The 72,089-nt window shown below is 33.2% G+C and overlaps 2 protein-coding genes and 2 long non-coding RNA genes across 4 annotated transcripts; 1 reads left to right on the plus strand and 3 right to left on the minus strand.

The window, feature by feature from the left end:
* Positions 1–15,033: 15,033 nt before the first annotated feature.
* Positions 15,034–20,173, minus strand: LOC117680597 (uncharacterized). Its single transcript, XR_010714530.1, has 5 exons — positions 20,054–20,173; positions 19,527–19,575; positions 15,450–15,552; positions 15,278–15,336; positions 15,034–15,058 (listed from the first exon to the last, which is right to left on the minus strand). It is a non-coding gene; the product is annotated as an uncharacterized lncRNA (long non-coding RNA).
* Positions 16,458–19,264, minus strand: LOC136276053 (putative autophagy-related protein 11). Its single transcript, XM_066086809.1, has one exon. It carries the CDS (start codon positions 19,257–19,259, stop codon positions 16,458–16,460), a length of 2,802 nt encoding a protein of 933 aa, XP_065942881.1. The 5' UTR covers positions 19,260–19,264.
* Positions 20,174–36,934: 16,761 nt separating the features above from the next.
* Positions 36,935–41,781, plus strand: LOC117680472 (cartilage matrix protein). The gene is made up of 7 exons (XM_034466994.2): positions 36,935–37,370; positions 37,590–37,614; positions 38,557–39,129; positions 39,231–39,305; positions 39,427–39,987; positions 40,275–40,316; positions 40,727–41,781. The coding sequence occupies exons 1-7, from the start codon at positions 37,332–37,334 to the stop codon at positions 41,281–41,283; spliced, it is 1,872 nt and encodes a 623-aa protein (XP_034322885.2). The 5' UTR covers positions 36,935–37,331; the 3' UTR covers positions 41,284–41,781.
* A 626-nt stretch (positions 41,782–42,407) lies between these two features.
* On the minus strand, positions 42,408–44,585 carry LOC109617429 (uncharacterized). Its single transcript, XR_002198558.3, has 3 exons — positions 44,345–44,585; positions 43,931–44,036; positions 42,408–43,788 (listed from the first exon to the last, which is right to left on the minus strand). It is a non-coding gene; the product is annotated as an uncharacterized lncRNA (long non-coding RNA).
* Between the last annotated feature and the right edge of the window lie 27,504 nt (positions 44,586–72,089).

Consider the following 72,089-nt stretch of genomic DNA (forward strand, 5'->3'; position numbering starts at 1 on the left):
CATCCTTAAGAAGTGTAAATTCAAAGTTGTGAAAATCATATTTCCCAAAGGTAGGGATGGCCCACAATGAGGGGGGTGGTGTCGAATTTTACAAAGGAATATATTGAGTATATCGTTAAAAATCTTCTTCTCATGTACCATTTGGCCAGGAAAAATGAATCGTGGAAGCATCCTTAAGTAGTGTAGATTCACAGTTGTGAAAATCATGTCTCACAGTGGAAGGGTGAGGCCACAATTGGGGGTCGAATTTTACACGAAATATATAGATTAAATCTTTAAAAATCTTCTTCTCAGAAACCGATCAGTTAGGAAAGCTGAAACATCCTCAGGTAGTGTAGATTCAAAGTTGTGAAAATCATGACTCCCGGGGGTAGGATTGGGTCACAATGGGGGGCCAAATTATTACAAAGGAGTATATACTGAACAGTCTGTTAAAATCTTCTCAGAAATATTCAACTAGGAAAGCTGATACTTGTGTGGAAGCATCACCAGGTTGTGTAGATTCAAGTTCATGATCCCGGGGGTAGGATGGGGTCACAACAGGGGGGGGGAGGCAAATTTTTTACGTAGGAATATATAAAGAAAAATCTTAAAATCCTCTAAAAAAAAATTTGCCTAGAAAAGCTGTAACTTAAGTGAAAGTGAAAGCAACTTCAGATAGTGTGTGGATTCAAATTCGTTAAAATCAAATTTTGAGGAGAAGAGTGGGGCCACACTGGGGATCTAGTTGTACAGAGGAAAATTAAACATCTTAATTATTCTCAAAAACTGAAAAGTTATCATGTATGGCTTTACTTCTTCAATACATTTTTTCAAACATTTTTTCATATTGCTGATGTTTTAAAATTGTTAAGACTTTAGCCCCTGGACGATTCTTGGGCCTCAGAAGGGGTTCAGAGTGTGGTGTAGGTTTATATCCCGTTTATAAACAATTGTTAAGGATCTTTTTGAGAATGCAATGCTCAACATGTGATATGAGGATCTACATGTAATATACCACATTGTCCACATATTTTTATTATGACTCCATTAAGCTGATTTTATCATGCCTATTGTTGCTCAGGTGAGCGATGTGGCCCATGTGTCTCTTGTTTTTATGAATTATATTTTAATCTGTTAAATTTTGTGCAATTTAACTTATTACGGGTAAAACAAAATTAAACTTCTGGACAAACATAACTTGTAAAGGAGTATCTATAACAAATCTGCTCTCTTCACTTCAGACATAATTATTCATCGTTGGTCACCTTTAAAGTTTATTGCACCTTGTCCAGGTGTCCACAATTAACACCTTACGTTACTAATACACCTTTAAGGTAACACGTCTGTTTATCGTGATTCTGAATAAGTAATGGCCTTAATTGTGAATCATTATAAAAAAACTCATATATTTAAGACTGGAGACTTATTGTTTTTGTTCGATTCTTCACTTTCTTCTACCTCGCCTCTGAACTTGTCCATCGCGTTTCTCAGAGATTGCTGAAAAGAATTGTACAAAACTCTAGGATATAATAATTCTGCATGTCTTATTGTGGTCCCTGTTTAATTTTTTTTTTATTAATTTAGCTTTTGTCAACCATCTCTATTTTGAGGGTGGGGGTGGGGAGGAGGAGGTCAAATAAAGGTGGGGTCTAACACTGAATCATTGGGGATAAATTATACTCTATATTGTAAATGGTAATAACTTAAACACCGTTAAAGATATTGACATGGGGTCTTTAGATGCAAATATGGAGTGGTATGTGCAATATTTATGGTACATTATATATGGTCCTTAGGGTAATCCAAAACCCCCAGGTTTGAAAGTTAGTAAAAATCTCAAAAACCGTTGACATTCCCACCCCTTAACCTTATATAATCTTCTTTCTTGTGTCAAGGAGGCATCAAATGGTATGAAGGTCATTGGCCCCCGTGGTGGTCGTGACATCCCTTTATAAGTTAGTGCCCAAATATCTTGAAAATGGTTGGGATCCCCACCCCTAAACTATATATATTCTTGTTCCCTGTGTCAAGGGGCATCAATGGTATGCAAGTCATGGGCCTTGGGGTGGTCCCACCCCCTTCCACCCGAACAGAAGTGCCCAAATATCATAAAAACAGTTGAGACTTCCATCCCTGGGATTTGTACTTTTGCAAAATTTCTTGAAAATAATTTTGATCGGGATCAGGTTTTTATTTTCAATCTGGGCCGGTTTAGACATAAGTAATTGCAATTTTTCTAAATATTTGCTTTTCGACTCACTTTGTACACAGAGTTCTGTAAAAACATTTTTCGACGCAGATTTCATGAATTTAAGACAAGTGGTTACATACATTATTATAAATTTCAAAAATCATATTGCAACGGACAACTGAATTTCATTCTAGTAAAAGGTCATTTCCGTGTGCACACGGCTATAGGTGAACCAGTAGGGAATGATTCAGTCTGAATACTAATAAAAATTAGTTTTAACTGTCTTACAAGATGTCCGTCCACAAATACTGACCTGTTTCCTCTTCTGATCGTATTTGATTTTTTTAATTTTAGAAAAAACATGTTTTTCATTCATCTTCTAACAATCCTTGAAGAAATATTTTCCACACTGTTTTTCTAAAAGTTTAGTTGCAAGGTCTTCCAAAGTTTGATTGTCGGACCATCCAAAACGTCGCCTATTGGCTCTACTATCAGTTTTTTATCTGCCTGTCTTTCTTTTTTAACTTTTTCTTTTTCTTGTTTTAAAACTTACCTACAGTCCTACAATCATTCATGAATTAAAATTAAAACAAAAATCAATGTCGGTGTTTATATCCGGATGCAAACATTTAATTTTCAAATGTACAATGTAGTGGCTAATTCATAGACAGTTTAATCATAGCTGAAACAAGTTACGTAAACATCGATGGATATTATTGGAACTAAATTTTTCTCCAAATACTGTACGCAATTAAACGTCCATGGTTTTGGGCACAACCTTAACGGTCTTTGTATATTGTATCGCATTGCAGTAGTTTTCCTATTAATCTCTCAAGCGATATTTTGAAAAAAAATATTTATATTCAAACGTTGTTTACAAATCAAACTTCATTTAAAATAGTTACGCGCTTTTGCCACTTCTATATTCGACCTCAGAAGTTACAGATGATTGTATTACTGTCACATAAAAGCCACACATTACTTGTTTTGATTTTATGATTTTATGACAGTTGCAATTATCCTGTGGTGAGCCCCCTTTCGAAATGTTACCTGTACAATTCACCTGTAACGAGCCTCAACTCACTGGACCTTTAAAATTAAAGCTGACATGAATTCATAAAAGCATTTGGTCGCCATATTAGTTTTGATCGCTCCTCTTCTGCCACTGGGGTATATATACCGGTTGAGAAAGTTACGGTCGGTTGCTTTCCGATCGAGGTATTCGCGTTGCACGGACTTCTAAATGCATGAACTACACATTGTAGTAAAACATAATAATAAAGAAAACAACAGTCAATGAAATACAAAATATATTTATTCTTTGAAAGGATGTCCAAGGTATACGTATTATTTTGCACAAACAGTGCTGCCTTACTTCGCATGCACATCGAACACGTGTGTCGTTCATACAGAGTGCATAACGTCTGCACCTTCTTGAAAACCCCGGCGACACTACATCCAACACAGTAGCTAAATGATAGTAAATCCAAGAAAGTAACAACGTTTCCATCCGTTCCTACAAAAAAGCCCCATTTCTAAAATCCATGCGATAATTGACATTGCTCGATCTGCCACAGTGTGTGGTTTGCGCATGTGCGATGTTATAACATACACAGGAAAATGGTCTACAATTATCGAGGAATTTTCGAAGTATCTGCGCTTGGATTTCAGTCTGTCTTGTTTCGTCGTTTATTGGATATATCTTGTCAGTGCAGTGGTTGTCATATTATTTTTGTTCAAAACGCGTTTTTACAAGTCTTTTCGTCCAAGGTAACGTGTTCGAGTGTATGAAATTCCTGAATGCGGTGAAGCATGAATAGTGCTCTCGGCCTTATATAGGGGGTGTGTAGCGATGAGCAGAACAATAGAAATCGACAACTAATATGGCGGTAGTCGGAGATGAAAGGGAAATAATGCGTATTTATGAATTCATGTCAGCTTTGAAATCAGTCCGGGCACAGTTTGGACACAGCAGTCCGAGGGGAAGGACGCAACCTAGACCCTAGACTTCTTCCGTTTTTATTGTACACGTCCTGGCACATTTTTACTTTGCTTTCATATTTATAATGCCTATGGTCCATCTTCTCTGAGGTAAGCCTTATTTTTGTCATAATTATTGTGTTTTTAATGTTATTGTTTCATAAATGCAGTACATGTCTTAAAACATCCCGTTACGAAGTTTCTCGGTAATTTCAACATAAAGCTATTCACGTTTTTCATTAAATATCTTTACCATCTGTTTACTTATATTTAGCATTCTTATTATGGTGGTCCGTTTATGTCTTTATGTATATAAATGAGATATGTTCCGTTGGTCTTATTTTAGTAAGTGTAAAGTGTGAGTAAATGTAAGTGTATCCATGTGTAAAGTAATGCATGTATTTCATGTATGTTATGCGTAACAGAAGTTACGAGTAAGTAAAATGTCTATCATTGAGACATGCAGTATTTGTGTATATGCCACGGGTTGGTATGGTGTCCACCTTGTGACATAAGTATGTATTTGTATTTGAACAATTAACAGGTCTAAGTATTCCTGGTAGTTTCCTTGTGTGGTTCCACGGATATACATCGTAGACATCTTTGACATTGAGTGGAGCATCTCAGCCTCCTACAGGACCAGACCCAGCAGAAGGACAGTCTCACCACAACCGCTATACTTCACGGATCATCTATTCAATAAACAGTGCTTTCCTCCAATTCCAGATTTATGGACGATCATTGTGTCAATGTACTTTATAATTCAATGTAGAAAGGAAATATAAATCATTTATGTAAAGTCGTTATTTTTTTATCATTTGAGGGTCGGGATCTTCTATTTTCCCTAGGTCACTTGGTCATTTTGTGACAATGGTTTTCCAGGCGTGGGTTCGAATCCCACTTCTGACACATACCTCCCTTTTTCGAAAAGTACACAGTACTTTAAAAAAACATAAAAGCTGGAAAATAATAACTGAGTATTTAAAATAAATAACATACATATATACACACATTTACAACCGACTAAGATAGTCAGCCCCTACATTATCTTTTTCCTTGATAGCTTCGATTCTAAATCGATATGGCTGAAGACTAAGAGCCCAGCACATTAACCTTGCATTGGTGACCTTTGACTTGTTCAAATAGACTAGTGGACTGTGATCAGTTTCCAAAACGAATTCCTGCTCATATAGGTACTTTTGAAACTTTTGAATAGCCCAAACAATAGCCAAACATTCTTTCTCTACAGTAGCATAAACACTTTCAGAATCCTTCAACTTTCTGCTTGCGTATGCGACAGGTAGTTTTTGATCTCCCTCACACTGTAATAACACAGCCCCTAAACCTCTATCAGAAGCATTTGTTTGGAGTATGAAAGACTCTTTCAAGTTTGGTAGCTTGAGAATTGGAGAATTGATCAACGACGACTTCAAAGTCCGAAAAGCAATTTCATGACAGTTTTCCCACACTAGCTTTGTTGGACACCCCTTTTTTAGTCAGATCTGTCAATGGTAATGCTATGCATGCGAAATTGGGAACAAACTTGCGATAAAACCCAATCAGACCAAGGAATGATCGCAGTTGCTTTTTAGTCTCTGGTCTTTGTGCATCTTGTATGGCCTTATTCTTGTCTGACATTGGTCTCAATAGGCCTACCACATGACCTAGACAATTCAAACTAGAGTAAGCCAAAGAGCATTTACCTGGCTTAGCTGTTAAACCTGCACTACGTAACCTTTGAAATAATTCTTCGAGTCTTTCAAGGTGCTGTTCAAATGTCTGTGTGAAAATAGTTATGTCGTCAATAAAATTGTCAACATTTTCCATTTCAAACAATACTTTCCGCATTAAACAAGAAAAAGTAGCTGGCGCTGTACCTAAACCGAAGGGCATAAACCTGAACTAAAATAACCCTTTACTTGTTCTGAAAGCTGTTTTTGGTTTTGATGATTCTGTCAGTTTTATTTGCCAATAACCCTTTGACAAGTCAATTTTGGAAAAGTACTTATGTCCAGCAAGTTTGGCATACTGTACATTTCGTCTGCGTCTGGTATTGGTTCAGAGTCAAAGATTGTCTGTCTGTTCAGGAGTCGAAAGTCAATACAAAACCGATTAGTACCATCTTTCTTAGGAACAATGACTATTGGAGAACAAAACGGAGACTTGGAAGGTTCAATGATTTCCAATTTCAACATATCATTCACTTCTTTATTGACTGTATCTTCCAATGAAAATGGAATGGAACGGTTTTTGACATATATTGGCTTTTCGCTTACCATTCTGATGTCATGTTCCAAAACATTTGTTACACCTGGTTTATCCACTAGAACATCCCCATATTTGGATACCATTCCCATCAGCCGTTTTCGTTCTTCAGTTGATAGCGCACTGTTGACATCCATCTCTGCGCATTCACAGGAGTCTAGTTCCGGGTAGTGTTCTAATTGGCCATCCTGAGTGGTATCTGCTACACAGTCAACAACTATAGCATTTACAATACCAAATACTCTCTCGTCTGTCACTACATTAACTGTTTCACACTGTGATCGTTCTACATATTTCTTAAGAAGGTTAATGTGAAATGTTTTCACTTTCCCTTGAATGTTCAACTGATAATCCACACGATTAACTTTCTTCACAATTAAACGGACCTTTCCATTGAAGAAGCAGTTTATTGTTGTCTGTTGGCATCAAGATAAGAGCTTTGTCATTTACCTGTAGAGATCGGTTTCTAGCCTTTCTGTCGTAGTACTTCTTGTACCGAGATGCGGATTTTTCGAGGTTTTCTTTTGCCAGTTCAGCCATTGTCTGCAATCTATCTTTAAGATCTAATACATACTGATAAGTGGTTCGTACATTAGGGTATTCTATCACTTCCGTACACATTTCCTTTAAGATAGACATGGGACCTCGTACTGACCTTCCATAGACTAATTCAAAGGGAGAAAATCCTAAGCTTTCTTGTGGTAACTCTCTATAAGCAAAAAGAACTGCATTAAGATACTTATCCCAGTCTTTAGGTTTTTCTGCACACGGTCGTTTCAGGATCTGTTTCAAGGTACCATTAAAACGTTCAACTAAGCCATTACATGATGGGTGATAATGAGTGGTTGTCCACTGCTTCATAGATATAAGACGACTTACTTCTTTCATAAGAGACGATGTGAATTGGGTACCCATGTCAGTTAACATTTCTCGTGGAACACCTACTCTAGAAAAGATATCCATCAATGCCTCTGCCACTCTTTCAGTCTCGATGCTCGGCAATGCTATAGCTTCTGGATAACGGCTTGAATAGTCTACTAGCGTAAGAACGACCTATTACCTTTGTCTGTAACTGGAGATAAAGGACCAACTAAATCGACAGCAACTCGCTTGATTAATGGTAATCGTTCTAAAGGTACTCTGCTTACCTTACCTTTCTGCAAGGTACGGTGGCAAATGTCACATGATTGACAATATCTGCGGATGTCACTCTGAAGTCCTGGCCAAAAAAACTCAGAGGTTACCCGGGTTATTGTCCGCTGAATACCTAAATGCCCTGCTAATATAGAGTATGAGCTAATTTCATCACTAATGGACGAATTTTCTCTGGAACGATAAGCTGAGAAAATACCTTTTTCAACGGGTCATCCTTTGGTAAAAATTCCCGACATAGCAAACCATTCTTGTTGTACCATTTAACCTTTTTCGTGAACGATATGGTTCTCCACATATATCCGAACTTTGGACAAAGTTGGATCCTCTTCTTGTGCAGCTTTGATAGTCTGTGGATCTATCACATCAATGATGTTACTGGGTACCTTTAATGGTGGATAAATAAGGCTTACCTCAGAGAAGCTGGACCATAGGCATTATAAATATGAAAACCGGTAGGGGACTAATAACTGAAATTTAAATCATTGCAAATGAATATCCTTTATGCATAAAAACTTCTAGTCGCTTTTACCAGATTTCTTTAATGAATAGACTCTGAAATATAATATGATAAAATAAATATAACATAATTATATAATATCAAGTCATAAAATACATTTATGCATAATTACGATACAATTATCTTTAAATACTCTTTACCATACATAAATTATCGTTCTTTTACAAAAAAAAAAAAAAAAAAAAAATACCAAAATTATTTATCATACTAATTTATGGAATTGAGTCAGGTTCAAGTGATTCAATTATCTTCTACTTAATATGATGTTAATTCATTTGGATATTAAGTATATATCTAAATACATGTTCGTTACACATATTTCCTTTTCACAATATCAAACACTTAAACATTTCCGTAGAAACATATACAACTAAAGAATATATTAAGTTGTATTTACTTTTCTTGTCCATCAGATTTATCTACATCTGAGATAATGAAGAAAACACTATTTATCTACATCTGATATAAACAATATTTACAAAGTAATTCCTTCTAAATTCTTAATCCTGATAGTTCATTTTATAAACTCATCTTTCTATAGTATAAGTAAATGAAACTTACATTGTCTGAATGTCTTTAAGTCGTTAAAATATTGTTTGGCAAAATCATGAAAATATCAATTTCTCTCTTCGACATAAAAAGTGGCCTATTTGAACACTGTTAAGAAGACAATGAGAACTCTTGACCAATAAATCCATAGAATTTTTAATACCAGGCAATGAATGTAAAATGTTTGAATATATGTGTCTGTGGAGGGGTGGAACGCTCTTACTAAATACATTGTTAGTAGAAGGTGGAATTCTAATTATTTGATTTTAATTTAATAAACATTTATTTATTTACTTAATATATATTTATCATACATATTTTTTATTTATTAATTTTAAATTAAAAAAGATCTACTACATGAATATGAAAAAGAACATTTATTTCGTGCATTCAGGAATAAACAAGTTCGAATACACGCTGACTTGTTGAAAAATCCTTTTGCGCCTATAATCGTGCACGCTAAATACGATATTAACTATAATCGTATTAAACAAAAATGAAATTAACTGATCAAGGTTTTATCTAAATTTCAATTCACGAACTAATTATAACTGCTTGCATTGACTTCAGATTTTGCAGTCTGTTTAATTTTTAAGGAGTCCTGCTGTGTTTTACCGATCATCTGTGATGATTTCTGCATGATTCTTCGAATCTAACAAAACGGCCCTCCTTTTTCATGAAATATTGAATTACGCAGAATATTTCATAAAAGGTGTCCGGTTTGTTTATAGTCCAGTAGAGATTTATTTCTCACTCCGGCGATATTTAAGTAGCTTAAACATTTATCATCTTAAATATAAGATTTTATCATCTTGCGCGTTTATGATGATTTTGTACATATACAAGTCTGAATTAGGTATGCTTCTTGTTTCTTTCCTTGCTGCCATGGAGCAAACAGATTTAAGGCCCATTTTGACTTTGCTTTCGTTTCCTTAGACGACCCACTCCGTAGTAAGTCGTCCAAATTCTGCTGATTCAGAGATTTTAAACCTCTATCTATGATCTCTACTTTTTGAAAATATCTTCATCGGAGATATTTTCATCATGTTTCTACTTAAGCTTTCTCTAAGTGGCCAACATATACATAGCTCTACTCAAAGCTGTTTTTTGTTAGGGTGGTAAAAAATAGCTCTCTTTATTTTCATCGTCTACTTGTTTATCTGTTGCTGTCCATTCTTAAAGCACAGCAGGGTGTCTTCAGTCGTAAATACGCTTCAAACTGTCAATTCTGTGAGAGAACGAAATGATCTCGGCACTCGGCCCTTGATCAGTTTTTTTCTCATAGAGAAAGGACAGTTTCTTTACATAATACAGTAATATAAAGAACTGCAAACGCTAACCCCGTTTCCCGCCAAAATTTTACATCCAAGTCTTCGGGGTTTCTGTCAGATATTTAAAAACAAAGTTATCTACTAAAAAGTACATGTATAATCAATTCCGAATGTATTTATATTAAAATAAATTTTGTAGTAAAATTATTTTCAAACCAAAGTTTTGCTCACACAGGGTTTAAATAGTTCTTCATTGAAATGAGCGAGGGAGATACTATTTAATTTAAAAGGGAGATACCAACTCCTGTTGGTTATGATAAAGAAGAAGATCACTTTAGGTGGGTTAGATAATTCTTGATTCCTTATGTTCCCTTACAGTCACAGACTCTTGATAAATACCAACAACAAATGGGGTATCTGTCAATGTGGATAAGATAGTCCGACCCTATTCATTTCCAGGTAAGTCCTATAAATTCACAAAGTGTACTTGTTCGCTGGATAAACCAAGAGCTTCTGGCGGAACACTTGGGACCTGCTCGATGGTTGGAAGATATAGACATGCATTTATGTCCAATTTGGGAAAGTAAATACATTTATCCGTTTGATAAGACTATTCTAAAAAATATTTAATAAAGGACCACATTGTCATTGTATTTTTAATTGAAGCTTGTATTACCACTTTCAACATACTTTCCTTGATCCATCTAAAACTGTAAATATATGTAAATGCTTTGTAAGGAACATGTCTTGTGTAAGAGCAAAAAACATTTTTTGTTATCAACATTTCAGATTTCACAATTATATTCCTATTTCATAGTCAACACATGCGTTTAATCAATATTTTGATATATCTGATTGAAGTCGTCTCTTTATAGTGCTGCTGTGTCCAATGCACATAATAATTTTTTTTATCTAGTATGAAAACGTTTTGGTAAAGTACTTTAAATTACTTATTTGTTTGTTCAATCGTTACCATTTTTGTTTTGTTTTGATGTCTTTCAATCCATTTTATAAGTTTAAAGTTAATACTACAACTTTAAACATACTTTCCTTGAATGATCCATCTTAAACTTTAAAAGAAAAAACCCAAAACTTATTATAATGTAAATGCTTAAAGTTCCTGTTAAGAAGAGCAATTTTTTTAAAGTCAACATTTGAGATTTCACAATTCAGCAGCACTTTATGCAGTTCAGAGAGGTGGCCTCGATTAGTTATTTTTTGATATTGTAAAACTCCTTAAATATGGCCTTAATTACTCCATGTTCTACCGCCTATGTTTAGAGAGGGTTTAGTCTGATGTATTCATTATGAATACATTATCCAAAAAAGCTTCGAAACAAGCTATCACACCTGATTCACCAATGAAAATTAGTAAAGAAAGAAAGAAAGAAATATCCAACCAAGATCTTACAGAACTTGAAGAATTATTTATAAATATGAAAATAGAACATTGATTTGTAATTAAGATTAAATATAGACTTACTCATTTTATCTAACCGCTTGTTATATATTATACATTTTTTTCAAAAAGGTGCATTTATAAAAATTCGATTTCCTATATAATGAATTGTTTATAAATATTATGATGTAAGCATCTTCTTATCGTCATTTCATGTTCATAATGATATTCTTTCATTTTTTATCATTATGTATTCTTAAAATTTTGAGGCCTAAGATAATAAGATAAGTAAATTGTTCAGTCAATGGCAAAAATTTAACTCAAACAAGTTGGTATCATGGTCACAGTGAGTTATCTCTCTTTGCTCTTAATTGTACCTTTCCCCGGTCAATTTTTCTCTCCCATTACTTATAACTATTGGCTTTACTTTTGTTTTAATAATTTAGAAAGTTATATATTTTCAGTAAGTTGTATATCTACATGCATAAGATATTCACTTATTCCAAAATTATGATTTACATGTATTTCCTTTTCATGCAACATCTATTTTCGTGTAACATGTTTAATTTGAACTTCTACCATGTCTATACTTTTAATTATATTTAAGTGTTTCATAATGCATAGATTTGTACTCATAAACATGATATATATGCAATTTAAAAACAGAATGCATTATAATCATGGACATTGGATTATACTATAAACAATTAAATGGTGGTATGAAATGTGAAATGAATTTGACGACGACGACGTTCCGCTATCAGTATTATAATTGTCAACTGAAGTGTTCGGATGCGATTTCACTGAACAATCGCAAATTGACCAATCACTGGCAACTTGTGATAATTCGGCGAAAGACTGGGACAAGTCAGCAACTTTTAAAGACTGGTACATGTTCATGTCACTCTAGCAGTGACGAGCTAATGAAAACGAACAAGAGATTGTAAATGATGCTCACTTTTGTTTTTTTCTCTTTAGCCGATGCCGATGTTTTTGTTGACAATTTAAAAGTATTTGCTCAAGTTCATGGTAACACCAGACTGCTTCAAATTTGCATGAATGCAGAGGACTGACAGATTTGTCTGTAAATATGGAAAGGCAAAAAACTATCATGGACTATTATACAAATGTGTAACAAAATGAAGCAATGTAAATAAATGTATGTGACATTACATAATTAGATAAATCTGTTATTATTATAATACATACTATTTGATTCATTTGTGTTTATGCATTGCTTGACATAATTTTTCATGCTACCTGGAATTAAAGGCCACCTGTCTTAAGTGGCCACTTTTCAAATTTCCCCGAAGTGGCCTCTGAAAATAGGTTTGACTGTATATCTTTTTCAACAATTATTGGCCAAAGAAATATGATATAAATTGCACTTTACTTTAAAGAATATTCGACAAACTAAAAATACCACAAGAGCAAATATATTGTAATAAGTCAAGCGAAATAGTTAGCCGATAAAACTGTTATTTTTTGGCTTTCAAAACTTTTAAGCACATGGTTTTGGATTTTTCAACGATGTCCTCTTGAATAAAAAAAGAATTCCTTCACTTCAAGTTTAGTTGGCATTTCTTCACCATAGTGCATATTTAAAACAAGCATTCTGAGAGTATTGCATAAGCAATACATATGCAATACACGTCACTTCCGGTTTGTGGAATTTGTGAAAACAATGCACTGTTCTGCAGAATATTGAACCCGAACATTAAAAAATTGGAATATAAAAAATTAATTTTCTCGAAAATATGTCAATCAGACGCTACAAAAGTGTAAACTTGATCTGTAGTTTGACATTTTGAAGCTGTTCAGCAAATTTCATATTATTCCACAAACGCATTAATAAACAAGAGGCCCATGGGGCCACATCGCTCACCTGAGCAACAATGGGCCTTCAAAAGATATTGTGCTGTATGGTCCCTCGGTAGAATAACAAAAAATAAATATTGTAAAGTATTCGAATTTTACACTTATTTTTGCATACACGTAATCTTTGACATTGTACCTTCATGAAATACTATTTTTTACCAGAATAAGAAAATCCTACGCAAGATATAAAACTAAACATTTGGTAGGAGTAGACTGTTAAGTTGTTAACTTCCAATTCCCTATATTTTCGTTCTGCCCCCCCCCCCTTTGTAAAGCGATCAAAATATATGAAAGCATATAGGTACATTTTTTTCATCAACTACTTACTAGTTATTGTATTTTTAAAAAAAATATAATAGTTATTGTTTTTTATTTTAAAAATCCTACATGTATAGATGTGAAGAAGAAAATTGTACCTCAATGTGCTCAATTCCTCAAATTAAAAACATTCATAATTTTATTTGTCTTCTCCATTATAATTAAATGACTGTTATTTACTTCGCGTACAAACCAGGATAATTTTCCGCTGTGATATTTTCTTAGGAATAGCGATAATTACTTTATCCCCGCAACAGAAATGTGTCAGAACTATGGGAATTGTTTTAAAAATGTCGTTTTTATTTACCCGTGTCTGAAAAACTATCAAAATTGATGTAGATTTCACTTTATTTATTGTATAAAGAGGGGGCCCCAGAGAGTAGGTATATACAGAATATCATTCTTTTTTTTGTTTGTACGAGTATTTAACATACTCTAATTCATATAGAATTTCTAATGTTCAACCAAAATTTCAGCGTCAATCGTAGAATTATAAGCAAGATACAGAGCTCACAGTTCGCCTAGGTTTGAGTCATATTTTGTTCACATGACTTTATTACATTCAGCTTAAGATTTTTAACTTGGTATTTCCTATTCAGCATTTAAAATGGAAAAAAAGAATGGCCTAGGATTTTCAATTCTTTTATTCACTCAAGACCAGTTCACTGGTATTTGAGGTTCAAAATCAGTTTATACAAATGTACACAAACACAGTCAAGGGTCACATGTACAGTAGGAGTAATAATGACGAAAAAAGGTTAAGTTTACAATACAATAAGTTGGTAAAGTTGGTTTCTGCAAGAACAGACTTTGAAAATTTTCTCAATAAATATTGACAATTTTTTTTACTTTTTTAATCTTTAGTTTTTCAGATCTGTGTACAAACATAGAATTGTGAGCAAATCTCTGTATCTTGCTTATAATTCGAAGCTTAACACTCAAATATGGTTAGTAAATAGAAATTGTAAACAATTAAACACAAGAAACATGCACTATAACAAATAAAGAACACAATTTATTTTTTCGAAATGAATCATATATATACTTGTATATATCTACATTTTTCCGACAGCGATATCAATCTCTATTCAAACTGAATAAACTCGAGAAAATGCCGAGCATCTCAACAAAACCTATTGCATTAATCTACCATTACGCAAAAGATAATGCCGAAGTACCAATAGAATGAATTGTATTTCAGTACTTTTTTGATACATCAGATTTTGCTTAATTTGTGCAGGTAAACAGTTAACTGTTTGATTTACCGAAGTCTCTGTTTGATTTGATACGTAAAAATCACGAAATACAGAAGATAGCTCCCAGGTTACAAAGCATAAATAATGAAAACGAAACGAAAATCAGAACAAGCTAACACCAACGTCATGTGTGAAAACTGTCAACGCATTGAAATATGTAGCCTCAATTTACTTCACAAAATCGGCACAAATTTATTTTGCATGTTTCAAACATTTCCCTTCATTCGCGAACTGTTGCGAACAAGCAAATTCATCATAGTCAGATCGACCCTTTTTCGTATTATGTAGCTATTCCACCTAAAATTAGAAAATGAGAACTCAGATTTAAAAATAATACCAATAGGTCTTGACCTTCAAAACATGGCTATATATAAAACACATTTCATTGGTTCCTTGGTTATGAATAATTAACTTGCTATAATCACTAATAGCAGAGTAAAGACTATTGTACCAAAGGGCAATAACTCTAACTTTCTCCCAACTAAGAAAATGAATAAAATGAAAGATAACTCTTACCGTCTGTACTTATAGTCTTTTTCAAAATGTTGAATAACAGTGATCCAGGTTGGTTGTATCTGAAATAAAATAAATAAGAGATAAATAAACATATTACCTTTATATAAAAGAGAAAACAAATACTGTAAATAAATTTATGTACCAAAAAGCAGTGAATGCCAAAAAAATATACCTTTTATAAAAAGATTTCCTTCTTGTATGTCAATATTAATCTCTCTCTCTGTTAGTTCAAACTCATTGCCTTCCTTCTTCTCTTTATCATCCCAGTACACAACCTGAAATATAATTTATAGAATTATAATCCTGTCCTTATCAGGAAAATATTTTATAGTTCAAGTACACAGCCTAAAATATCATTTCTTGTTCCAAAATTTTTTCTATTCTTATTACTTGCACATAATATTTGCAATTAATTAAGGCATGTGGCTAATTCGTTCATAATTACATATGTGAAGTACTGTACATTTATATCAAAATGAATTTAACTGAACATTTAGGCAATACACCTTACACCAAAAACATTAATATGAACAAATAACATTTAAAAACATGCACAATTAAGACATAAACATACAACCAATGATGATGAGTAGTGAATGCATCATGATGAAGAATTAAACGTTTACTGATGTATTTTCAAATAGATGTATAAAATTATACATGTGTAATAATATATAAAAATATTAATTATTACAGAGAGTGGGAGGTGATTTTCAGGTTTGAAAATCATGAACATTTTCCTCAAATTTGGGAGATATGATTAAAAAATAAGCTAAAAAGTTAAAAAAACTAAGCCTGTTAGAGTATGTAATTGTGGACAAAGTTTAAATTAAATTTGTCAGGAGAAACAGACTGAGAAGAGATTCATTACATATATGGCAAACAATTCACAATATTTGTAAAAAAAAAAAAAAAAAAAAAATCTTGATGCTTTCTTCTAATAGGGAATATCTGATAATTTTTAGAATGGGAAACTGCTAAATATGGATTTTATTTACACCTTAAAAATCATTCTTTTAGTCGTAGGTAGTAACCATATAGAAATGCATATTATATACAGTATTTTTATTCTAATTATTTACTTCGGTGGACCCTTTACAGTGTTGTTTTATTATAAAGTTACCATTTAAAAGGCCCTTTGGGCCCCTTGTATATTTATTTAAAGTATGTTTTACAAAATTCATAATGTTATTAAGTGCCATGCATATAAGTTTAATGCATTGATTATATATGTGAAACAGTGTAAACTCCTCATTGTTAGGATGAAATACTTGACGTATTTGAATATCTGATATTCAATTACTTTGAAAACACCATCTTCGAATCCTCTTATCTCTCCTTCATACTCTTTATTTTCTCCATTCTCCAGTGTCCATGTGTGTATGATGGCTTTGCCCACTAAATCACTTGCTTTGTATTTCGGTGTATTTCTCCTTAACATTATTAGTTTTGTAAGATTTTGTTGTAATTTGCTTATGTCATATATTTTGCCTTTTGATGAGAATTGTAAAAGTTCTTTATAATTTTTGTCGATCTCAAACACTTTTTTGTATATGTTTATTTGTTTTTTTAGGCTTTCCATTTTCCCCTTTTTGGTTCTCAATTTTTCCACCTCCTCCTTGATCTTTTCTTCACTCTCCCACAATCCTACTGTTCTCATGTCCTCTATTGCCTTGTCTATTTGATTAACTTTTCTCTCCTTCTTTCTCTTTGCTTCATTCTCTTTTTGTTCTAAAATCTTCGTTTGTTTAATAAAAAGTTCCTCTTGTCTCTCTCTGTCCTGTTTCATAAAAACTCTATTTTGTGATCTTGCACTATCTATAATTTCCTGCTGCTCTTTCGGATCTTTATCTTTAAGCCAATTTTCTGTTCTGTTGTTGGAATATAAAATGCAGCTTTCTATGCTGTTGACAGTTGAGGTAGAAGCTGCTTTAAGTTTAAAATCCAATTGACCCATAAGTCTTTCTAAACATATATTATTAGTTGAACATGAGTTACATTCAGGTAAATCACCTTGATGAACATTAAAATACTTCCCTCCTTTTAAAAATTCATGAAACAATTTTGAAACTTTGCTTTTTAAAACAGAACATAAACGTTTTATAAAAACACAAGTAAGATCATTGTTAAGCGAAGTTTTAAGTAAAAAATCAAAGACACCATCATAAAAACAAGGACCATAAAAAAGTGAAACTTCGTTATTCAATGCTAAAATAGGGTTTTCTACCAATAAATCTAAAACATATAAAAGTCTCTGGAATACACTGCCCATAAGTAAAATGTTTCCAACTTCTGTAGCTTTAACAAAATATGGTTCAGTAATAATTTTACAAATAATACCCAGAGCTCTCAGTAGAGTTAAAAATGTTTTGTTTTGCAAGCATAAAACAATAAAATTCTGAATAAAATTGTAAGAACTTTTCAAAGAATAAAAATACTGCAATATATGTTTATGCATAAAAAAAGTACCAGCAGCATTATAAAATAAAACATTAAAACGGTTACCTCTAATATTTACAATGGGAATATTTTCCACACCATGGTTTTTCATGTAAACCTGTAAAATATTTGGGTCACCTGTCCCATCTTTGTAAAATAATTTTGACACAGATTTTAAAAGAAACAAAATAAAAGGCTCTCTTAAAGAATGGGTATAGCCAGGAAATTTAAAACACAACTCTTGCTCAATATTAAAAATCTCTTCAATGCATACATCAGAAAACTGTAAAAGGGGGTGAACAGAACATTTAAAAGAATGTACAGCATGATCAATGTCTCTAGCTAAAATATCATTAACTTTCTGCTCAGTCGCACACCTGTCAGTCATAAAACATGAAACGTTATTTAAAATATTCTCACTCTCACCCTCTTTCTGCGATATATCACATAAAATTTCTCTCGTTACATCGACATAAGTCTCACCCTTTCCATCACACACCTCTCTCACACCTGCAGACAAAACTTTCTCACCAGTATTAAATTGAACTCCATAAAAATGTTTTCCCTTTTTTGTAGTAGCGTCTCTATGCATTGTTATGTTACAATTATTTTTCATTTCTTCATTAATTTGATTTCTGGACACAACACCCATTTCACTTGTAAAAATTGCTTCTGTACTTTTGGAGGGAAGATTTTCAACATTGATATCAAATAAATCTAAAACACATTGAATTATTGGTCCAATATGAACCAAACCTATGTTTCTGCTTCTAAAATTGTAGTATAAGTTTCTTAATTTAAAATTATATGGCTTCCCTTTCCCACTCTCCCTAAAATCAACATTTTTTTTTACATGTACAAAATCATCATCAACATTTTCATTTTCTTTCTGAGACAGCAAATAATCAATTTCAGTTTTTAACTGAGCAATCACATTTTTTATGCTATTACACTGTACACTTTTGTCATTTTTTTGAACATTTTCTTTTTTCTTCATTTTTTTTATGACATTTTCTAATTTTTTTATTTTTTCTGTTTGTTTTTTTATTTTTCTGTTTGTATTTTTTACATTAAAAGACCTTATTCTGTCTTTGAGACCTGCATTTTCCCTCCTCAAATGAGTAATCACAATGCTCTGCTCAGATATTATCTCCTGCAGCCTTGTATTACATGTATCTTCCTTGAAATTCTCTTCTCTCTCCATGGATGAATTCGACTGTTTTTGTTCACATCCACTTCCATCACTTGAGGTTTTTTTCATATTGGGTAACTCAAATATATTGTTCACATACTTGTTCAACTTCTCTTTGTTTGTGTATTTCTTAAGTTTTTCTATTTCTTTCTGAATTCGCTTCACTTTATATAATAAACTTACTCGGTTCACCTTCGAATATTCAATTTTTAATCTGTCGCACACTTCATGATGTAGACATTTCATGAAGTTAGCACGGTCTTTGTGCTTCAAATATATTTCACTAACATTTAAGTACGTAAGTACCATGATTATGTGCAAAACGGTGAGTGTTATCTGAATTTTTACCATAAATGCTGTGCAAAATGAAATACCAAACAAAAAATGAAGACAGACACACAAACATAAAGTAAACAAAATGTACAAGACAAAGAAATATACTAAAAAGAAAAAAATAAAGAAAACAAACCAAATAAAATAATATGAAAATGAAGAAAATGATGAAATGAAAATATCAGGCATAAATTGGTTATGCATATGTAATATATATATATATATATATATATATATATATATATATATATATATATATATATATATATATATATATGTAATTACCTTCTATGAAAAAATTCAAGCACTGTGTCACTCTTTACTCTCTGAAGTCCTAAAATGATACAAATAAATTAATAATTTTTTTTAATGAAAATATTGTTGTCAATCTGCCTTCTTAATGACATTATGTTTGAAAGAATATCTGAAGTATAAAAAGAAATGGACTATATCAAGGGCAGGTAATTAGATTGAGACCAAATTACTGTGTTGACCAATCTACTTAGTTTTAAAAAAATCGTGCAAAAACGTGCAACGTTACAGAAAAGAATTTCAATTTCAATAACCATCAATAGCATTTGAAAAATCATTTAGCATGTTTAAATGGATGCTACTTCTTATCTAAGTCAAAAAATCACAAAATATACAAATGTATTGACCTTTCCTGCGGATATACTTATATTGGTTTTATTTTATTTAAAGAAAATTAACAGGTTTTAAAGGGTTCTTGGCAAAGCACATAGTAAACCCAAACACCAACACAGCTTACACACCACTGTCATCAACATAAGAGTCCATCAAGTGAGACTTACCTCGATCTATCTATATGATCCAATCTCCGTACACTATAGCATGCAAATATGGCTACCAGGTGCCTTCCGGTTGTTACTATTTTAAGATTAAGATGGCGTTAACTGGAATAGCTATATAATGTCATGGCTGCTTTAAACAAAGAACCTCGTTTTAGAAGTATGGAATACGAGTCTTGGTAAAATGGGTATGCAAACCCGGGCCGTGGCAAAATAAAAGCCGGGGCAGATCGGCAATCGTCAATTCCAAATACGCATTATTTTGCAGCAATATTTACAGCAAATACAAATATACTGGTCCATCAAATATCCTGAAATTTTAATGAGATTGGCAGATTAATAACTGCCAATCTTTTGTTTTGCCAAGGCCAAGTCTTGTCTACCCATTTTACCGGATGCCGAACCCGATTGAAACACGCCTTTCCTTTATTATTATTTTCGTAATAACTCAGATTTGAAACAGAATTAGACCTTAATTTTTGCAATTTATATTGTCCGTCCCATAAGGATAATTTATGCTAAACTACGTTGAATTGGAATCAGTAGTTCTTGAGAAGATTTTTAAAAATGCACCCCCCTTATTCTACAGTTTCAAGGTTTTCTCCGCTTTGAATATAGATCGGACTTTTATTTCTGCAATTTATATTCGCCCTCCCATAAGGATGCTTTGTGCCAAATTTGGTTGAAATTGGATAAGCGGTTTTAGAGAAGAAGTTCAAAATGTAAAAAGTTTACAGAGACGGACAGATGGACGACGGACAAAAGGTGATCAGAAAAGCTCACTTGAGCTTTCGGCTCAGGTGAGCTAAAAAAGTATGGAAAACTGAAGTGGGACAGACAGACGGACGGACAGACGGACGGACGGTGGCAGAGGAAAGCTATAGTCCCCTCCGGTGAAAACCGGTAGGGGACTAATAACAGTATCCTACGGATTTAAAGATGTTTGGTTTTAATTGCTGTAAATATCTTTTATGACCAACACTACTTAGTTGGAAGCATTGTCTACCGAATAGATACATATGTGAACATATCCACTTTTGTCTGTTCGTCACCCCTTCACGTTATATATTGCTTTTATGTATTGTTAAATCTGGTTAATATGGAAATTTTTGTGAGTAATGCAATATTATAGAAGAGTTTCATAATTCACGAAATTTTTAAAGAGATACAATAATTACTGTTGTTCAGGTGAGTGATGTGGCCCATGAGTCTCTTGTTTTCCCCCTTCCAAGAAACACGTTAGATAATGAATAATTAATATTATTTGAAGCTTTCACTCTTTACTCTTTTGCATTCACAATAATTCGAATTCGCTGCTTACATTGGTTTTTCTAACCTGAAGAAAAAAAACCAAATCTGCATATAGTTATAAATAAGTAGAAGGTCTGGTTAATAAACTAAGAGGGTACATATAACAAACGGTTCATACAAAATATGAAAATAGGTCGCAGAAAAAATAATATAACTCTGAATTACCTGTAGTATAAAAAGTGATAAACTTTCGGCACAGAGGTGACTTAAATTAGCTGGAATAAACTCCCCTCGCATTGTATTTAAACACAATCTGTAAAACTTGCAAGCTTATAGATTGCCTTAAAATCATAAGCCATTTTAATATTTATAGAATTACATAATTATTTTAAAACGATGAAAATATGAAGACTTTGAAAATATGCGATGAAGAAATAAATATAAAAATGTATTTTTTTAAACCAACGATTCTGTATTTTTTTCTTTGTTTTCAGAATATTTTATAAAGTTAAAGTTTGGTATTTTCTAATATGTAGCCTTTAATTAAGTCTGACTGATTGCAGATAAACTATAGAAAAATTCAAGTTCATAGAAAATAAAAAACACATCAGACTTTCAATGACATTATGGAAAAGAATAAGAGAATACAAAATGAATCGCCTGCAAGATTACCTGATTTTGATTTCAATCAAATCTAGGCTTAGTGGAATCTATACTGAGAAATTTATTACCAAATCATTCCGGGGCCTTTTGTGCTTGGTCAAATATGCAAAATTAAAAAAGCCTAGTTTCCCACAAAAATGTTTCTATTTAAACGCATGTCGAAAAAAAAACCAAAATGCGTGAATGTCGTGTCTATAACGCCCTTTAAAAAAATTACGGAATTCATGGCCCCTTGGTCAGGGTTTCAGGCCCTAGGGCGGAATCAAAATGCTAATATAATGAAAAAGTATTATAAAATATTTTACAGAATCTTTTTTCTCTACTCCCATATAAATTTGGAAAAAAACTAGATGCATAGTTATGATGTCTATAAAGTCCTGTACTTTAATTGTAAAATTCACGGATGAACCTTGATCAGGGGTTCTGATCCTTAAGTAGGGCCATATATATAAAGCCACATTGTGAAAATGTTTAAAAGAAATTTATTTTTTGCTGTACTTTCACAGTTGTGTGATATAAAATATATGTATTTAATACTATATCCTCTGTGTCTTTTTTTTTGGGGGGGGGGGGCAAAAATAGCCATATAATTTACATGTAGCTCACTTGAGTCAATAGGGTACATGTAACCTAATGCCATTTGTCGTGCATCGTCCGTTAACAATTATTTTAACATCATCTTAAAAACTTCAGGGTAAATTGTCAATTGGCTTCATTAAATGAAATATTTAATCTATGTTAGGAAATCAACCTTATTTTCCTGTGCGTTGTATGCTTATGGGCATTATAAGTGAAACTGTGAATATTATATAAGATGGACAATTAAAGGCATGCCGGTCTCTCTTTACAAAAAGTTAATAATTTTTGGCCCATGGAGCCAGGGTGTTGATAATTTCTCTTGCAAACCCTCTTAATGATTTGATATTTGCAAACGTCAAATAATAAAACGGGGGTAACAGTATAAGCCTTAAGGAGTCTCTAATTAGGTTTAGTTTCCAGAATGAAGATAAAATTGCGAATTTGAGATTTAATACATGTTCACTATATGACCATTTTGGTCGAGCATGACCCTCTGACCCAGGGGCCATGCGTTTTACAATTTAGGTAGACACCTTCATGAACATTATAATCATGCATTTTGCTAGTTTTCAGAACAAAGGGTTCACCCAATATAGGGTTTTTAATAAACATATTATTAATCTTTTCGTGTAGGGACTGATATCTACTAGTACTTAGCTTTGCAAGTGGTTAAGAACAATGTTGCGATCTTGACCTCTGGTTGCAAATGGAGACCTTGACCTTTGCTGGATATCACGAACACTTCCAGTTTGGTTGAATTTCGCGCAAAGCTTTCGAATTGTTTAAGGTCGCCAATGAAAATGGAAATATTCTTATAGAAGAGAAAAACTATGTTAAAATAACGTTGTATTCGGATTTGGTAATGTTTAAAACAATGAACAGCATACTTTACAGTGTAAATTAAGTACAACATGTCGAAGAGACAATCCAGACACCAACACTCCTTCTTTTCGGGGTGAAAACTTAGAGAAGAGTGTATAAAGCTAAAGGGAGGAGGATTTTAAAGCCTGTATTATGTTTTAAACTATTTTATTACTTTCAACTATTTATGATCCTCAAACAGCTCCGGTTACATATACATGATTGAATAAATTCAATTCTTTTTCCATAGCTATAAAATAGTTTAACAATTAAGACTAAAAGAAGGCAAGTTCTAAGAAGAAGAACCTCAAATCAACCCTCAAAGAGATCAGGAAGGACCAAACTAATTTTGCCGGGGATTTGGAGCTTTTTGTCAATTTTCTTCAACCGCAGCACTTTTTTCAGGCCCAACTTAGAAAGAAATTTTAAAAGTAATCCAGACTTCGTCTTTATCTATTCATATTGAAGCTAAACACACTGAAAAGTTGGAGAGGAAACGGTGTCAGCTGTCCAAGAGACTTAACACATTCAAAATATGCACCAGTTAAAGGGCAAGTAACAGTAGGGTCAATTATATTAAATTTATTTAATATAAAAGGCATCTTTTTCATAATTGATCGAAATGTGAAGCAGTAGACAGAATTCGATGCATGTTTTGAATAAAAAGAACAAATTGTATCTTTAGTTGAAATGAAATATACACATATATACACATACAAGCCTTAAGACTAGTTGCAAACGGAGATATCTTGAACTATTCTAATTATCATCCCCTCGCGCAACTTGTTGCGAAGGGGGATAGCATCGCTGCTGTGTGTGTCACCTTCAGCTTATGGGCAAGATTCAAAGAAAACCCTTGCACCAATGTTTATCAAACTTCGTACACTTCCTTTATAGCATGGTAAAATCACGAACCCTATTAATTTTCAAGTCACTTGGTAAAATATTTATTCAAATCCCGTTTAATAATAACCATTTCATACACCAATATTATGTACGATTTGATAATAGACATTTCCGGTAGTAAAGTAAACGTAAACATTTCAAATTAATAACATGATATTTTGTTGGATTAAGACCTTGCGAAGGTAAGAAATAAACATTTTAAAGCAATAGTGAGTTAAGAAGCTGTTCAAAGGGAAAAACTGAAGCGGAAAGGAGATAAATATCATCCAAATTTTATCAAAGCAAGTAGCCGTCTGAGTCGAAATTCGGGCTATATTTCCAGAACTATTACGAGTGAAGCAGTTCCAGATTCATAAGAGAAATTGAGTAATATAGTCAAAATCAATTAATAGGAATCCGTCTAATATTAATTGCTGCATATCTTAAACGCTTCTAAAAAAAATTTGGTCGAAATACGACATGTTTGCTCGAGTTTTTCAGAGAAAAGACTACAGATCGCTAGATCATGTTTAGCAAATTAGCAGTTTTATATTTTTTATGAAACATTAATTTGATTTCACTAATCGTCTGATATAATGCTTATTGTATGTCACTGAATAAAGCTAAATTACTAAGCTTTAAAACGTGTATTGTGTTTCCGTTACGGAAACTCTGCAACCACGTTTTAAAAATGTAACACTTCTCCCCCAGATATACATACACCCTATAGCCTGAGATAGATAAAGGAGTTTTCACATTTATTTATTCCTTACAAACAAGAATATAATAGCATGTCTTTCTTGATATTAACGTATCAGGGCTACCACACACAATTGCATACGTAGAAAAAAGATTTACAATATATCATGATTACAGGAAAGAACAATATTACATGTACACTGTTCGTGTATAGATAATTTACATAGAGGTATGAAGTATCTAACGAATTTGACTCATAAAATTAGAGTGGACACTCAATATCTATACACAAGAACAAACACATACTACATATCCGTAAATACACAGAAACATAATTCATACACATGTGTTTTATCTGGCCAACACATATCAAAGGGTTTCACTACCATCTATATACACATGTATCCAAGTCTGTGTCCTTGTTAGAGGTATAAAACTGAGGAAACAAAGGAGTTACTAAGAATTCAAAGTGGCTTTAATATACTCGTACCATGTTTACTTTTATCAAGTTATATATGTTTATATGCATAATATTTGCCTTGATTTTCCACAAAAAGTTGGTGTAAGCCAAAATAATGCATTTCCCGCCAAAATGTTTCATGTCGCGAGGAGATGCTCCGCTAAGCGTTGTCCTTGTATACGAGTTACACTAAACCGTATCTGTATATTTCCAAATTTGAAAGTAGGTGATGCTTTCTAGAAGAAAAAAACTCGTTGCTAAGTCATATTATTCCTGGATTGAAAAAAAAAATGTTTTATCGCCAATTCTGTGTCTAGGACGGATGTTAATTCTATTAAACATATTAATCTGAATGAAAAAAAGTCGGATTATTTATTATACCAGTAGTCTACATAATCTATGGTTTTTAAATAGGCTTTAATTTAAATAAGGCCTGTTGATTAGTTTTACTTGATTCGGTCAAAAATCGATACAAAATATATTATATTCCCCGGGATTAACCATTAATAACTATCTTACAGTATAGAAAGTGTTTCTGTTCCCTTGCATTAATTATGAACTATGCAAAAAAAATTCCATGGAAATACCAAGTTATATTTAGACAACACATCATGAGTTTTAACCATGTGTTTTGTGTAAATTACATAATATTTCTTTACATAAAAACTGTTTAACTGAGTTTTAACATTAATTAACATCCTCTATTGTATGCGCATTACTCATACCGAAATATGATTTCCAATCATGTTTTCCCCAAGATTAACTACAAATAATTATCTCGTTAAGTGTTTTTGCCAAATCTCCCAAAGTTCTCTTGCACTGTGACCTATCATGCAGCGAAACATTCCATAATTTTATGGAAAATACAATGACTGTCTAATAATTATTTGTGCTGTAGTTTTTCTTCGATGTCAGTGAAAGAACTTGTCAATGTAACTGAAGTTTGCTCATTATTCTGTATCTGTGTTCGAAACACTTTCGTTTCCGACTTATCTTAAAAACCATTGAGCATTTTCAATCTGTGGGCTCTTCTTGCACCCTTCAGCTGAATTTTTTTCTAGCTTATGGAATAGACCTAGATGTGTTTTAAGAATAATTCTGACCACACTGTATTTGGTTACAGTGTTTTAAGAATAATTTTGACTATTTGGTTACAGTGAGGTGGTCAGCCAAAGTTAGGTAACATATAGAGTTTAAAACGGTGCCAGATTCCCTTTTATTGGTATTTAATTTTTAATTGATCATTAAAGATGAAAAAAAAAGGTCACAAACTTGACAATAATTATGTTTTTCGTCCACTTATTTCCATAAAAATCTCAGATTCAAGTAGATCTCTACTCGAAGAGGTTGGTAAACCAAATTAAAAACGCATTACGAAAGATCTTTTGATTTTACTGAAAGATATCTTGATTTTACTGAAAGATCTCTTGATTATACTGTTAAAAACTGAAACTAGGTAAAGGTCGTTCTTATTTCTTCCTTGATCTTCATAACCTTTTCTGTTCATTCATCCATTTTTTATTAAAAGCGGGGGGGGGGGGGAGGAATTTTTTAAAGTTAAATTATAAAGGTCTGCACCTTATTTAACGTATACATTAGAAAAAAATCGTTTATTTTACGTAAAATAATTGATTTAAAAAAAAGACGCAACATCAGAAAAAATGATATGAACATTCTTGAAAATGCAAATTGATACCGGTAACCGATTTGTGGTTGATTAGTACGTATATACTCAGATGTGGTACGATGTTTGACGTAGAACAAAATTTGAAACTTTTTGTACAAATTCATGAAGAGCTAATCTCAGCTGCATCTCCTAAGTCTGTGACAGATTTTTGTCGGACAATCTGGGAGTTTTCCTAATCACTGTAACGCTATGCGCACCTCCATGTTCTCATTTTTAACACCATTATTACAGTACCGAAGACGTTCTCGCAATCGTAAACTCGGCCTATTCCACGCGTTTGTCATTTTTCAATCCCACGCCTTTTGTTATGACTATATGATGCAGCATGCGTTGAGATGAAAAAATTTGCAACTGAATTTCATGTTTCATCCATTTCAAAGTACATAATCTAGTGCAGACTGCATTAACGATATAACCTATATAAAAAAGCAGAACTGCCAAGAGCTAACAATCCTCGCCGCCCTTGGATGTGAAATAAATACATTTGAACGCAATGAGTGTTGATGAACGAATGCTGATAACTGCAATAAATCATTTCTTTCCTTCGCAATGGTTTCAGAATTTATCTTGATGAATAAGGAGCATTGTCTCATTGAAAATTCATTTGAACCAACTTTTGTTTATATTTTAACGAAGAGACCCATCTTTTCGTAAAGTATATCAACTTTGAATGTTGGGGTGTTTCTAAGTTTGAATAAAGTGCAGTTGTACAATGAAACCCTTTCCATGATCTGATAACCAAACATCACAGTTTGTGAATGTATATCCTGAAGTTCAATTGACTGGCTGTGTCTAAAGATTCACTGTGCAAATGGTCTGATGATCCCAATTTAAAACATCCTATGAGTAATTAAATAAAATTTGTGCCAAATACACTGGTTGCAGAATTAATCGTGACTTAAAGATTTTTGGGTTGTTAGTTACTGTAAATCTTGTATCCTGTGATTCAGAAATACCTGTTAATTGAGATCTGGTGTATGGTTTCTCCATTTATCATGTTGACCAGTACGTGACTCATATCCTTAAACAATATTCACCTGTGACCTGCCCAGAAATGAACGTCCGATGAATGTACGCTTCCATTTTTTGCCAGGATACAGTGATGATTTGTGGAAGTCATATCAGAAAAGGAACTTTTAACTGGCGTTAATCATTGCGTACATATGCACTGAGAAACAATTTGCAGTTACTCGAATTGAAATAAAAGCGAAAAGAAATATGTGTGTTAAGTGTACTTAAAGCGTTAATAAAATTCATAAATCATAAATGAGATGAAAGCATACATCAAAGAATTCGGCTCTTAATATTTAGAAATAGGCATTAGTTTTATAATGCTCCTTATGTCTCCTATTTGGTAAATGATATTAATCATGAATTTGCCGTAAAAAAAAACTTTGCACTCTGAAAAAATTTCATCAGTCCGCCGTTAAAACCCTTAATACCTAAGTCGTGCACCGATGCTGAAGTAAACATGTCACTTTCAATGAAAGAAACTTGATATTAGTGCAAAATATCTTTTTCTGATAAATATTGCTTAGGTACTTCGACAGACAACGACATTAACATAACAAACGGAGAAAATAACCTTTTATTTACGTTAAAATATTGTAAGCTGTTGGCCCAGTCAAACCTTGGTGTAACCCGATACCTATCTGACTATTACACCCGTTTTCATGATCAGGGATTTGCGGGGGAGAGTAAGTGCGCACGCCTAAATAAAACATAAAAATTCGCCGGTGCCAGTTGGTACCACTTTCCTCTTGCAGCATTTTTGTAGATCTAGTTTCTTAAACCGTAAGGATGCAGTCATCAAATGATTAATATAATTTTATATCAATATTAATTCTGACTACGCAAACGATCCAATCAACGGCTTTGTGTATTAATTTGAATGTTGAGATTATGCGCAAAGGATGAGACGAGTCAATTCAAAGTGATGATGGATATGTCGGAGTTGGGATTGTTTTCATGACACAAAGCGTATCAGTCAAGAATGTAGAAAACTCATAGGTTTACTGAATCCTCACGGTTCAGTAACATTTGCAATATCTGCGAAAAATGCATTCATTTAAAATTAAAAAAAAACCCCAAGCAGGTGGTATCGTGGAGGGTTAGACCTTCCCACAAAATATTTTAGCAATGCAAGTTTATCTACTGTACCATATGAATATATGCATTCATTGTTACCCTAATATGCGCCAACAGTTATGATTATAACCGGTCATTATCTTCTATTAAGTATCAGTTCTGAAAATCTAAGTTGAATCAATAAACATAAAAAAATGTTTGTTTAAACGCCGTTAATCAGTTACGTGGTTCACTTAAAACTTTATTAATTTTCTTACTCAGTTTCAAATGATTAATATTTAAATGATATCTTCATTCTGACATGTTTACGGAAAGAATGTGTGACTTTGTTTTCATTTTTTTTTTTTGTTCTTGCTATTCGCCTATTCACGTGTATACGGTGATTCACAAACCAATTTATCTGTGTCTCAAGGACATATTCTTTACATTGGGTTATTCAAACAAGAGCTGCTCAATTGTACACAAATGGTTTACTGGATAACAGGTGATTTATGATACAGTCTCAACAATTTTACTTCCTGCACTAGCTTGCTTTTTTATTGTTCAAAACCTTCAATTTTTTACGACTTTGGGCCATTTACCAAACAAAGAATATGTATATATATCTGCCACTCAGAATACAGTTGTAGTTTCAAGAATAAATTGAAACCATGCATTGCAGGTCTTTAAGTAATTAAAAAACAATTTATTAAGTTTACTTTAAAATCATCGGCATTGATTGAGCTCAGTAAAATTAAAATCACGTGGCGAAAAAAATTACGGTTCTTTCAAGATTATGAAATAGAGAGAATGTATAAAAGATCTTTAACTGGTCCAAATATATGGTTTGCTTTGTATTTAATTTATAAACTATTTAGGTATGCTTTCATTGCATTCCATTTTACACAATCTATATATGGTCTATTCACTTCATCTTTAAAAGTTAAATTTACTTTGGCAATCAATTGACCAAAAAATCAATTCCATTTTTTCAAAATATTGATCTTAAAACACAGAATATACATGTATTTGTTATATTGAAGCAAGAGCAGTTAGTCGATACGAAGCTCGTTCGATTGGCCTTTGCGCAGAAAAAAGAATGATCTAAACCTTCACACTGTTAAACTGTTTTGCTTTTATCCAAGAATTCCAAACAGTCACATCCTAAAACATATTATAATCTATTAATTAACAGGTAAATTTGTAAATTCTTCTCCGTTATAAGATATTGTAAAATGCCGCCACAAACCTAGCCTAATAAAATCCTTACATTAAAGAAGATTACCCTGTCTCAATGTTCGTACAAAATTAATACATTCCCACATTTTGTTTCTAAACAAACTTGTTTATATCCCACAATTGCCAGAGACACCTGCTATTACAAAATTCGTAATGTTTTCAGACAAAGATTTTATATATAGACCGCTAGAAATTAAACAAGGTGGACTGATGCCTTGAAGCGTGTCAAAGTAAACATTTTCGATATTCTTTTTTTAAAAGCCTGTAAATCAATAGTGTGAAAGTAAGACCCAGTTTTTATTATACGATCGATTTTCTAGAACTCTTGAAAAGAAATACATGTAATTACCGGTTTTATAACTTACAATCTTACAATGTATAATCAATTTTTGTGGTTATAATATTGACTTTGAGAAAAAATTCAGACCCCGAATGGCTTGGTATCCCCATACAAAGACAAATACACAGACAAGATCAACACACAAATAAAAAATATCCCAGGTCTGTACATCTTTGTTCTTAACGTAATAGACTCTGCTGTGTACGTAATAAAGTGTTGACAGCAGGTTTTTACGAAAGCCGAGAAGGATCATTCGAGATTCGAGATTCGAAATACGAGATTCGAAATACGAGATTCGAGATTCGAAATTCGAGATTCAATATCTAAATTAACCAATCAAATCAAGGATACGAAAATATGTATCCTAGCGACATCAAACTGTTCTAAATAAAAATCATACGTACATGTTCTTATATACAAATAAATGCTATGTTCACTTCTCCCTACCTAACTAAATAATTATTTGTATTTACTTTTACACAGAATATTTAAGTAGACTAGTAATAATGCAGTGTGCTTCGCGGATCTAAGTGATTTTGTTTGCCCTGGTGCATTTCCACCTGATGCGTTTGAACCCTAAGGTATTTCACCACCAGTAATAGTTTAAAACCCGGGTTTATTCACCCCTTTTGTGTAAAAATGCGGTTATGGTAGAGAACTTCATAAGCGTAGCTAATTTTTTCTGTAGGGGGTCCTAGGCCAATTCTAAAAAAATTTACTATGTAAATTTAATAAGCTCCAATTTTCCCGAGGAGGGGGTCCAGATCCCCTGACCCCCTCCTTTCTAGATCCCCGCATGAAGATTAGTACATGTATCTAAATAATCTAAATATAAATAATCTGTCCTGTTTCACTAATAAATATAAGAATTACTTATCGTTTTTATGTATGCATACAGTGATACACTAGTACTATGATTATAAACAAATCATTGAGATATTATCACATCATACGGAATTATTAATAAATACAATTTTTTTTCCTTTTCCTCAGTAAACAACTTATTATGAGTCTTACTTTTGGAATTGTTTTCAATATAGAAGGATACCTACTCTCTACAATTAAAGGTAGGGATGATAGGGTGCCAATTTGTTCACATTGCCGATTTCTTGTGCAGAGAACAGTAAAACCCTTTATTTGATTGTGCATGAATATTTCAAAATTAATTGTTGTACATATATTTTGTTATAATTCATTCATTGATATATCAACAAGAAAGAATAAATGCATATGTTTCACAGCCAAGTTAAGTTTCTCTGTAGTGTCCTACCCCCCTATCCCCCACCGCACCAAAATTGACAATAATTACATATAAGTCATACAAATGTTTACTTTTTTTGTAAGTAAATCTCTAAAGATGTAAATAAGCACTGCAAACAAAGATGTGTGTATTTAATATACTACTACATTACACTTAGCCAGATAAAATGTAATCAGGATGAAGCTACAAGGGGTGAGTGGTGCAAATTTACCAATTTGTCGCCATACACACAGAACACCAAATAAAGAAACTGTGAGTGGTGTGTGGAATGCATAAAAGATGGCGGCAAATTATCTCAAATAATCAGTGCAAAAACCCACAAATAGGCTGTTATTTGTCACATTCTAAAGGACATACCCGATTAGAATTGAAAAAAAGAGTCGTACGTTTAAAACTAATTTTGTCAAAACTTTTAGATTCATTTGGTTATATTTTGGTCCATTTGGGTAAATATATGCACCAGCGCAGCTCTAATTTATATATAATCAGGCCATAAATTCAAAATATTTTCAAAAATTAATAGCTTTAAATCCAGTGGATGAAAGAAAAGGAAAGCAAGTCGAACTCGATGAGTGCTAATACCTGTGTTGAATGAATGGTACAGTAGGATATGCGCAAAAAAGTCCCGTCTACTCTTTCCTACCCTATAATTATTGGAATATTACATGTAAATCCGATTATAAGAGTCAAATTAAAAATCAAGTACGGATATGTACCTGTTTATCAAAAGTAAAACTACTCATAATTTATCTACAGTGCATCGTTATGGAGCTACACAGAAAGTTTTATATTAATTTGCCGAGCCAAATAAAAAAAACCTTGAAAACGAAGAGAAAACAAAGTGGGGACAGAATAACTGACAAATTAATTAGGACTTTATAGCCCCCCCCCCCTCTTGAAATGTATATACTGAAAACAGATTATTGGCGTATAACATCCGCACACAATTTAAAGAAAATTTCATGTTTTTTTTTATCATTTTCGCTAGCTAATGTAAGACATCACAAATACCCCAAGCCCCCTCACGGAAAAGGAAATGCTAGGTGATGAGAGAGAGAGAGAGAGAGAGAGAGAGAGAGAGAGAGAGAGAGAGAGAGAGAGAGAGAGAGAGAGAGTCGATGTAAATCACAAGTGCGCTAACACCGTTAAAATTAAAGCTTGCTAGTTGGTCTGTCCTACCCTAGGTACCTCCTCTCTTTTCTCCTTTTAGAGGCTTAATTATTGTCTATATATGCTTGTAACAAATCAAATCAATTTCAAATTCTAAATCAAACTGAATTTGACACTACAAAACTCTCTGTCTGTCTGTCTGTCTGTCTGTCTGTCTGTCTGTCTCTCTCTCTCTCTCATATCGACAATGGCATTGCCATACCCTACAATACACTATTCTTATCTGGATTTTTGTCTTTGAGGTTGTAAATCATTATATCTTCTATGGTTTAAAACTTTATCATAACCTATATTTTGACATGTCGATTATTTTTTTGAGTTTCGTTTCATAGCTAAAACATTTAGATTAAACAGATCTTTCTTCGCGAGCCGATTTTTACACAGTTGGGGCGAATACACTTCGGGTTAAAATTGTTCGGGGGGAAACACATACAGGGCAAACAAAACCACTTAGATTCGCAAAGCCAACAGTGTTATTTCTAATTTAATTGTTTATACTGTGTGGGGTTAATTCATCAATGTTAATTTAACCATTTTATAACCACTATATAAGAGCTATTAAGACATTTATTTGTAGGAAAGAACATGTACGAATGATCTTTATTTAGAACAGTTTGATGTCGCTAGGATACAGGTTTCAGATCCATGATTTGATTGGTTAATTTAGATATTGAATCTCGAATTTCGAATCTCGAATCTCGTATTTCGAATCTCGTATTTCGAATCTCGAATCTCGAATGATCCTTCTCGGCTTTCGTAGGTTTTGGATACGCAAATTTAAACATATATGACAGTTCGTGGTATGGTATTTAATAATATTACGCCTCCGCATAAAACGCCAAATAATGTAGGTCAAGTTGAATATTGTTATACACAGTTTCATGGGACTTGGAAATCGAGGGCGGGCATAGAACTCCTGAAATTTCCTTGCCCATTTGAAATTATATACCGTAAGCAGCTTGTCACAAATCTCGTGACGTCAGACGTTGTGCAAACATTCATTATTGAAGTTACAAGGAAACATGTAGGAAGTAGTAAATAATTTCAAATTTGAGGGTTTATCGCAATTCTCTGAATTGAATGATTTCTCGTTCATTAGGGCTGTTCAAGCTACAGCTACCAGATCCTACGCTCATTCCCCTTTTAGATTTTTTCCTGTGCGGGGGAGACATCTTGGAATCATGTGTTGGTTTTATTTTTTCGTTGATCTCATCGCATTTTCCGATTGAAATATCAGACTGAAACAACGAACATCATTATTAAAAACCCAAGCTGAAAACACAAGAGTTTAATAAAATCAAAACTCAGAACAGGTCGGAATCTACTGCTATCTATACATAAAACTTTGTAGCATCATTTCTCCCCCCCCCCCCTCTCTCTCTCTCTCTATATATATATATATTATTGAACAGTTACAATAATTGCTTGGGCAGGTTTGCTTTAAATATTTTGGCATATTTGAGTAAATGGAAGTCAAGATTTGCCAAAAAAAACACCCTTTTACCTGCCTGGTAAAAGAGTATGTTGCATTTGAGGAGTATGTCTACTACAGTAATTTAAACTGTGTATGTATAAAGGGATAAGGGAAGTCACATCAACTATACATCTACACTGATGTACTTTTATCATATATCTCGAGAAATAATCCAAGGCGATCCTGTTTACACCTTTATTAACCAAAATATGCTCTGGTCTACCTTACAACAAACCACATCTAAAATATTAAGGAATTAAACAACACATTCTGGATATACGTAATTAACGAGAGCCGTTAATTACGTATGTCCAGAATATTTCCGTTTAACCAAACTTACGATCTTCCACTTCATTTTATTTGTAATTTTTTAAGTTGAATACAAAGTTAATTAATTGCAGCTAATTTCTAAGCGGATATAATTAGATTACGTAGTTCAAATATTAGGGTTGATATATATGTAAGTTATGCAACAAAATGGCGTGGATTGGCGTGTGGGAAAGTTGAACTAGAGGACCAGCATCTGGACTGAGTTGATGTATTACATACATGCATGTCGTCCTTTCCTTAGGGACAATCTTTCGGGGGTGTTCTACGCGGTCACCATTGTGACTAAGATTTGATAAACAGAATAAAAAAAATTACATGTACCATTTAAACTTCTTTATCAAACTTAACACAAGAGTGGATAAGGTAATACAATAGTCTGTCTTGAGTCGGTCAATCCTAGTTGAAAATATCCACATGTTTGTACTTTGACCCAATTGTGACATTATTAACGATATGCCTTAAAAAGATAAGCACAATTACATAATATATGATACAATGTCTTTCACACGTTAACCTCAACAAATGTACAAAACCACCGTGTTAAGTTACAAGGCGATCACAGTGCTTTAAGGCGAAGCAGGGTTGACTAGGTTTGTTTGCGTAAAATTAGGAAGCAAAGCGTGGACGTTTTTCATCACAGTGTACGTACGTTATTCTAAACAGTGGTCATAAATTATTAATTTTGAAAAACAAGGAAGGGTCCTGGGTCTAATTATTAACCCCACTGATTAAAAGTACGAACGCACTTTTTCGCGTTGGTCGGGATTTAATAAATACACTGTTACTACTGTTACACCGATTCCTCTGTTAACACAAACTTAATTGTTTTGCATTCGAAATTAAAAAAAAAAGAACTATGCACGTACATCAAAATCACGTAAAAAAAACAAAAAAACATACAAGGACGACTTTATGAATGAACGTAAGAATTCCTGAATGAACGCGTAACGGTAGAGCGTCAAATTGAATGAAGCAAAATCGAATGGTTCGAAACATATCTGTCAAATGCCACAAGAATTTCAGATGCACTTGTCAAAGGTAAATATTTGCACATGTATCTCGAAAAAATGAATGAAATGTTAACGGTTCACTGTTTTTGTGCACCAGGGGGTCATCCATGTTATTCTTAAAACCACCAAACATGTAATTGACTGCTTTTATGATCATAACCTTCAACCCATTTCTCTCATGTACACTGTAAAACACAAGTTTACAAAGGAAGAGGGATTTCGACGGAAGGTGGAAAGACTTTTACACATGGGTTTTCATTCAAATGTAAATCTCTATCGAATACCAGAAGTTATTCTGTGGCTGAAAAACTAATCATTATATTTAGATACGGTGTAAATTTTCTTTTCCTTATTTGTCACCTAATTAGTTTTAGGTGTTTATCATATCCAGCAATTATACTTTAAAGTGAAAAAAGTCCCCCTTTTGAGCAATTAAAAAAAATCGATATGAGATATGATCCATTATTACATATTTTGAATATCAAATGAGTCAAATATTTCCCCAATAATGTGTAACTAGTTGATATAATGACAGCATGTGTTTCATCTTACACTGGTGCAACCAAGTAATGGTGTAATTCATGTAGTTTCAGACCTGAATCATTAAGTCATTCATACCGGAATGCCGAGATGGCGCTATTATCTCACAAGGAAAGCTAATGTGAAATCTGAAGCCCTAATCATTAAGCGGTTTGTAATCGCATGTTACTGTTTGGAAGTGAAAATTATTGCGGTAAAAATTAAATTTCCATAGGAACTAATAGGTCCGGCAAGTGAATGTTTTGCTTTCACCCAATAGCAATAAAAAAAGTTCTGATAAAAAAAAAAATTCCTGTGCCCTGAAGAGTTTAATGATATGATAAGGAATTCCTATTTTATGCCCATGCGTATAAGGAATTATGTATACTATTGTGAGATTGACACCGGTATTAGGTGACACATTCAAAACATGGTTCGAAAATATAAACAGAGTTGATCATCCGTGGTCATATCCTTATGATCCCGCCTCTGAAATTCGCTATCATTGAGCTTAAAGGTGATAGGTTAGCTTCCGGAAACATAAATTAAAATTTTAACAGTTCAATCTTCCCGCGCCAAAAAAAAAAATCCACAATGTGTCACGGGCGCCTATGTGCATAGATATATAAACAAGCTAGATTTCGGATATTGTTAGAGATCGAGAGTGAGGGACTATAGCAGTTATCTTTAAAGAACCTCATATATTACGTGATTTTGTGACTTTTTATTACATCTGCAAGTCAAACCAGCATTCGTTACTAGCATAGATAAGAGCTAAAATTAAACATGGAGTCTAGAGTTGTGAATTTCATCGTTTTATTAACGGTAAGTGATAGTTTTGTTCATGTGCAACAACTCAAACGCATTTTATTTAGAAATTATAACGTGAATTAATGAATTGAAATTGTAAAGCAACAGCGATCAAAGAATTATACATAATACACCATTGAAAATGTAATGCACTATTTCAACATCTACAATGAGCAGAGGAATCTTGAGATTTGTCAAGTTCATGCTAAATAAACATTTTCATTTATTCTACAGGTGGTTCCTGCAATTCATGTATCTGGTAAGTTTTTATATTTTTTGTTTGAGATATTTGCATTAGTTAATTTCTCTCTTTTTACTTTAAAACTTTTTAAAACTTTCAACTTTCGTTTTAAACTAAGATTCATTTATCGGTTAAAATCGATAACGTTGTCCCAGTTAAGAGATAAGAGAAGATTTCGTCATTACGTTATAAACAGGTATTTTTACGGGTAGTAAAGGTAGCTTTGTTCACCTTTATGTTATCCTTTTGTACAGCGATTTAAAAAAATTAAAGTAAATTCACTACCAACATTTTTAGTGTTATTTCCTGTGCTAGAAACTGTAACAGACACGACACATATGGGGAATAGGACCCACATCCTTTTTAATTGGCTTTAGTAAACTGAGGGAGTATGCATTTTGAAATATTTTATTCTCAGGCAAATAGAGTTGGGTTTTTTTAAAATTCAGTGGCTTCCCCTGTAAAGCCCATTCATTTGTTTGATAGATTATTTTATAGCATTGTATGTAGGTTCTATCAGCTTTGAGAAACTAAGGGACTTTTCAATCATTTTTAAAAGAAAACAAATATCATAGTAAATCAATTCGCAAGTGACGCTACGCAGAATATCAGATTCATCCTCAAATATAATAATCTATATTAAACGATAATTGATATCCTCTTATAGATTTTGTTTCAACCTGGAATTAAGAATATCTCATATTCGAAGAGGAGTTTAAATAAAGTGGGAAGAAATTTCTGTTTTCGAACGTGAATTTAACATTGATTTATGTTGATTCCAACTTTTTCCATTCAAGACCTGTTTTACAAGATATAATCATTATTTACATTTTAACAAATTTATTTTAGCAACCACATACACCCTTCATGTGTACATGTACATGTAAATTAACAAAATGATTAATTTCATCATGCGTCTTTAACAGATTACTTCAGGTCTTTTTATTTTCATTTTTGTAGGAAGTATTTGTCAAAACAAGATGGCAGATGTTGTTTTCCTTTTGGATTCTTCCTTTAGTGTTTGGGAAAGTGACTTTGCCGAACAACTTAAATTTGTCAAAAGTGTAGTTGACAACTTCCAAGTAGGAAAAGACGGTATCCAAGTTGGAGTTTTATCTTACAGCAGCGAAATCCAAACCAACTTCTTTTTGAACGAATACAATGATAAAGAGGCAATAAAAAGTGCCGTTGACAAAATCCTGTACCTGTCAACGGCCGGAACCGACACTGCTGGTGCTCTGAAATATGCCCGTGAAGTCATGTTTCACAAGAAACATGGCGGACGGGAATTGGCTTCAAAAATTATAATTCTTATTACGGACGGGATGTCTCACGACTCAAACGCAACAGCCAAACAAGCGGAGAAAACTAAACAGGCCGAGATCAACATTCTGGCGGTTGCCGTCGGAGCGCCCATTATGCGAGAACTAGAAATGGTTGCAAGTTATCCTACTACGGATTCTGTTTTCAACGTGACCGATTTCAGTGCGTTGCCTTCAATTGTCCAGTCTCTCGCCACAACTACCTGTTTAGGTGAGACGATGTAATTTTGAATGTCAATTTTGCTGATAATTCATGTTTCATAAAAAGTTCGTTACTGTTCTTGTGCTAACGTTGTTGTGTCTCTTTTCCAGTTCCTGATGTTCAACAAGATAGTGAAAAAACAGACACTACAACCGTTTCAGTAGTTGAAGACAAAATAAAGAAATGTAAGTGTGTAAACTGCTTTCATGTTATAATCTTCAAGATTATATTTCACCAATCCTTTATAGTAAATGATATGAATAACATTTTCATCTTAAATCAATTCATAAAATTCTTTTATCTTAGATTGCGAGAAGACACCATCAGATATTCTTTTCCTAATCGACAGTTCCAGTAGCATTTGGCCTCTGCATTTTCGGGACATTGTTCAATTCACATTGAAAGTAATCGATCTCTTTGACGTCAGCCCAAATAAGACTCGAATTGGCGTTACTTTGTACTCTGATGACGTAAAACCCGTGCTACACCTCGACAACCAATTAAATTCAAAAGAACTTAAAAACACTATTTCAAACATTCACCAACTAAAAGGAGGCACCGAGACGGGAAAAGCACTGAAGCATGCTAGAGAAAATGAATTTAACGAAAATTACAGTCGTAAAACTGCTGCGTCAAAAGTGATCATATTGCTAACCGATGGACAGTCGATTAGACCAGAAGATACGCTGACAGAAGCCAAGAAACTAAAGGAAGAAAACATAACTGTATTTGTCATCGGAATAGGAAATAGAACAGACAGAGAGGAACTGAAAACCATTGCTTCAAGTGCTCGACATCAATACAATCTTCAAGATTACAACGCCCTTTCTACCATCAAAAACATGCTGGTTGTGAAGACTTGCACAGGTAAGTGAAATAGCTGTACTACCTTTTAGATATTCAAACCATACCCTTTCTTGAGATATATAAACACTTGACAATGAATTTGATAAAATCAAATGCAAAGAAAGTTTTTAAAAATATTTGGACTACCTTTCCTTTGATTTGTTTTATTTATGAACAAAGAGGAAGAAATTGTAAAGAGAGTGCTTTTCTACTTCTTTGAAGTTGTTAGACAAGATTTAGAGTTTCAAACTAAAACTAAAAGACGCATGTTTTATTAGAATTCTCTAACAATTTTATTTCTTTTACAGTTCATTTCCAATTTCAAGATTCTGCCAACGATGACTCTGAAGGTAACGTATAGTTATGGTTGCTTGTATAATACACGATATGATTAATTCGTTAGACGTCAACAGTTAAAACACGAACAAATTTAGTAGGTGAAAAACGGATGCAAGAAATTAACAACAATATGACATGAAAACCGATACCAGGATTTTAATATTACTTCATTAGAAGCAAACATCTCTTAATTTAAGCACAGAAAAAACTTTTGATAAGGAATCCGAAAAAAACACTGTTGACATCACAATAGTTATTACAATGCACACAAGTTTTCGAATTCCGTCTTGTTTTCTGAATTATTGCAATGCTCGCTATTTTTCGAAACCCCATTTTCTATGTTGCTTTGCTTTGAAAAGCGAACTTTTATCACTAAATATTAATTTTATTTAAATGAAATATGATGGTAATTTTTTCACAGAAACTTGCTGGGATACGCCTAGGGATGTGATGTTCGTTTACGACTCTCCAGCTATTGGAATTCATCGGTCTAAGATAATCAGAAAAGCCATTACTGAAATGTATAAACTGATGCTTATTGGTTCCAACAAGACACGGGCAGGTGTCCTTTCTCACTACTGCCCAACAGATTTAGACACTGGTATACAGGATTTCCAAAACGAGCAATCGTTTCTTCAAAGCGTTAAACGACAACCTAACGATGGACTGAGAAGGCTGCTCCGAGTACTCAGGACTCGAAGTTTCCCACGGGAAGAACATATCAAAAAGCCCGTCAAAAAAGTGGGAATTATTTTCTTAGACAGAGAGGAACACGATTCTCGTGACGTCATAGAAGAAGCGCGCCGGACTGCACTCACCAGTAGGCTCTTTGTGATTACCATTGGCAATCGTGTAGCATCTCACGCAGTGGAATCTCTGTGTAGCGACTTCAAACATCGCTGCGTGTTCCATGTTTCTCAGTATAACTCTCTGGTACAGTATGTTCCTGACATTATGGATATGGTTTGTTATTCGTGAACATTTCGTTTTATGTTGAGATAATTTTTCTCTTCTTGATACAAGCTTAAATTTTTACAGCTGTAATATCTACCTCTTATACAGTTGTTGAGTTTTCCCTGAACCCTTGTGCGGCATATCAAGTCTTTTGTCACAAGTTCACAACGCATCAAGATTAGAGGCTCTACATATCAAAATTTGTCAATCTACTTACCATGTTGCATTGTATTATATAAGTGTTGCCCAAACGTCCTGAAATGTCCCATAAAGGCATTAAAAAATCTAGTCAAAACCTCAAGGAAAATCCAACACAAAACAATCTGGTATGATGTAGTACCTCTAGTCGATAACAAAAAATATCCGAATTATGTCCGTCCATATGAAATCTTCGGAATCTATACGCAGCATGTTTCATATATAATAGCATATATAATATTTCCGCTTTGTATGCAATGAAAAGAGGTTACGAGCTATCCAGGGCTGACTGTTTGCATGGTGCTAATTTTCTCACTTGTTAAATTTTTTTCAAAAAATGTGATATAATGTATATAAGCCTTGTTTAATATGTGCATTGTTGTTTATACACCCTAAATCCATTATCATTAATATAATTGTGATCCAGATTGTTATACCGCTTCAATTTTATATTTTCATAGAATTTTTATTCATCGTTGTGAAGAAATGATTACATTGATTTTTAATTTATTATATACTTTTACTTTCAATATATCTGCATGTTTATATCAATTTTGCAATAAACAATAAAAACAAACTGCTTAAGTGATCATGATTTGTTTTTAAGGAGGGATTTATAGTGTGTTGTGCTTTCTACAAACAGCTGTACGTGGTATGTTAAACTAGTATGGATTTTTTAACAGGTAAAAATATACAGCGACGCATATTAGATAAACAAGAATCGTATGAAAGTTTAAAGGGAAATTGGACAGCACAACTTTTATGCTTGTAGGAAGGTCCAAAGTTTATGAATCTTAAATTACCTTAAATCGAGATTTTTCTATATATCCGATCTAGCTGCTGGGTATGTTTGAAGTATAAATTTGTTTAAATTTGATTGAAAGTAAATAGAGAAGCGAGAAATCATCATTCTAATTCCTCATAAGCAAGTGTTCTGGGCTAAAGAAAGTCAACTAAAACCAGTTTAATAGGGGTTGTTGTTGTATTGTCGTCAAAATCAAGATAATTACATATACATGTATTATAATCACGATATATTTTCAAAGCGCACACATCTAATATAATTGTGAATGCAATTTAAACGCTTGCAATAAATATGAAGAAGTCATTAAAATTACATACATGTTCTTGAAATCCGAACTTGCCCCAGTTATAAATTCAATAGAAATCTGTCAAAGAAAATGTTTTTTTGACAATATAACATACATTATTTCGTATTTGCCTTCCGTACAGCTTTTAATATTCCTCAGTATATGTATTTAATAAAAACTAAGTACACATTAGATAAGTTGGTCAAAATGACTTTTTTAAAATAAATTCATTTAACTACATTAAAATCAATACTAACAACAAATTTTTGGAAACTTTCGTAAAGACTTCCACGAAATATTAAATTGTTTAGCAATAATGCCTTTCAGTAATTTATACAATTTTGAGTAAGTATAAGACAGAAGTTCAGAATATGCATATCATTTGTTTTTTGTCTGTAAAAAGTATACAAGAGCTCGGAATTATCTAGTGAATAAGCTATTGACATTACGTTACGTACACATTATAGATGCACATTTATTGTTATGGGGGATGATTCTTTGACAAATACACAAAACACTGAAATTTTCAAGACGGTACAAATTTTTTTGAGTGAATGTGGTTGCTTTTCAAAAAATGTCTGAATTTTATAAGGTGATATTATATATGTAGTAGATTGTTTATTCATGTATATTTATGTGTATATCTAACGTTATTACTGGCAATATTTATAAAACTTCATTTTTAGGAGAAGACTAAGTTATTTAGAACTTGTGTCTTATCCATTTGATTTAATCAATAAAATATGTTCAATTCAATTCAAATTCAGAAGTTCTATTAATATATATAGCTGTCAAGTATCGTTGATGCATATTTAATTTTCTGAGGCTGGAAATTCGAAAATATGTTCAAAGAATATAATAAAACTTTAAAGTGTCAAGAAAAATTGTTACTGGCTTGTGGAATTAAGGAGAACAGGTGACGTTTATTTCAATACCTTATCATAATACTAACAAAAACAAATCTACGAGCTTTACGACTTTGCATATAATTTAATTCATTTCAAATCTACGTATTTAAAAGACATATTCTAAAAAGAAAAACAAATGGTTTAGGCATTGTTGGAACCTTTCCTCATAACCCGGAAGAATATTCGCTGACTGTCAACTAGAGGCTTATTGTTACGTGTCTTTTTTAATCCTCTAAAAATTGATGCTTAAACACAAACTACATCACAACAGACAATGAAAATTGATCTTGCATTTAATTCTTAAACTTAAGCTATATTTCCCATGCCTGTACCTGCAATTAAACACTCTTGTAAGTTTATAAATATACAACCACATCTATAAACGATCGAAGCTGTTTAAAGATTCAATATGGAAAAAAAATCATTCCAAATATCCAGACTATGAATGTAGAACAGCTAGGTATATGTACTTACTTCTGATTTGTTTTAGAAAAATGATATCTCGGAACTCATGGAAAAGATTACTTGTGTTCATTTCATAATGAACATGTAGGGAAAATGGGTTGACCTTTTTACACATCTAGAAAAGCAATAAAAAACAGTAGACCAAAAATAAGTACATGTAATCATCTAAAAGAGATTAGGAAAGAGTAGATAGTATTGATAAGGGGGTTGAATAAGTCGCCGTCTAATTTTTGATCTTGGAAAACAATAAGGTTTGAAATCCATTTTTTCTCAAATGGAAATATATAAAAGCTATACATGTGAAACTGGTCAACTATGCAGTATTCATTTTCTTAATTCCCCAGATTCATGGCACCGATAAATTCTGGATAAAATTTCTAAATTTAAACACCTGGTTTACCCCCCCAAAAATAATAATCTCACCTGATTGGCAAAAGTCAATAATAAAATTCCCTATCCAAGAAACAATAATCCAAAATTATGTTTTCCCTTTGCGAAATGAATTCCAAAAACGAAAATTTTTATGAAAAAAGGACCACCCAGGTTTTAGTAAAGAAAAAATTCCAATATATACGTTTGTGCATACTCGCAAATGATTCTGAGAGGACTTTTTATGTGTTAAATATAACAAGGTCCTCCGTGTATGGTTCTTACGTATACACGCACTGTACATACAAGTCATTTGGTTTATTAGTTCCGGAAAAGCGGGAAAAACAACAAGTGTCTGCTTTATAAAATCATTTCCGGTGCCGAGGTAACAAGTCACCGCCGCAATTTCCATAACGTGATTCAAGTATTATATCAAAATAGCAACTAATTAATTAGACAATTTTATTAAAAAGGCATCTAACATTTGTTTTTGCAAACTTCAAATGAGTATTTTAATTTGATGTACTTATAAATTGTTACATTGTATATACATGTATGTCGATACTGAAACAAGAACATTTGATCGAAAATTGGTTTTTAAACGAGTCAGAAAAGGCATAGACTAAAAGTTTTTCTTTCTTATATATGCTATACTAATAAGGATACATTTACCATTACATACGAGAAATAACTCTCATTTTGAAGAGATATGATTTCTTCATAAAATTGTATGTTTATCAAAATTGTTTGCATTTCAATTACAATTTAGTTATTTGCGAAATATTCTCACTAAAGGAAAATAAACGAAAGAAGGAACTTAGTCAAGACTTGGTATTACTCATGGAGCACGTCTCAGTGGTCATATGTGTCATTACTCATGGAGCACGTCTCAGTGGTCATATGTGTCAGACCAGTAACGCAACACTGCTGGTTCTAGTCTCGCTCTGGTCTCTTGATGTTTTGTGTTGCGCCATTAGTCAAGGCTTCATCTACCTTGTCTCAGTCCACCAACTTATATTGCCTGGAGTTAATCTGAGATGGACTGGTGTCCGGTTCAAGGGGAGTCGATGACTCTCTCACGCCGAGCACTACGACAACCGATGAGGATAAGCACCTTATGCTTTGTAATGGCGTATTAAAAAGTATTAAACTTAATTGTTATTTACTGGAACCTCGAACAACTTTCATGTTTATGTCATCAGAATCACGTTGGTCTAAAATGATTCTTGTTAATGCCTGTGAGATTTATTATATTTATTTTTCAAGATCAGCACAGTCTAGCACCCCAATGTAACTACTTTTCAGATCACTCAATACCCAATCTCAAATACCTGTTGAGACTAGTGGTCTTTTAAAATAGTTTCTGTTCATACAGAAACGGGTACTTGAAAAGTTGGTACATATTGATCTCTATATATACGTTAAAATAATTGTACCATGTAAGGCATGTTTTTTTAATTAAACAAGAGGTCAATAGGAATTAACGGCCACATGAGCACCATAGAATATACACAAACTTGTCAAGGAGTCTCATATATGCATTTAATTGAGTTTCATTTTGGAGTAAACAAATTATAATATTGTAATGACGACCACCTTCCTGCCTGAAATCTTTCAAAAAGGACTATGAAAGGCTTAACGTGTATATATTTTCATAGATAAACTAATACAAGGTAATGTAGGTAGTATACATCTACTTGTTTATAACCTTCCATCCCTCATCCCCAGGGTTCGACAGAAACTCTGTGGACATTTCAACAGAAAAATGCGAATGATTTATTTTTTACACGACGTATAAGTTTTCGAATAAATTCTGCTTAATAAAAGTACAAAAACATGTCTACTAAAAATGTGGCACAACTGCTACCCATAGGAATTCCAACAGATCGTTGGAAAACATGATTTCCAAAACATATAGTAAATACTTTTTAAATCTTAGATAATCATGTTCTCTACTTCCATATATATTTTTTAAAATCTAAATGCATATTTTTTAAAAATCTAAATGCATGGTTATGATACAAAAATGTGAAATTCATGATCTCGGGGGTCAGGATTTGCGGCTCAAGGTAAGGCCAATGTGGCCATAAAGTAAAAATATTTTAAATCTTAGAACATATTCTTCGCTACTCCCTTATATATTTGTTAAAAACGAAATACACGGTTATGATACCCATGAAGTCCTGTACCAAATTCTTGAAGCCTGGGTCAGGAGTTCAGGCTCGGGCCAATATGGCCGTATAGTAAAGATGTACTTAATCCTACAATATTTTCTTAAATCCCACACATTTGGGCAAAAAACTGAATGCATGGTTATGATGTCCACAAACTCCTCTACCTAAATTGTGAAATGCATTGCCCCTGGGTCCCGGCTTCAGGACCTGAAGGGGGTAGGAAATATGGCAATATATGTTTACAATTTTAGTAGAGGACTTCCCGTTTAACATAAATATGAAGTCAGTTTTTCTTACAGATGTGTGAGAGTAGAAGAGAAGATTTTAAAAACATTTTATGACCATATCGCCCCCTACCCCCTTAAGACCTTGACCCCTGATTTAGGGGCCACGGATTTCACGATTTACAAAGAGAAGTTAGTGGACATCATAACCATGAATTAAGGTTTTTTTCTTTTTCCAACATTATTGGGAGTAAAGATGAAGATTTTCTAAGCTTTAATACATTTTCACTACATGGCTACATTGGCCCCACCCTAGGACCGGAACCCCTGTCCTAGATGTCATGCTGAATTTTACAATTAAGGTAGGGGACTTCATGGACATCATAACCATGCATTTTGTTTCTAACAAATATATTTGGAAGTACAGAAGAAGATTTTCTAAGATCTAAATTTACATTTATAATATACAATATAAGGCCAATTTGGTCGGATCCTAGACCCTGAACCCCTGATTCAGGGCCCATGAATTTCCCAATTTTGGTAATGGGCTTCATGGATATGATAACCATGCAATCAGTTTTTTTCCCTCACATATGTGGGAGTAGAGAAGAAGATTTGTGAACATTTTTTTTTACAAATTTGACCCCGCCTGTGGCGCCCCGGGGGAGGTAGAGTCAGACATTTCACAATTTATATTTCTCTTACCACAGAGATGCATCACACCAAAATTGGTAGCAATTGGCTAAGTAGATTCTATGGAGAAATTAAAAAATGTAAAATTGTTAACGTACACTGCACGACGACGGACAAAGACCGATTTCAATAGGTCAACTGAGTAACTTGGGTGACCTATAAATTGAATATACATGTACCATTGCCCCCATGTACACAAGTCAGTTTTTATAATTAATAATAGCTGTCATGATTTCAATGTCCAGTTAAGATTCAGTTTTATAATAATTGTACATGGTCATGGAAATATCATGCTGCCATCACTAGTTCATGAAAATCATGTTCAGTGGCCTTTACATGAAGATCATCTTTAGTATTCAAACTATTATCAGCTCGAACAAGATGGCTAAAATAGCTGCCGAACTGCAGAGAGGAAGAAAGGGATTCTGCTGAAAAAAAATCGCCTCTTGCTATTTTAATTTTTCATTTGTCGCATTTGTTGGGCTATTTCTTCTGGACAACACTTTCGTCCCGTTTTCTCTTTTAATCAAATACTTCTGATCTGATGTGAATCTTTTTTCTTTTTAATTTTCGCCTAGTCTGAAGTGTCCATCTTTGTTTCAGTTGTTCCGTCTGATTTGCTGGTGATACTCTATACATGTTGTTTTTAGATGAACCTTTTCCATCTGTTTTGAATATTGCATCTTTCTTCTGTCAGAAAAAAATTTGACGATGGACTAGCATCTAAATGTTTTAGTTAATATTTTTGGAAGGTTTTGGTACAGTCTGGACATGGAACAACCTTGACATAGGTTCAACAACCTCTGACTTCTTCAGTTGGAAATGCGAAATCATCATGAAGTAAAGCACTATGATGAACTCTAAACTCTGGAGTAACAACACACTGTTCAGTGTTGATAAGCGGATCATGAATGGGCTGCTGAGTTGATCTAACAAACATCCAGCACTGGTAGTTCTGGCACTTCACTTACTATATCAGTGGCAGGAATAAAACAGACATTACCTATACGACATTAATATTATACATAATCGTACTTTGCCTTCCTCTTCAAAACCGAATTTGTTAAGTTAGGTAATCTTAGGGATTTCAGGGCCCTTCTTTCCTTGTTGTCATCAATTTTCTTGGATTTAGCGCGACCACTACACTTAAACCTACACTTTTTCATGTTCGATTTCTGTAATGCATCCCTGAAATCTTTGGCCGTGTAAACATCGTTCCCTTCATTTACACGCCGTCTGTAGACAGACTTGGGATGCTTTTTTGTCACAAATTGATGTTTTGTGTTGCGTCATTAGACAAGGCTTCATCTACCTTGTCTCAGTCCACCAACTTAAATTGACTGGAGTTTATCTGAGATGGATTGGTGTCCGGTTCAAGGGGAGTCGATGACTCTCTCACGCAGAGCACTACGACAACCGATGAGGATAAGCACCTTATGCATCGTAATGGCGTATTAAGAAGTATTAAACTTTATTCTGATTTACTGGAACCTCGAACAACTTTCATGTTTATGTCATCAGAATCACGTTGGTCTAAAATGATTCTTGTTAATGCTTGTGAGATTTGATATTTAATTTTCAAGATCCGCACAGCACCCCAATGTAACTACTTTTCAGATCACCCCACACCCACTCTCAAATACCTGATGAGGCTTGTGATCTTTTAAAATAGTTTCTGTTCATACAGAAACGGGTACTTGAAAAGTTGGTACATATTGATCTTTATATATACGTTAAAATAATTGTAACATGTAAGGCATGTTATTTAATTAAACAAGAGGTCAATAGGAATTAACGGCCACATGAGCACCATAGAATATACACAAACTTGTCAAGGAGTCTCATATATGCATTTAATTGAGTTTCATTTTAGAGTAATCAAATTATAATATTGTAATGACGACCACCTCCCTGCCTGAAATCTTTCAAAAAGGACTATAAAAGGCTTAACGTGTATATGTTTTCATAGATAAACTAATACAAGGTACATGTAGGTAGTATACATCTACTTGTTTATAACCTTCCATCCCTCATCCCCAGGGTTCCACAGAAACTTTGTGGACATTTTAACAGAAAAAAGCGAGTGATTTATTTTTTACACGTAAAAGTTTTCGAATAAATGCTGCTTAATAAAAGTACAAAAACAGGTCTACTTACAATGTGGCACAATTGCTACCCATAGGAATTCCAACAGATTATTGGAAAACTTGATTTCCAAAACATAGTAAATACTTTTTAAATCTTAGATAATCATCTTCTCTACTTCCATATATATATATTTTTTAAAATCTAAATGCATATTTTAAAAAAATCTAAATGCATGGTTATGATACAAAAATGTGAAATTCATGATCTCTGGGTCAGGAGTTCCGGCTCTAGGATAAGGCCAATGTGGCCATAAAGTAAAAATATTTTAAATCTTAGAATTTATTCTTCGCTACTCCCTTGTAAATATATTTGTTAAAAACCAAATACATGGTTGTAATACCCATGAAGTCCTGTACCAAATTCTTGTACCCCAATTCAAATCCTACCCCTTACGACCTGGACCCCTGATTTAGAGGCCATGGATTTCACAATTTAGGAAGAGAAGTTAGTGGACATCATAACCATGAGTTAATTTTTTTTCTTTTTCCAACATTAGTGGGAGTAAAGATGAATATTTTCTAAGCTTTATTACATTTTCACTACATGGTTATATTGGCCCCACCCTAGGACCGGAACCCCTGTCCTAGGTGTCATGATGAATTTTACAATTTAGGTAGGGGACTTCATGGACATCATAACCATGCATTTTGTTTCTAACAAATATATTTGGAAGTACAGAAGAAGATTTTCTAAGATCTAAATTTACATTTATAATATACAATGTAAGGCCAATTTGGTCGGATCCGAGACCCTAAACCCCTGATTCAGGGGCCATGAATTTCCCAATTTTGGTAAAGTGCTTCATGGACATGATAACCATGCAATCAGTTTTTTTACCTCACATATGTGGGAGTAGAGAAGAAGATTTGTGAACATTTTTTTTACAAATTTGACCCCGCCTGTGGTGCCATGTGGGAGGTAGAGCCAAAAATTTCACAATTTATATTTCTCTTACCACAGAGATGCTTCACACCAAAATTGGTAGCAATTGGCTAAGTAGTTTCTACGGAGAAGTTAAAAATGTAAAATTGTTAACGTACACTGCACGACGACGAACGAAGACCGATTGCAATAGGTCACCTGAGTAACTCGGGTGACCTAAAAATTGAATATACATGAACCATTGCCCCCATGTACACAATTAATTTTTTAAAATTAATAACAGCTGTCATGATTTCAATGTCCAGTTAAGATTCAGTTTTATAATAATTGTACATGGTCATGGAAATATCATGCTGTCATCACTAGTTCATGAAAATCATGTTCAGTGGCTTTTACATGAAGATCATCTTTAGTATTCAAACTATTATCAGCTCTAACAATGATCGCTAAAGTAGCTGCCCATCTGCAGAGAGGAAGAAAGGGATTCTGCTGAAAAAAAATTGCCTTTTGCTATTTTAATTTTTCATTTGTCGCATTTGTTGGGCTATTTCTTATGGACAACACTTTCGTCCCGTTTTCTCTTTTAATCAAATACTTCTGATCTGATGTGAATCTTTTTTCTTTTTAATTTTCGCCTAGTCTGAAGTGTCCATCTTTGTTTCAGTTGTTCCGTCTGATTTGCTGGTGATACTCTATACATGTTGTCTTTAGATGAACCTTTTCCATCTGTTTTGAATATTCCATCTTTCTTCTGTCAGAAACAAATTGACGATGGACTGGCATCTAAATGTTTTAGTTAATATTTTTGGAAGGTTTTGGTACAGTCAGGACATGGAACAACCTTGACATAGGTTCAACAACCTCTGTGACTTCTTCAGTTGGAAATGCGAAATCGTCATGAAGTGAAGCACTATGATTGTCTGGAGGAACTCTAAACTCTGGAGTAACAACACACCGTACAGTGTTGATAAGCGGATCATGAATGGGCTGCTGAGTTGATCTGACAAACATCCAGCACTGGTAGTTCTGGCACTTCACTTACTATATCAGTGGCAGGAATAAAACAGACATTACCTATACCACATTGATATTAAACATAATCGTACTTTGCCTCCCTCTTCAAAACCGAATTTGTTAAGTGAGGTAATCTTAGGGATTTCAGGACCCTTCTTTCCTTGTTGTCATCAATTTTCTTGGATTTAGCGCGACCACTACACTTAAACCTACACTTTTTCATGTTCGATTTCTGTAATGCCTCCCTGGAATCTTTGGCCGTGTAAACATCGTTCCCTTCATTTACACGCCGTCTGATGACCTTGTGATACTTTTTTGTCACAAATGCACTTACCCCCTTGGGGATCAGCAAAATACATATGAGCGCATTTTATTTCTGAAGAAAGAAATGGCATAGCATAGATGGATGCAAATCCATGTCTGATCTTACATATGCCTCTTTAGAAAAGCGAATATCCGAAAAATGTTTGATTTATTTATTTTTGCAAAACAACGAATGTGTATGTGCATATTTAGGTGTCATGAATATGCATATATAGAGACCATAGCACCTGTATTTTAGTAAACTACTTATATATAATGATGTTTTATTGTCAGTAAACTACATATATATAATGATGTTTTATTTTCGGTATTTTTATCGCTTGTATGAATTTTTACAGTTTTGCGATGCTTTAAAGTATGCTAAGGTTAACCGGTTAAAGCCAGGGTTGAAATGGTCCATGGCTTCCAGTGGGTAGTTTTAAAGATTTTGCAATATTATAACTGTTATAACTAAAAATTGAGTTGCTGTACTTAAAGACTTATGAGTGTTGCTAAAATTCGAAAAATGAGTATCATCAGTTAGAGGGATGTCTTTTGTTGAATTGATATGCAATATGTAGGCCAATAATGTTAAGAACATGAGAATCAGGAGTGAATGCGAAACTTGCGACTATGACTGGTGTAAAGACTGTACACAGTGAAATTGTAAGTTACAGACGAAAGGTAATTAACACGAAAAGTAGGTGGATAGGACATAGTAAATAATACACAGGCAAGTTTCTTACATGTGATGGTGCAACATGCACACGGTACGGAAGGCCAACCCTTGCAGGGCGTTTGCTGGGGGAGAAGGGTCTATAAAGCTGAAAAATCATGAAAAATGGGCGAAATATGGGCGAAATATGGAGGGTGTTACTAAAACGCGGAACGGAAAACGGAACGGAATGGAAAATATCATCACGTTTATCGCTTAAAAAGGGTATAGACTGGCCAGAAACGATTTACTTTGTATCTTTTATTTATATCTAATGAATGATTATCAACAAGTTGTTATCTTATTAATATTCATAAGAATGTCTATCAATTATAGCATTGTATTCATTTGTAACGTGTAGGGGGTAGACTATCTGTCTGACGTTACTATGGGATAAGGGTCTGCGTAGAATCAGACCTCGGAGAACAAAACAGATTGACACAACGTATTTACAAGATCTTGGTCTTCCTGGACCAGGCTATGGATGAAACCGAGCACCGTCTCAATTAGATGTCTTAGACCTGTGACCCAAACCAAGGTCTCCGTGCTACCTGGTGAGCCTTCACCAGGTTACTTCACAGTAACAAGGGTATCTGCACTACTACTGGTCTATAGCCCAATTCCCTATAGAGGATACCAACACCCCTTGTAGCCAAGATGCTCAACCGAGGATACCAACACCTCGAAGAGCCCGATACCCTAAAGAAGATACCAACACTTCTCTTATCTGAACTCACTATGTGTTTAGCCTTACTAGTTTTCTGCCGAGCTGTATCTTAACGATAGAGAACGTAACCGCTACCAAAGTGATCCACACTTTAACTCGCAGAGAGTACTCAAAGACTACAGTTTCAGAGAGACGTACACAGGCCTTAACCACGTAGTCAACCTCCTTCACACACATGGAAGAGCCTTATATAAATAAACCGCTCTAAACAATAAATGGGTGTTTAGTTTCATCCATGCCATATTTTGAATAAATAATACTGCCTATATTATACAGAAACCTCTGTTATCTCTAAATCTAAGTATTTATATACAATGATTATTATTGTAAAGAAGATCAAATAATATACTAATGATTAGAGATAATTAACAAGCATTTAATGATGTAAATCTATATAACTAAGGGAGGTAACTCTATAACAAAAATGCGTGCCTCGCTACACATTCATCTTTAGTTGAGTACGAAACGGAAAATCAAATGTATACGAATTGTGAAACATTAACATGATTAAACGAGCAAATTAGCTATAATAACTTTTTACTTATTTTTCTTATATGGTATTGCTGACATATCAGCGTAACGCACGCAGTTAGTGAAAGCGTTTTATGCGTGTTTTGAGTATTTTTATATTTCAAATATGATGTACATGTATATACTTACATCAAAATTGAATTTTCGGTGTTCTAGACGAGCTTTTATCATACAGATGATACAGTATCATTGAGATGGAGGAAAAAAACCGTAGGACTGACGACATTAAAAATTAAAATACAGTAAACATTAAAATACCCGGTAATTTGTGAAACTAGTAATTTGTGAAACAAGTATTTTTAGCAATGCAATTTTGTTTACGTTTGCATTACTAAGCAGTTGTTTATTCCAGCAGCTATATACATATGATCCGAATAGAGAGCTCTAGACGTTGCCTGGTTTGATTTTCCGATTATATATTGGGACTATAGTCTGTCGATCCCAAAATATTCATGCAGCACATTTGGACGATTTATAATGGGAAATGTTGACATCTTTTCTCCATTTGGAAGTTACTTAGAAGACCTTGCACAATTTTTCAACACTATCATCCGGGTCTGTTGAAATGCAAAACCCCGTAGACTTCTTTATTTTTAGCCGTGTATTTATACCAGCTGATAAGCTAGAGAGGACGTTCTAAAGAAAGAATAATGAGAATGTTTAATGCTTCTAAAAGAGAATCGCTTGAACCCTGAGGTATATATAAATATACAGCAAAAAGTGAATCGAGGATATTTTGGGACAGAATATAGTGGTCAATGCATGTACTGTTAATTTTGAGGAAATAAATATTCTTGAATAAATAATCTAATATTGCTAATCTTAAGAAAAAAATTAAAAAGGTACATAAAGTATATCGTTTTAGCATGGTTAAAGCTGCTTGGTCCGATTTTTTTGTAATTTCAGTATCAACATTTTTTCCATACAAATCATTTATCTTAGAAAGTTATGGACTTTCTCCTATCTACACCAGCAGAATCAGTCTCCTTTCAAAGTTAGAAATATTCAAAGTAAATAAAAATAATTTCTCTTTGGGCAAACGAAAAAACAAACCAAAATGCATCACGGGAATGTTTAGAAAAGGAAACCGCTTGGTTTCGTCCCCCGAATGATTGGGGTTATTCAACCCGCATGCTATGCATCGATTGTAAAGAAAGCAGACTTTGGAAATATTAGCGAACAAAACGTACACATGTTTATTTGTAATTTGTCTGATCATTTCCACCTTTATTTAAAGCGATGTCAAAGTCGTAATACAACCATACCCGTCTCGTCGTCAGGGGTGAAATTTAACATGAGGCGAAATAACGCGGTACCTTTTAATGTCGTTTGTTTTGTTAGCAAATTTTGTACGCATTTTTCTTCATTGAAATTGTGCATAATTGACGGGTAAAACTACTGCAATGTCTATTAATATACATATACTAAGCATAGCCATCGTTTAAAAGCGTGCATAAAATTTGATATAAAATCGGACCAAGCAGCTTTAACAAATCTATGAGGTAAATAACATTAGATAAGATTTTCCGTTTTCCCTTCCGTTCCGCTTTCCGTTCCGTTTTCCGTTCCGCGTTTTAGCAACACCCAAATATGGAAGGGTCAAAATCTCAGAAAAATCGCTATGTAGAAAATTTTACATATCCTGATTAGTAATTTTCCTCAGAAATTGGTGATTGACCTTATAAATAAGTGTATAAAAAGTATTTGTGCTGAATGGGAACTGTGGAAATTATAGTTAAAGAGTTCCGAAGACACACATCACATGGTTACGGTAAATTGTATAAAGAAATTTCCCTTGCCACCTTACGTGCATCAGGGCAATAGCTGCAGGCTGTCAAGTTAAAGGTAACTTGAGTTGAAAAAAATTACATGCAAAGAAAGAAATGTTTTTTCATTTAGATTTGATTTTTAGACTGGGTCACGTGACCCCGTCTATTGGTTTACTGTCAGCCGAAGTCTCAAACTGGAAGGCACCCGTAGAAGACATGAATTGAGTCTACGCGTAAGAAAGTAATGCAGAAAGTTTTCACTCATTTCAGTAAATATGTATTATAAAACACACATTAAATCTTTTTAAGTCCTCTGTGTATAAACAAAATTCTATTTCGAAAATAAACAAATAGTTTTATTGATCAAAATATTTTTGCTCGGGTTCTAATGTGGAATGAGTTACGTAACTGAATGCACAGCGCCGTTGACGATTCAGTTGGTGTACAAGCTCATTAATCAATAGAAGAGGATGATGGTGGAATCGAAATTAAGGTTCCCAAACGCAATGTGCCATTTTTGAAAAGCTGTGCATTTTATTTTGACAAACTTTCACCTTAATACTACCAAACTTCATGCGCAAGCCGAAGTTAAAATCGGGACGGGTTATACACAGATGTTTTAAAAATTAAATAGGTGTTTCATTGGCTTCCAGTCTACTTGCGGTATGACTGCTGTTCGTCTCTAAAGGAATTTTGTACAAAGAAAATAAAAACAAGTCTGAATTTGCTTTCTCGTTCGTTGGCTCTTTAGTTGATTAAACTGAATTTAAATTTTAAACAATGCATTGTAAGCAAAATCTATAATAGATTATACATTTTGGAAGACTTATACATTATATAATATATACAATCTTATCGATGGAAGAACCAAGTTAAATGTTAATGTTCATGTTTTCCGGCATAGTTGGAATCAGGCTTGGGGTGAATTACATTGTAAAATAATGCATTACATTACCATTACTTCATGAATTAGGGCATTAAATTACCATTACCATTACTTAATTTTCTTGAAGTAATGCATTACAATACCATTACATGAGTAAAGTAATACATTACCATTACTTTGTGAAAAGAAAAGTCAATAAGTTTTAAAAAAGTAATTTAAAAACTAAATAAAGAGTTTTTGTAAATATTTCATAAATAAAACATGCTTAAAATATTCACAGGTTCATGTTCACTATCAGGTTCAAATTTAATGACTTATACAAGATTGCTGTTGCACTTGTAGTTCTCAAAGTAAGGTTGGTCCCGTTACATTTACACGCTAATGGCAGAGTTGACAATCTCTGTTATTTATGTTTCTGATTTTCGGAGTATGATTTTTAATGAAAGGAACGGTTGTATCGTGATTCGTGTAGGTGATGAACGAGTTTACAAAAAAAAGGAATAAGTGTCGAACGGATTTATTTTTACCTATTAATTTTGCATGAATCGCAAATGAAGAAAATCTTGTCGGATAAGTCGGTCTTAAAAATCAAAATGGCGACCGTGACAAATCTTTTTATTGTCAAAGTTCTTGGAATCTTATTGTACAAAAAATATTTCTAACGTCAGGTGCCTGTGTTTGTTATCGGTATACAAATGTTCACTTTGTTTGTTAATTCAGCAGTTTTAGAGTTTTCGGGGTTTTCAAAAAACTTTTATTACGGATACCGTCCGACTTGTGGATTTTCCCTTGGATCACAAAATTGAATAAATCTAATGATTAAAATTATCTACTTCGATATAGTTGTTTGATTTTCCCGGTTAGTAGTAATTTTTAAAAAAATTTCCTTGGGGTCTTATTTTACATAATATACCGTTGTCAATTTTCTACAATTATGAAGGCCGGGATTGAGTAGAATTTAGACAAAGTATCAGACAATTGCAAAAAAGCCGAATTAACATAGATTGTAACAACTAATTCAAACTCAAAAATTTTGGAAGCATATTCGAGGAAATCCAGGACAATTACAAATTCAAACTTTCAAGACCTCGTCTTTCAGTACTCTCAGTACTTTGATTTTAATCGGGTGGTTTAAAATTTATCAATTACGATGATTGGATTGAAAAATTATTTCCATTTTTTACTTATTCCGTAATGCAATCATTGTTTTCTAAATAAAAAATGAATATGAAAATTGGCACTGAAATCACGATCAAGGAGTTTTAATAGATCTTTATTTTAGAGGAATGGAAATTTTGAAGAATAGAGGATCAAGACTAAATGCATTATTTTATACTAAAATTAATCTGCAACAATGTCCTCTAAATCGGATATTGCTTAATCCGGCCAGTTTTTTCAGAGCCACCCTCCGCCGGGTTAGACAGTTTTACTGTACACACATAATTAATAATAAATTTCATTTCTTCCTAAAAAAAAATAGGTCTCTCATGCAAGCTATAAATTGGATTATATTATTGGAGGAAATTAAAAATTTAAATACAGACACATACAAAAAAATTAAAAATGAGAAATAACGAGCTGTTATAACGAATTATATTTGTCATACATGTAACAGAACCCCTTGTGTATTGTTCTCGATTTAAAACGTTGTGAGAGGAAGGTACATGTAGTTTGTTAGTATAGTTCCTGAAAAGCAGGAAATAACGATTAATGTATGGTGGGTATTTTCCTGATAGATCACTTCCGCTACCGTGGACACAAGCTGGTGCTACATCAACAATTTAAAAATGTTTTTCTGTATTTTATCATAACATGACTGTAAAACAAAACTTTTACTTATCAGCAACAGAATGAAGAGAGTGAGTGTTTATCTTTCAATCAGGACAACAAATTTAGTACCTTATAGCTTGTTTAGAAATACTTCCAATGACAACTCAATATTGATGCTGTGAAAGGCATTGCTATTTAAAAAATATATTGTTAGTTAATTTTTATGGTAGTCGGAAGAGTGGTTGCATACCATTTTATATCCTATCGTCGTTTTGTTTCGGTGGATTTTGTTTCGATTCCATTTCGCTTCGCATTTTACAGGTACCCGTTTTTATTTGCTCCTAATAAAGATAGACTCATTTAATATAACATTAATGTCGATGGAGCTTCCTGGCAAAAGAAACACGACTCCATCTTGTTTTGAGCTTATAATGTGAATAAACATAATAAATATACATCCATCCGATTTGTCTCTCTTCAGTTGCTTCTTATTCTGATTCTTCGCGTGAATGCAATGATTGCAAGTGAGAATTTTCAAAGATGTTAATTAAAACATTTTATTACGTATGTGAGACTTTTTCAATATGTTCCGTAGAGAACTAGTTTTTGTATTATAAAAGCAATTCCGTCAGTGTAAATATTTTGTTAATTAATCAAAAATAATATTTTTTATTCCATTTTATAACAACAACGTAGTTTTCTAGGGAAAAAAATTGATCGGCATTCGATCTTATATTGCAGATGTTTAAAATAATTCATTGATAAACTTAGTAGCAATTATTTTTACTTAATTTCTAACAATCCTTCTATTTGTATTAGCGTTATTTTCAATACTATTAAAAGCGTTCGTTAAGTCTTTATTTGTCGGGGAATTGTTCACGTTTTTCCAGAGTATCACGAACACACGTCACAAGGGATGTTTCTAAGATTACGCAGCACTATTAAGGTCTACTGTGTGGTCACGCCGACCAAAAAGTACGAGAAAAGTTAACTATGACATCACAAAAAACAAGAAGTCATCAAAAATGCTCAAAAATAAATAACTCCCGATTGTTATGGGTACAAGCACATAAAACTGTATTAAAAATTACTTCTGCGTGCAACTTAGTAGTCAATATGAAATCCAACAACGTTAAATATAAACATTTGACTGATCTCGATGTGACGTAATGCTGTCAATTTTGACGCATTTTATGTGTAGAGATAGGCAGATGAAAGGCAGATCAAACATTTTTGTAACATGGTAAAATGAATTTCATAGATGAACGGAACATAATCTATAAACAAATTAAAACAGCCAGAAATACTATTCATTATGCTTGTTTAAATATTTGAGACATTTGTAGAAGTCTTCGTTGAATGGGCTATTTAAAAAAGCACTGGTTTGAACAACGTTAAACATTATCTTGATGATTTTATATTTGCTGGTGGTGCAAAAGCTCAACATCACGAATTTGGAGTACAGTACCGATCAGACCCAACCTAACAGAGAGTAAACCCCAATTTACCATTAGGTTTACTTTTGGTGTATACTAGAGTGGACCAAGAGTAAACCCAGAGTGGGCAGAGAGAATAAACCCCGATCAGAAGACATTACATCCCTGAAAGCAGACATGTGTATTTGGAATATAATGTACAATCGGTTGGAATTACAGGCAGTAAGATGGTAAGATGAAAGACGGGTCTGATTCACACTTCTGTTTGATCTGATCCCAAAAGCTAATCCCGAGTAGTCCCAAAGTAGACGCAACATTTCAACAAGAGGCCCATGGGCCACATCGCTCACCTGAACAGCAGTTCCTTGTAACATTGCATTTCGTAGCATATGCTTTTTCTATTTTAAACATTGAACCCCTTTCTGGGGACCCAGTTATTGTCCGAGGTTTATGGTTGGCTTGAACAACATAAATAGTAACATAGGAATGAAAATGTGTAGCACTGCGGTGGGACCGCACGTACACAACCTGAAAAACTGAACGTAGAAGAGTTCCACTTCAAGAGGAATAACTCTCAGACTGTATAGAACATCAAGAAAGATAACTCTTGGTTCCACTACATTAGAGTTTACACAATTTGAGGATCCTTGCATAGTAATCTCACAAACTGTAGCATTATAGTTCTCGTGAAAAACTTTTTAAAAACATTTTCAATATATCTTTCTATGTTAAACTTTGAACCCCTCTTGGGGCCACAGTATTAGCCCAGTGCTAAAGTTTTAATTATTTGGAATCTACATTATTTAAGGATGCTTGCATAGTTATCTCACAAGCTGAAGCATTATAGTTACCTAGAAAAAGATTTTTCAACATTTTCCCTCTATATTTCTATGCTAAACTTTGAACACCTCTTGGGGCCCCAGTATCAGATTGAGGTCACGGCTTTTATAATTTCGAATCTACACTATTTGAGGGTGCTTACGTAGTTATCTGACAAATTGATGCATTGTAGTTCTCGAAAAGATTAAACATTTTCCATATATACCGGTACTTCTACATTTAACTTAAAACCCATCTTGGGTCCCTAGTATTAGTCCAGGGGTCACTATTTTAAAACTGTCAAACCATTATCCAAGGTTGTATGCATGATAGTAATCTCACAAATGGAAGCATTGTAGTTCTCGAGAAGAAGATTTTTTAACATGTTACCTTTATATTTCTATAATAAACTTTGACCCCATCTTGGGGCCCCAGTATTGGTCCGGGGTCACGATTTTACCAATTAGGAATCTACATAAGCGAAGGATGCATGCATAGAAATTCCACAAACTAAAACATTGTAGTTCTTGAGAAGAAAGTTTTTAAACTTTTCCTTTATGTTTTTTAAAATGTTTAAATTTTGAACCCCTCTTGGTGCCCATCAATTGTCCGGGAGTTACAATTTTTTGAATCTACATTATTTAAGGATGTACATGTATGCATAGTAATATCCCAAACAGTTGCACTATAGTTCTTGAGAAGAAGATTTTAAAACATTTTCCTATATATGTTAAAATTTAAACCCCTACTGGGGTCCCACTTTTTGTTCGGGGGTCACGATTTTTACAATCTTCACTATATATACAACCTTTTGTGTATGTATTGGCATTTTTGGTGAAGGGTTCTTGAGAAGAAAATTTTTAAACATTTTTCATATGTAGTCCTATGTTAAACTTTGAACCCAGCCTGGGCCTGCAGTTTTGGTCTGAGGGTCACGATTTCTACAATTTAGAATCTTCATTATACATACAAGCTTTTGTGTAAATATTGGCATTTCTGGTGCAGTGGTTCTTGAGAAGAAGATTTTTTAAACATTTTCCTATGTATTTCTATGTTAAACTTTGAACCCCGCCTGGGGCCCCAGTTTTGGTCCGAGGGTCACGATTTTTACAATTTAGAATCTTCACTATATATACAAGCTTTTGTGTAAATATTGGCATTTCTGGTGCAGTGGTTCTTGAGAAGAAGATTTTTAAAGACATGCACCCTATACTTACTGTTTCGCAATTATCTCCCTTTTGAAAAGGGCTGTGCCCTTTATTTTAACAATTTATGATCCCCTTTCCATAAGGATGCTTTGTACCAAATTTGGTTAAATTTGGCCCAGTGGTTTTTGAGAAGAAGTTGAAAATGTGAAAAGTTTACAGACGGACGGACAGACAGACGGACGGACGGACGGACGACGGACAACGGGTGATCAGAAAAGCTCACTTGAACCTTCGGTTCAGGTGAGCTAAAAACCAGACGAAGAGTAAACCCTAAGTAAACCCCGAAAAGTAAACCCGGGGTTAAATTGGGGTTTCCTCGGATGTTAGTTGGGTTTGATCGTTACTGTACCTCTTAATAACAAAAACCAGCAAAATATCTGTGAGCCAACGCTCACTAGTAATATTACCGCTCAGATTTGAACATGCAAAATAAGCAAAGTCGATATTTAACAGGAAGTTGGCTTCCGATTGGTACATAAATATATCCCACTATATGGCAAGCCTAGACAAATAGTGTGTTAAAATTTTAAGCATCTGCAATAAATAGTTGCTGAAAAATCTTTGACGAATTTTTTTGATAATATTTTGGCTGAAAAAAAAGTCGTCATTAAACAGGAAGTTGACGTCCGATTATTACCTAAACACATCCCACGATATGACATGCCTTAACCAAAAGTGAGTTCAAATTTTGAGCATCTGCGATAAATAGTAGCTGAGAAATCGTTAACGAATTTTTTTTAATTTAGGCTGAAAACCCCCCAAAGCCGTCATTTATTATTCAGTTGACGTCCAATTGGTACAAAAATATTCCACAGTATGGCATGCCTAAACAAGAGGCCCATCGCGGGCAGATACCTTGGATCGGACTTCGATTATTACAAAAAGGTAATAAATAAAATGGAATAAATTAATGCGATTTTAGTATTAATAGAAAGAACTCTCTAGAACGGGGAGCCCAGAAACGGGTTGACTAATTGACACCATGGCGGAAAGTGTAGGGCGAGTTAACTATCGGGCAGATACTTTGAATCTTACAACTTTGGTTTAAAATATGCATGCATATGGATAATAATGCATAATCTAGCGAGCGCGTTTTTATTTCATACTTTTTATACCACAACAGATTGGACATTAGACATTAATTTGCAAACATTAATGATTTATGAACAGATTATTGTATTCTACGTCTATATGGATAAATGATGTACGCATAAAATGGAGAAGTTTGATGGGAATGCCCCTTCCCCCCAGATTGTTTTTCTAAACAGTCTTTTATCTGAGATTCTTATTTGGGACAGTAATAGAAATTATAATGAAAATTGACCTAAAGAACCAAGTTTAGAGAAAAAGAGACACTAAATATCCATTCACTGCTTTGAAATAAACATAATTAAAAAAGTTTTTTTCAGTCAGCTCCAATAAACAGGATTAAGGCCACGTATATATATATATATATATATAATCCATTTCAGTTTAGGTTTTTCATCCATGCCCGGACCTCTAAATATCTAAAAATGCAGTTTATTGTTTATTTCAATTTCAAAAAATAAGATAAGGAAAAAATCGGACAATGTTTAAAAAAATGATCAAAAAAGATGATTCAACATATTAATCATTATATCATAATAATGCGTAAAGTGTTGATTCTCTTCTTTACTTTTCTTTTGCTGGTTCAACCAGTGAGCTAAGGATGATGACTGATTCCAGCGTCCAAGATGTTCGTCCTTCCATACAAATGGATAGTCTCCTCTCTATAGCAGGTCAGGAGAAGTAACTCCTGAGAACATTGTCCATCACGTAAAATTTTCTTCAACATCTGTGCAAAATGTTCAGGTATTTTACGTTTTCTACATTTATTATTGGAGTATACTTGAATACAGGATATATCTACATCTTGTAATTTCAAAAGTCCTTGACCAAGCATGCTATCCGCAGAAACACCTTGTTTGTTTTGTAAAACATCCACCCTCTAAAGATAATCTTCATCTATGTTAGCAACAATAATATTTTAATGTACAAACCAAGTCATATCCTGCCCTTTTCTTCCTGGCATTAAATGAGCTTTTTCTTCCATAGTGTACATAGTGTTGAATATGCATTGAATAAAAGTTTTACAATTAATTTTTGAATTTAGAAAAACTATAAATATTAAGTAATACATTAAGTCAGAATACTAAAATAGAACATTCTTCAGATAAGATGGAAATACTCTCAAGTGCCCAGATCTACTATAATTAAATTATAACCTTGAGCAAAAGTTTAAAAAAAAGTGTCCAGTGAATCATTCTTTTTCTTTGAAGTGTTGGTCTCAAACTTCTTTTTAGCTTTATTTAGAGTATTCGTGTCTGCTCTTTGTATTCTGTCTTGTAGTACAAATTCTTGTAGAAGCAGAATCGGTACAGTTACATGGGCTGGATAAGGCAAAATCCCTAATTGGTCAAATTTCATCATTCTCAAAATTGCTTCTGCTCTCGTGCATTTGAGCATTGTCTTTTTCCATTACCAACGACGATGTCTTGTCTCCGATTGTGTTGTGAAGAATCCATTTACAAAAGTGATTAAGAATAATTTTGAATTTATATTTTAGGAATGATTTCAATATCTACCAAAGTTGTACGATGAATTTTATATATACATAAAGTGTTAACTGCCCAAAGCCAGGTTTAAAGATATTACAAGATTTTTCTATCAATTTAAAAAATACACGGTTTGGCCTTGAATGTCATTTAAAAAAAAAGATTTAAAGAATGAAAATTGACAAAACAAACTAAATCGTATCTAGATTAATTGCCAATTGGCATGCACAAAAAGGTGAACATAAAGAAATGTTTCTAACCAAATCAGAAATTCAAAATTATAAACAATGTAATTCATTTCTAAAAATTAATCCAAATTTTTTAAAATCTGAAGAATGCGCAAATGCGTGATTCTTTTTGGTCAGTCAAGGCATCTTTGTATATTTTTATCGCAGTGACTTTGTAATTTCTGATGAATCGTATCTTCTCAAAGCATTCATATTTCATTTCTGAGAAGTTCGTACCTTTTTGCAATCTTTTTGTATACAATCGATATCATCCATCTCTAACTTTAAGTAAATCATTTTCTGCTCTAAGTAAATGATTATTCCTTTTCATAAAAATATCAGTAAAACGGAATTACGTAGTAAAAAATTTCTACATATTAAGTAAATGTAAGTAAAATATTTTGATTTAGTTATTTACATTGATTTAAGTACATGTAATTGATTCAAATTTGAAAGAAAATGTTGAGTAATAATTTCTTACTTAACAGTATGGTTTTAAGTAAAGAATTATTACTAAGGAAAACTTGTTTTAGAGTGTACAAGTTTACACACATCCGATATCGTCAAACAAAATCCCCGTTCTTCCATCTCAAAAATATTACTAACATGACAATCTCATCTAAGACAGAACGGTAGGTGTAAATAATGAAGAATCGAAATCCACTTTTGAAATTACTCAATCTTGGGTTTTTTTCTGGTCATTCTACAGTGTTTTCTGTTTCTGAAATTCAATTTAAGAGCATGTAAATAATTGAAGTGAAAGGACGGAAAGTACAGTGAAAATGAAGTTATAGTTGCAATACATTACCCACCCCCTTTTAGGATATTTTTTGCCTGTCAAGGTTTTTTGGATGAGCCCCCCCCCCCCCCATAACACTTACAAATCATGATGTTACGTGCCTGATTATTTAAATTTATCATACATTAAACCAATTCATGGTTTATTTAATAATATAGAATGGTATTTTAAAAATGAATACATGAAACTTAGGTTTATACTGATACAGTTCAAATTGAATTTCCGAAAAGTAAACCTGGAACCGCTTTTTGAATAACATTGTCAGTTTTTATACCGGCCATTTTTTCCAGCTGACGGGGTTAACTGACATTTTTAGAAATTAAACTAGTCAAGGACTCTAACAAAATAAATGCATATGTTTTATGATTATTAATTTCAAAGAAAATGTTGCCATTCGATTCATAAATATTTGGTATAAATCTTAAAATCCATAATTAATCCATGCAGCATACTCTAGTTATATTTTCATACCACGAGACTTTAATGAATGGTAGACGTAAAAACAAGGTAATTCGACAGCTCCCGATCTCCCATGAATAACAAAGTATAATTATATGTACAGTATAATATTAATTGAAAAACTAGAATTTTCTTTTCATTAATGCCTCTCACAGATTAAACTTGAATATTTACGAAGTAATAATAATTCTTTCAATATATTTGTTTACATATTTTGCAAGCAATAGCCATTTTCTATGTGAAGATAGATATTGTTTACAGGAATGATGCAATGGAACATATTAATCTAACTTGTAAAATACATAAATGTGAATACTATGAGCATAAACACGAAAACGAGGCTTCATTTTATAGATAAAAATATGTGTTCTGCTTAAAGAAGAACAGGTTTTACTTAAATGATGGATAAATTCGTGCATTATCTTATGACAACACAAAAAATGGCCATGTTAAATTTGCTTACGGATCGAGCAGAGTTTCACCTTTTCCAATCAAACGTTCATCCTGAATTTTCCCCGTTTTCTTCCTTTACAACATTTTATGCTTTAACCTTAACAGTAATTTTCGAAAATGTGTCCACATCCCCAAGTGTCCATTTACCTCATTTGTCCATACTGTAATTAACTTTTATACTACAGAAGCAGGATGGAAGGCTAATTCTTTTCAACCATGCATCCAGCTTTGTTAGAAATGGTAAGAAAGGCAACATCTGTGACGTGAAACTGAGCGTTTATCAGAAATAACTTTAATAAAAAAGTATCAAATTAAAAAACATATACAATATTTTTAACTCTTAATTTAAATAAGCTACTTGCTGAAAAATGATTTGTATTAAAATTTAGTTCATTACTGGGCCAGAAAAAATAAAGCTTATGTGGAAAGATCTTCAGGTAATATAGATTCAAATTTCTTCAAATCATGACATTATGGTGTAGGGTGGGACCACATTGAATCAGTAAATTTTACATAGGAATGCATAGGGAAAATCTTCCCAAGAACAGCAGAACTGATTTTTTTTTTTTTACTTTTAAATAATGTACTGTGCCCCCTTTTCCTCCTTTCTTATATATGCAAGTTAGAAAACGTGAATACGTGTACATACATGTTAAACTTTTCTGTCTTGCCTGAATTACTTGTACATTTACATCTTTACTCGGAACTTTCTAGCCAAGCCAAGAATATGGCTAAGGCATGTAGTGTTTATCATATCTGTCTCCCATCTGTCCATCTGATACATTTTTCATTTAGCTTAAGAGAACTGTTCAGGACATGTTAAGCAAAATTCATAAACTGATGTGGTGATTCATATTGGTGAGGTTCAAACCCATTGCATAATAATTCTATTGAAAGATGCTCACTTTACTTTTTAACCGGGTTTTCCAACGGAAAAATCCGGTTATTAAAATGGTGAAAATGGCGGGCGGGCGGCTGCCAAAAGGGTACCCTCATTGTATGGATAACTCCTCCTACAGTTCTCAAGATAAGAAGTTGTTCTTTTGCAGATCAATTGTACATATATTAGAGGTGTGCATATTGCTAGGATTTTGATTTCCGATAATTTATCGAAAAAATACCAGCTTTTGAACTTAGTCATTTTTTGGCAAAATATTGCATATAGGGTACCCTCATTGTACGGATAACTCCTCCTACAGTTCTCAAGATAGGAAGTTGTTCTTTTGCAGATCAATTGTACATATATTAGAGGTGTGCATATTGCTAGGATTTTGATTTCCGTTAATTTATGAAAAAAATACTAGCTTTTGAACTTAGTCATTTTTTGGCAAAATGTTGCATATACATGTAGGGTACTCCATTTCACTGGATAAGGGTTGACATGGATTATGGATACAGTTTACATAAAAGAAAACCCGGTTTGCTGTCACATTGACAGCTTTTCACTTGTTGGTTCATGATTTGGAGGATCTGGTGGAGTTAAAAGGAAAAGATTTCATATGGATGAAAGAAAAGTACATGCTTTGGATAGAATTGCCACAATCCTTGGAATACAAGTCTAAACAGATCTGTGTCTCTCATATCATTAAATTCCTATTCCAAACCACTTTAAAAAATATCTATTGGGATTAGCCAACATATATAACAAGTCGATTTTATTATACCCCTGGTTTGAAGGGGAGGGGGTTACCCTGTTAACCCTTATGTGTCTGTCTGTCAATCCGTCTTTATGTCTGTCGTATTGGAAAATTTCCGTCGTATTTTTCTCAGCAACTTTTCACTATATGTGCTTGACATTTAATCTACTCTTTATTTAAAAAGGACATATGATTGGGTCCATTTTTGTACCAATCGGAAGTCAATGACCTGTTTAATGACGACTTTGTTTATTATTAGTCTAAATTTTCAAACAAATATTCGTCAAAGATTTCTTAGCAACTATTCATTGTAGATGCTTGAAGTTTAAAGACACTCTTTGTTTAAGCATGCATTATGGTGGGATCAATTCTTGTATCAATCGGACGTCAACTTCCTGTTAAATGACGACTTTGTGTTTGTCTTTAGCATAAATTTTCTTTCATATTTTCGTAAAAAATTTCACAGCAACTATTTATCGCCCTTTTTGGAAATTTTAACACACTCTCTTTTCAGGCATGCTAGTTGTTGGGTTTTATATACCAATTTGAAGTCAATTTCCAGTTAAATGTTGACTTTGCTTATTTTGTATATTCACATCAGAGTATTACTAGTGAGCATTGTCTTACAGAAATCTTGTATTAAGTACACAAGAAACTCAATATTAAGTAGGCATCCTTCACTTTTGTGAAAACATCTGCAAAAAATGCATGATTTGAGTGAATAAATTCTAGCTGTAGCAATTATAAACTGAAGGCTAAATTAGGATATTATTAGTATATATTTTTATCTGTAACACATGTATGGCTTTTTAAGTAACATTGAACACTCCTTATTCATGATGGATAAAATACTCTTGAACTAGTTTCTCATGTAAACTTATGATACTTACATGTGTATGCAACTTGTTGCAACTGATATCTAGTGGAAGATATACATGATGTTTTATTCCCTGCCTCAATCTGGATTTGAGCACTTCAAATGCCATGACATTTCTTGTTTAACAGTGAGTATGATTAAATCTTTCCTCCATATTAGTATAAAAGTGTTATTAATGGTTGCCATAAGAAATTCTTTCAAAGGATATCCAGAGTCATCCAGCATCCAACCACCTTCTGGCAGGTAATCCATAATTCCCGGAATGTTTGAGTTTGATATGACGTAGGCATCATGCGCACTGCCATGGGAATCGGCAATTAATGTTAAGAAATATGAAATAAAATAATTACATCGTTTGATCGTAAAGAAGATTTATGCAAGGAGAGACCACCATGTTCTCTATTTTGAAACGAAATATGAAATAAAATTATTACATCGTTTGATCGCAAAGAAGATTTAAGCAAGGAGAGAGATCACAATGTTCTCTATTTTAAAATGAATTATATTTGTAATTGGACCGCATTGTACAATTTCGCAAACAATGTCTGGACAAACCTCATCTCTGAGTCCACTACCCCCTTGTATATCCAGGTCATGAAAGTTCCTTCTTGATACCTACATGTATATGTGCTCTTCATCGTTACTCATTCCTTTGATAGGGATAAGTATCCCGTCTATGGATCCTACCACGTTGGGTGGGGAAGCAAGTGATGCAGTAAAATTGTTGTGTCATTTTTCTTAAAGACATTATTAATGATGGAAATTTAATGTTCTGCAAGTTTTAACAAAAAGCTGAACACATCCATGGTATACCTACAGAGACTGGCAGTACTGACACCCAATGAATGTCTCAAACTTCTGAAAAGAAATTGGCTTTTGCGATGAAACTCAAAGTACATAACACTTGAAGAGAAGCTTTGAGACCTCCTTGTACAATTCATAGTAGTTTTCACGTTTGAAGTTTAAAGCTTTCTGAAATACAGGTACATATAGCCAAACAATGCCAGATATAAGACTTTATTGAGATTACTCATGTCTAATTCGATTAAATAGCAATAGAAACACAAGTATTATTTTTTATCTTTCCTCATTTTGTACTAGCAATGAATTTATTTACTTCTAGTGACATTAGTGTACAGTTTTCCTTTAAAGATATGTTGACATGTAGCATATCAGTAATTTGTATATACATGTATAACTTTAAAATTGTGTTTTTGTTTTCATGCAGCTTTAATAATGAAAAATGGTAAGATAAATAAAAGTTATTTTAAAAAACATATTATATTAAAGAAGTTCGATCCTGCTAAATTTGAGTTTGCCGTGCAACTCGAACTACCGAAAAACGGGTCATACGTTGTAAAATTATGCATTATGAAATAAATGCAATAACAACTATTCTTAATATAATCATTAACTAGAGCAATTATTAACAAATAATGCTTAATTGATGTTACTTAATTAATACTTCTTAATATTGAATGTTCGTAAAATTTTACGACATCAGTGTCGTATGCTTCGAATGTAAACAAACAATGTTGTTTACATCATCAAAAAGGGAAAAAAACGAGAAGAGAACGTTGTAAGTGCAACAAAAGCTAGATGGGTGATTATGAAACAATCGGCACATATATCGGTAGAGCATAATTATGCTAATGCAGGTAACGTAACATAATCTACCGGACCTAGTAAACAACATCGTCGCAGACGAAGAAGTTGACGATGTCAATGCCGACACAGACGACAGTGATGACTTTGGATCAAAACAACCAAGCATGCCATGGGACAGTGGAAGACGTGTCGTTGAGCTTGGGGTTCTTGCACACGCGTCCTGTAAAAACTGCACAAACCCCCTCCAATTGTCACATGCGTCTTCGATAAGAACATACGGTCTTGCTGCCATTTTAAAACACTATTTAATGTGTCTCTGAATTTATTCTACAATGTTGTTGAAATAATTATTTTCCCGCCAATTGTGTTGTGCAGACCTAGACATGACTGGTCATCATAGACAGGTTGTAGTGTTAAAAGTTTGTTTTACTTTTTTAATAAGGCGTTTGTTAATGGTATTTCGTAAATATACTTTTAAATAATCTTATTTGATTGAACTTTGATACTAAATGAATAAGTTTGATGGAGAACACTTTATAAATAAAATTAATAAGTGTATAAGCTTTTATGATATTTGTGTTCCTACGCTGTTAAAATTCGAATTAATGAGGAAGAATATATTTTTAACGATTGGTGTTATCTAGTTTTGGGAACGCAATAAACATGTATCTTTTTTATAGGATCTCTCATGCATTGCGATGGAATATAATTTTTATATTTTTTTTCATTCAACGAGTTGTGTGGGTTTTTTTTTCTTTATCCTCGAGCCTTGGCGAGGGGATAAATACACACAACGAGTTTGATAAAAAAAATCCTTTACCAGCGCATATCATGAGAGATTCTTTTAATCACATATTTTAGAACGTATTTTGTTATAAACTTCAATTTTTTCTATAAAAATTGTAATTGTGAGCCGCACAACACATTTACTAAAAGACGTCAACAACTTCACGCACTAAAAAAGTTCCTAAAAGATTAAAAATCATTTCATTTTAAGGCATATTTTTATGAATACATGAGGAAAAAATGAAACAGCATTAAATGCATCACATTTACAACTGTACACTTTTTAACTAAATTGCTTTTTGTTACTTTTTCCTTCTACGTCAATCATAGGCCTGAAACTACGTAATGTTTAATTATGACGTCACGTGGCGTAAGAACACACAGTGGAATATCAAACATTTTCCAATGAGTGATATCCACCGTTTATTGAGATAAACATGTATCTATAATTTTATATCTAATGCTTGTGTATTGACTTATTGCAGGGCTAGGTATACATGTATATTTATCTGTTTATCCGATGTTTACCTGTGAAATAAAAGATTTTATGTAAAAAGAGCCAGAAAAAAACTTTAAGACTCGTACAGCATAGTAATTTCAATGTGGTTTTGTTTAACTGTTTGGTTTGATTCGGGGTACAGAAAACGGTAAGAAATGATAGTGTTCATAACTGTGCATTGTTTTCACAAATTTCTACCAGCGAAAATGGACTTGGCGAAATTACAGGAGATTAAATAAAGAGTATTATTTTACCCACTTTGTATTTAATTTCTATATCAACTATATACTAGTAGTTTGAATTTCCTCTGTTCTTTATGTATGATTAAAGCATAACATCTTGTATATAATAGAATAGTTCTGAAATAGTTGTTTGCTTCAAAGCTGTCATAGAATAATACAAACCGGTAGGGGACGTGTATTGCTTATGCAATACTCCCAGAATGCTTGTTTATTTCTGAATTTTTAATAACATAAAGGCACTATTTCACTTTGAGTAGATTCCATGTGGCCAACAAAACTAATACATTTATTGTAAAATTTATATTTATATCAAGCCACTTTGTCCAGAATATTATTT

Source organism: Magallana gigas, chromosome 6, assembly GCF_963853765.1.
Source record: "Magallana gigas chromosome 6, xbMagGiga1.1, whole genome shotgun sequence".
Classification (NCBI taxonomy): domain Eukaryota; kingdom Metazoa; phylum Mollusca; class Bivalvia; order Ostreida; family Ostreidae; genus Magallana; species Magallana gigas.

Coding starts and splice junctions, on each gene's coding strand:
- LOC136276053 (XM_066086809.1), bottom strand. CDS start 19,259: ATGGTAAAAATTCAGATAACACTCACCGTTTTGCACATAATCATGGTA.
- LOC117680472 (XM_034466994.2), top strand. CDS start 37,332: ATGGAGTCTAGAGTTGTGAATTTCATCGTTTTATTAACG. Junction 39,130..39,230: donor CGCCACAACTACCTGTTTAG/GTGAGACGATGT, acceptor TCTCTTTTCCAG/TTCCTGATGTTCAACAAGAT. Junction 39,988..40,274: donor GGTTGTGAAGACTTGCACAG/GTAAGTGAAATA, acceptor TTTCTTTTACAG/TTCATTTCCAATTTCAAGAT.